Source organism: Rhineura floridana, chromosome 14 (assembly GCF_030035675.1).
Source record: "Rhineura floridana isolate rRhiFlo1 chromosome 14, rRhiFlo1.hap2, whole genome shotgun sequence".
Classification (NCBI taxonomy): Eukaryota; Metazoa; Chordata; class Lepidosauria; order Squamata; family Rhineuridae; genus Rhineura; species Rhineura floridana.
Window position 1 is genome coordinate 4,680,208 of NC_084493.1, and position 71,756 is coordinate 4,751,963.

The 71,756-nt window shown below is 46.7% G+C and overlaps 1 protein-coding gene and 1 pseudogene across 3 annotated transcripts; one reads left to right on the forward strand and one right to left on the reverse strand.

Annotated features, from left to right (window-relative positions):
- Nucleotides 1-756: 756 nt before the first annotated feature.
- Nucleotides 757-32,432, reverse strand: RGMA (repulsive guidance molecule BMP co-receptor a). Of its 3 annotated transcripts, XM_061595459.1 has the most exons (4): nucleotides 32,348-32,430; nucleotides 28,145-28,260; nucleotides 7,099-7,610; nucleotides 757-5,549 (listed from the first exon to the last, which is right to left on the reverse strand). In XM_061595459.1, the coding sequence occupies exons 1-4, from the start codon at nucleotides 32,371-32,373 to the stop codon at nucleotides 4,836-4,838; spliced, it is 1,368 nt and encodes a 455-aa protein (XP_061451443.1). In that variant the 5' UTR covers nucleotides 32,374-32,430; the 3' UTR covers nucleotides 757-4,835. The 3 variants fall into 3 exon arrangements, with proteins under 3 accessions (XP_061451443.1, XP_061451445.1, XP_061451444.1); XM_061595461.1 differs by lacking the exon at nucleotides 28,145-28,260 and having other exon boundaries at nucleotides 32,348-32,432; XM_061595460.1 differs by lacking the exons at nucleotides 28,145-28,260; nucleotides 32,348-32,430 and adding an exon at nucleotides 11,078-11,264.
- On the forward strand, nucleotides 24,984-25,092 carry LOC133370112 (5S ribosomal RNA; annotated as a pseudogene).
- Nucleotides 32,433-71,756: the final 39,324 nt, after the last annotated feature.

The following is a 71,756-nucleotide window of genomic DNA, read 5'->3' on the forward strand; positions in this document are numbered from 1 at the left end:
CTGCGGGATTCCCAGAGGTTGGCCACTGTGAGAACAGGATGAGGCACTGGATGGGCCTCTGGGTTGATCCAACAGGGGCCCTTGTGTTCTTCCATTTCCTTGATCGCTCCTCAGTTGAAACATACCTGGCAGAACGCTAGAAATTTGACATCCAGAACTCTGAAAATGAGAGTACGTAAAAATTCATTGACTTTTTTTTAAAAAAAAAAAAGCAGAAGGGAAATCAACTTTAGTTCCTAAACTATTTATCTGGGTGTTTCAGTGTTCGGACACATTGGTGTCCAAACAACACACAAGAAGTTTGTGTTATTTGAGAGACACTATTGATTGGCATCCCCGGGGGCATGTGATTAGATATTTGTGTCCTCTTCGTCCTGGGGTCGATGGTTCAAATTTGTGGAATTGCTTCTAGGAGAGCAACGAAGGCTGTACTTCGCATGCAAAAAGGTCGCAAGTTCAATCCTGAAAGACCCCCGCTGGAAAGCCTGGAGAGACAGCAAGTCCATGTAAGAACAGCCTTTCTCAACCTGGTGCCCCCTCCAGATGTTTTGGACTACAACTCCCACCTGCCCCAAGCATCATGTAGCCATTCTGGCTAGGGTTGATGGGAGTTGTAGTCCAAAACCTCCAGAGGGCTCTGGTTGGGGAAGGACAGGTTAACAGTTAACTAAAAGGCACAATGCACAGAGTTTGGGACATTTTCCACTCCTGAAGATTGCATGAGCAGAAAGACATTAACTGTCGACATAGGTGGGAAGAAAAATTTTACTTGCATTTTTCATCAATAAATAATTTACAGTATTTACAACAACACCCCAGATAAGTTCTAAACACACACACATACACACGCGCACGCACACACAAAGGTGGAAAGGAAGAAGGTCAGAGAGGCTCACTTAAGGTTTCCCCATTTTTTTTAATCCATTGGGTTTTTGTTGGCATTGCTTTGCCTGTAAGCCAGAACTTGCTCTAACGTAACCAGAATAAAGTGCTTTAAAAAAATTTATAAAAATGGAGCATTAAAACAGAGATATTCCAACAGTTGGAAAATGGTTGTTGAACTTACTGGACTGAGAGGTCAACCTGAGAGGAAGAGAGGAGAGGTTATAAAGGATAAGTCTGTTGAGAAGACTCCCTCCCCAACCCCCCAATTTGAAGATCTTAAAAAGTTTTTCCAAGGAAGATAATTTTGAACTCGATGTGGGGAAATGGCACACTTTTGAGACATACAGAGACAGAGAACTTGTGGTCCTTTAGATGTTGTTGGACCTCAACTTCTATCAACCCCAGCTAGGATATCCAATGGCCAAGGATAATGTGAACTGAAGCCCAATCCCATCTGGAGGCCCACATGATCCCCACGCCTGTTGCAGACAACTTGGGCAAATATTCCGGTAAACATATTGTACAAAGGAGGCTAGTTCATTAGTCAAGTCAGGAGTACTGATCTGAACACTCACCAAATGGGAGGTTCCTGCTAGACCTCTCCTGCTTGTCTGAATTCACTTTCTATCTTTCGTCCGTTCACATTCTCAACTCCTGAAATTCCTAGGGCAAACCTATGTGGTACGCAGGAGATCAGCAACTAGATCTCTTCATGGGGTTGTTTCATTTTTTGCTTTTACGTTAATGTAGCCCCAAGGCCACAAAGGGGCTCTGTGCCTGATCAGAGCAGTGGCGTTGAGGAAAGGCAGTGCTTAGCTCTCCACCCTCACATGTTATTTTCCCAGTCTGAACTTGCTGCCATTCCCATGGAGAAAAAGTCATGGGTACCATTTTTGAATGGGGTTGCAGCTATGCTGGTGGATGGTTGTTTTGTCTGTTGGGTGGGTTTAAACTGTTTGCTGCATATTATGGGGTTGGCACCTTCCATGTGAGCAAATTCCTCAAAGAGGTTCTCGCTTGACAACCTGGTCCTCTCGCTGGAAAAAAAAAAATCTCCAGAGAGGTGGGGCAGAGGAGATGAAAGAATGGACAACAGCAAAAAGATAAAAGACCTCTCAATCCTATGGAGGTTTTGAGCGCCATAGGAGAGAAAGCACTTCCTTGGAGGAAACAGCACAAGACCCATGTCTTGGTTGCCAAGTGTGACATTTTGTATGTGTGCATCTCACTACATGTACAAAGAATGAAATATAGGCAGTCATCATGGACAGATGCCGGGCTAACAATTTCAGGGACTGGTGTGCATCTTATGGGCTTTGTGATGGCCCAGTGCATGTCCAGGTAGTGCCTCAAGCTCATCCTTCATGTTGACCTGCAGGCTGGATTGGAGACATGTGGGGGCTTTCACCAAAAAAAACAGCGTGGCTGGTGCAAAGACTGTGCTCAATATGTACAAAGTGGCTATGTCAACGTGGCCCTAAGTGAGGATGGAAAAAAGCAGACGAGGCTTGAAACGTCATACTGTGAGTTGTTAAGGAGAGTGAGGGGCCGGGGGAGTCAAGCAAATACTCTTTTCCCCTGGAATCATTATCCAGGCTTAGGAAGTCTCCTAAACACTCCCTGGCTCAGACGGGTCTGTAGGGGAAGACAAGACGACCACATGTCAAGGAAAGCAGGCAAGCTGAACCTTCTAAGACATTTCCAAAATACTGAGACATACTCCCCCGTCTCCTGAATTAAAAGAATGGTAGTTTGCTCTCAAACCTGACAGGGCTGGCATTTATAGTGCTGTGCTGAACATTTCTCCTGCATGTTATTCAACCATTCTCTATCAATTAATGAGAAAAGAAATTGCATTTGAAAATTACCAAAGAGAAGAGATAATTTTGAAAACATTCTCATGGGTTGGGTGCAGTGTTGTAGTTGTGCTTACGTTACCTTTACTTTTCAGGTGGCCTACAGATTTCATTCTACAAATCATCTCACCAATGGTCCGCACTCTGCAGCCACCCCAGATTTTTTTTCAATCAGGAGGCGCAGGCAGCCAGGGAGGCTGCACAATGCTAGAGAAATGCTTACTGGTAAGAAGAACAAGCACACAGCACTTGACCTCCTCGCAAGGATAAGGTCGGTGGTGGTTGGTAGCTCCATGTCAGCGGGGCAGCAGAAAGCACCTTGGACAGCTCTTTGAAATTTCAGACTAAAACCAGGAGTGGATTCCACTGCCCCACAGACATGGAGCCGCCACCTGCAACTGGATAATGTAAGCCCCAAACCTCCCATCCACCGAGCTTCTAAAGAACTTCTAAAGTGCCCTGGGAATGAGGCAGAAAAATGGATAACTCTTTTGCAGGGGAAAAAATAATCTGAAGAACCAGAGGACAGATTTCAGCACAGTACTAGTTTCAAGTGAGCAACAGAAAGACTTGTCCACTCCCTGAGCTTCTGCATCTGACTGTGGGTGTGCCTCTTGACTGAAAGGCAATCCCAGAGCAAGAAAGCAGAGATCTAACAGGTAGCTTCTTCCGAGGGGTTCTCTGCAACAGGAGAAACTGGATCATTGGATCATCCTTGCTGTAGATGCACAGGGGGATTTCAGGGGGCACCTGCAATCTGCAAACAGAGGCATGAGGAACAAGATGGAGTGCAAAAAACAACAACACCCCACACCTCTTTTTCTATCATTTTAGAACTCTGAAGCTTCCCTCCAGGGCTCCTGATGGCTTGAACACAAAACACAAAACCCCAAAGAGATTTGGGGGTAATCTAAGCAAAGGACTTTGAAAGGAAGAAAGTTCTTGATAGCCATTTCTTGGGCAGCCTTGCAGCGTTGGTTGAAGGTTGCACCTAAAAGAAAGGGGCCCTTCTGACCACCTCAACACTAGCCTAATTTATCCTCCTGAGAGTATCAGAGGAGGATGTGAAATCGGTAAATAAAGTCAGCAATCCTTAAAGCAAAGCAGAGATCTGAGCTGCTAGGAAGGGTTTCTCCCAAGATCAAGCCGCCCTTGGATCTGTGTCAAAAGCACTACATCTCCCCACAACACCTTCCCTGTTGAAATTCCATTAAAAGGGACTCACATCCCCTTAGGATGCCCCGCCAGCTTGCCAGATGCCGAGAGGCGGCGGAAAGAAGCACATTCTTACAAACTGGCTCCCCATCCATATCACCTTTCCAGGGCCAGAGGAGGGGGAAGGCAAATGTTGATCCCTTGTCCCACCCACCTGTACAGAGGCAGCTGCCAGCAGCTGCACACAAACAAGAACACAGACGCTGGGTGTGCACCCACAGCTGTTTGCATGTGCAACGGCAAGTCCCACACATGTGGAGGGTATAAGTGAGCAAGAGCCTGTTTGCCAGGAACATTCGGCACGCCCCAGCAAAAGCAGGTGCATCAAACCGAAAGCCAGCCGCAGAGGAAGTGAGGCTCTTTCTCTGCCTGTGCCTGACTAAGCTCTGCTTGCACAGAACCCTTTAAGTGGGTCTTCCTTTCCTTTTAATTTTTTTAACACCATCTCTGTGCAGTCCCGATCCTGCAGTTCATTTCTGGAAGCAGCCAACTGCTGCCACCTCTCTAAAACAAACACCCCACCTATTTCAACTTTACACAAACGCCAATGTCACAATCACCACAACCATTTGTAGTACAGCAAAAAAAGGGGGGGCATTGAGAGGAGGGAATGAGGAGCCTCCCATCATCCTTTCCAACTGAAGGAGGAAGGGAACTAGGGGGAGCAGCTGTGAGTTCAAAACTCTTCAAAGTAGAGGACGGCCTCCGTTTGGCAAGAAGGTCCAAACCCACTCAATGCGTTGCTTTTTTTTTTTCCCCTGGAGGAAGAGGAGTCACTAAAAACTAAAATTAGCTCTAAGTTGGCTCAGCTTTTTAGTTATCCAGTACAATTGTTCTCTTGTTTTCTCCGATGTAGCAAGGTCTGCCAGGGATGACGGCCTATAGGAAAACGGCTGGCCGTTGGCTCAAGCACGCCAACACTGCCAGCAAAAGGAGGAGAGGCGTGGGAAGCTCCGAGGGGGCCGTGTTGCCTGACTCCAAGTCTCGTGTCCTTTCGTAAAGGTGCACCTTGTTTTTGTTGGAGTGGAGCACCTTGACATCTTCAAAAGCGTAGTAAGCAGCAAGGGTGAAGTTGACGTCTCCCGTCGTCAAGAGGTCAAAGACGCAGGATTGGAAGTACAAGTCTTCCACTGGAAGCTTCTCCCGGCACTTTGCCATGGCCATCTCATAGGTGAAAGACTCTGGTGGAGAAGGGAGGCTTGTGCCTTTTCGGCGAGCCCGGTTTTCCGTGGTCTGCGTGGTTGAACGGAAGGCCTGGAAGTCTATCTGCTGGTTGAGCGGGCAGCCCCGGAGACAGAGATAAAGGCCCTGGTTGTCTCCATCTTCGACAGCTTTCACCACCTCTTCGGGCATCCGCACAGCAAAGGTGAGGTAGCGGCCAACCTGCCTCACCACGATGGTGGTGCCAATGTACTTGGCCTGGATCTCGATGTGTTGACCAGACACCTTCTCTGTGATCTTCAAGCTGTTGGCACCGTGCTTGTCGCCACCGTTCTTGGAACCATCAGCAAAGGCTGCTGGGAGTTCATCCATCTCAGCCTGGTAGACTTTCTGCTCCACACATTCCTGGAAGCTCTTGAAAATGATGGTAAGCTAAGTAGACAAGAAGTGAGGGAGGGAGGGGACAGAGAGTGAGAGTGAGAGAGGGTACGACAGGGAAAAGCTACCAAGATTGATAAAATCCAATTGTAGCCCACCTGCACACCTGTGGTACCTTACCTCCACCCCCAAGTCCTCACTTCAGATGCCACTGAGAAATTTGAGCGCTCTGCATCCCTCTAGTGAAGTGGTGGCCCTCCCAATGTTGTTGGACTCCAACTCCCATTAGTCCGAGGGCCCAACCGGCACAGGCCAATGGCCAGGGATGATAGGAGCTGTAATCCAACATCATTTCAAGGGTACCATGTTTGTTATCCCTGCGACTGACCCTCGGGATGGGGAACCTTCATGCTGAGTTCTACAAGGGCAATCCCGAGAGTAGAGGGAGGAAGCTGTCTGCAACGCCACCGCCTGCAGAGGATGTATGTAAGAAGGCAACAGGTTGGGGCTGGATGAGGGCAGACTGAGATTGGTGGGACAGTGTCCCATTAACCAAAAGGACCACCCTCTACTATGGTATACAGAAGGGGGGTTGACCCCCGGCCTAGGGGCCCGAACAATTTTGGTGATGGCAGCAGAAAAGGGGGGAGGTGAATTAAACTACACACAGTGTGAGGTAGATGGAGATATTTAAGCCTCTTTGCCCAGCCCAACACCCTGATGGGGATGCAAATCATCCCCTCCATGGTCGTTGGGCTGGTCATTTGATCCAAGTAGGGAGGGGAGATAATCTCCCTCCGTGGCTGATCTGCACTGATCAGCCAAGTATGAGTGGGGACGTGTGCCCATGTGTGTGTGTCAGAGAAAGAGAGGGCATGCGAGGGTTTGGGGTGGCCCACTTTTGCTCACAGCCACTACTATCTTGTGGCCCCCCAAATACTGGTTACGGGTGAATGCAGCCCTTGGGCCAAAAAAATAAAAGAGTATACACCCCTGGTATATACATTTTTAAATCAAGAAAAAAACAACAAAGAGAACATTTAAGAAGACAAGAAAAGCTCTGCTGGATCAGGCTGAAGACCCATCTAGTCCAGCATCCTTGTTCTCACAGGTGCCGACCAGATGCCCCAATGGGAATCCTGCAAGCAGGACCCGAGTGCAAGAGCACTCTCCCATCCTGCGGTTTCGAGAGACTGGTATTTGGAGGCATATGCCTCCGAGAGTAGAGGTAGAATCTAGCGATCATGGCTAACAGCCACTGCCAGCCTTATCCTCCAGGAATCTGTCTCATCTTCTTTACAAGCCATCAAAGCTGGTGGCCATCATCGCCCCTTGTGGAAGTGAGCTCCAGAGTTTAACTAGGCACATTTGAAGTGGCACCAGTCATTTGACCACCTAGAACAGGCACGGGGAACCTGTCGCCCTCCAGAGGCCATTCATCCTTAACCACTGGCTTTACTGGCTGGGGGCTGATGGGAACTGGAGTCCATCTAGAGATTCTCCCACTTCATTCTACTCTGTGCATAGATCCAGCCATAGTGAGACATGCGAGACAGGAACTCTTAGCAAAGTGGCCACAAGGGGGCAGCCTCCTGAGATGTACCTTGCTAGTTGCTGTTGCTGCAGAACCGGGTAGGACCGGTGTGTTGGTGACCTGCACATTTAGGTAGTTATTGTCTATGAGCGGCCATGCCCCTTGGACTTTGCACGTCTGGAAGCTGTCTGAAAAAGTCCTGAGGTGCGGGTCTCCGAACAGCCCACAGTGTGTATAGCTGGGAGGGGGCGAGTGTTTGTGGAAACTCTTTTCGTAATGGCAAATTTCTGGGCTGTCGGAGCGCTCCTGGCTGTCACCCCGGGGCAGCGGGCGGAGCCGGGGTTGCGAAGTGGGGCCGTCTTTAGAGCAGTTGTGCTGGGCCATCAGGTCATCGATGCCGTGGACGGCAGAGTGGTAAGCCAGGTCCCCCCGGCAGGTGCGAGCCGTGCGGTGGGTGCAGTGGGCGTAGGCGCGGAGGGCCATGCAGAACTCGGGGGTGTCCTCTGTGCCCAGGTGGTGAGGCCCTGATGTCGCAGCCAAGAATTCAGAGTTGCACTTCATGATTTTACACTGAGATGTCACTACAGAGGGAAAGAAAACAGGCACATTAAACACGCAAACACACGCACCCCACAGCAGTGGTGGCTGGTGCCCATTGGGACTGGTGGGGTGGAAAGCAGGGAGCCCAACATTAGGCAGAGCCAATGACAGGCAGGTGAAGCCGGAGCCCAACTCACTCTAGTTCCTCCCTATCTTCCTCCCTGTTCTGTTCTACAAAGGCAACACTGAGACTGCAGAAGTGTTATCCATGTAAATTTCCCGGATTATAAATGTCCATCTATTTATTTCACATATGAATCACTTCCTATGAAACACCTCAAAGCAATTCAATAATAAAAACATCAACACTAAAACCTACGCAAATCAATTTGATCTACAAAAACCATTTCAAGTCCAAGACAGACCGGGATATGAATCTCCACTTAAAAGACTTGTTGAAAAAAAAGGCCTTCAGCAGGCACCAAAAAGGCAATAGAGACGGTGCCCATCTGATATGTAATGAGAGGGAATTCTAAAGGGTCGGTGCCACCACTCTGAAGGCCCAATTCATATATCGTACGGAATGGCCCTCCTGATGAGATGGTATCTGAAGGAGGCAGAGTGCAGCGATGAAAATGGAAAGTCAATCCTGATTTATGGCGACCCTATGAATAGGGTTTCCATGGTAAGCAGTATTCAGAGGGAGTTTCCCATTGCCTCCCTCTGAGGCTTGTCCTCCCCAGCTTGCCACAGCTGCACAAGCCAGCCCCTTCCTTGTCCGCAACTGCCAGCTGGGGGGCAACTGGGCTCCTTGGGACTCTGCAGCTTGCCCACGGCTGCACAGGTGGCAGGGCACGTAACCCCCAAGCCAAACACTGTGGGGTGATCTTTAGCTGGCCCTTGACACCCAGGAGACACGAGCGGGGATTTGAACTCACAGACTCTGGATTCCCAGCCAGGCTCTCCTCCCCATTGTGCTATACCAGTGATAGGCTGGGTATATAACTTTTAGGTACGCTGGTCCCAAGCTGTATACAGCTTTGTACACCAATACAAATTCCATAAACAAGTCCCCAACTAAATCTGGGATCCCATTTGCATGAGGGTCTCCAGTAACATTATCTGGGGGAGAGCCATAGTTCACTGGCAGAGCAGCTACTCTACATGAAGAACGTCCCAGGTTCAATCAACGGGTAGGGCTGGGAAAGACTCCTACCTGAAGCCCTGCCAGTCAGTGGGCAATAATCCATTTAAGTCACACACACAGAAGACCCACTGAAATCAATGGGCAAGCCTTTGATCTTAATGGTCCTATGCCAAGGATGACTAAGGTTGGGTATCGCTGAACTAGACGGACCCAACTATGGCCTTTGTATGAGACAACTTCCCAAGTTTCATTCTAATTTAAGTTCTCCAAGTAGTAAACACACTTGAGGAGTTTTTTTTTAAGGGGAGGGGTCTGTCCCAGCAATTCCAGGTCCCAGAGGTAAAACTCTTAAGACTTTATGGAATGGCTGTTCAACAGTTTATAAGATGGGGGGGGGAAGAAAAGAGGGAAGAATCTGTTCAAGGCCTGTAGGGGGAGATGTTTTCCTAAAGGTTTTATGTCGTTTACTTCTGGAAAAACATCTTTATGTGCAGTTTCACCCACGTCTCCATATAAGGCCAAATTTCCACAGCCAGGTGTCATACATAAACTTTTGACAAGACCAGTGTGTATATGTGTGTGAGAGACAGCAGGAGGGGGGGGGGAGAACTGACAAATGCAAAAGCCTTGCTTCCTCCCCCCCCCACTGTTAACTATTATGCAGAAGGGATTCAAGCTCATGAAGTGGATTAAACTGCTCTTGTCGCCCCTAGTGGAACAGATCTACTTTTAAAAAACACACAGAGACTTTCTGCAGTTTAGAAAGTGGCGGTTAAATGCATGGGAAAGCGTGGGATGAACGAATGATTCACGCAACGATGTGTAAACAGCCTGCAAGCAAATCAGGATGAAGGCACATCGTCATGTAGCTGCCCTGTAAAGAAATCGGAAGGATTGCTCAGTAAAGACCTGACAGAATCTAACCACCGCATAAGCTTGGTGCAAGCAAATCAGGAATTATTATTGTTTTATTATTTATTAAATTTATTAGTCGCCCATCTGGCTGGTTGTCCAGCCACTCTGGGCGATGTACAAGATAAAAACAATACATTAAACGTTAAAATTTAAAACCATAACAGTAAGAAACCTAACCCACCCCAAAAGCCTGCCTGAAGAGCCAGGTCTTCAAGGCCCGGCAGAAGCTCATCATAGAAGGGGCCTGGCGGAGATCATTTGGGAGAGAGTTCCACAGGGTGGGGGCCACTATTGACAAAGCCCTCTCTCTAGTCCTCACCAGTCTAGCTGTTTTAACCGGTGGGATCGAGAGAAGGTCTTCTGAGGCTGATCTTGTTGAGCGGCATCCCTGACGATGCTGGAGGCGCTCCTTCAGATAGACTGGGCTAAAACCGTATAGGGTTTTAAAGGTCAAAACCAACACCTTGAATTGGGCCCGGTAAGCAACCGGTAGCCAGTGCAACTCCTTCAGCACTGGAGTGATGTGATCTTGCCGGCGGCTGCCTTTAATCAGACGAGCCGCCGCATTCTGTACCAGTTGCAGCTTCCAGACCATTTTCAAGGGTAACCCCACGTAGAGCACATTACAGTAGTCTAGGCGAGAGGTGACCAGGGCAGAGCGCTCAATGAACAGGTTATCTGGAGGAGCCCTCAACGTTGTTGTAAGACACCGTTCCCCAACCTTGTGCCCTGCTGGCTGGGGCTGATGGGCGTTGCAGTCCAAAATATCTGGATGGCACCAGATTAGGAAAGGCTGATCTACTCCTGAATCTTCTTCCCACAGCGGCCAAGCAGATGCCAAGACATTTTCCTGCTATTTCCACCCAGGAACTGGTACTGAGGCACCAGTTACCTCTGAACATAGTGGCTAATGACTAACAGCCACTGACAGACTCCTCCAGGAATGTCTCCAACCCCCCTTTAAAGGCATCAAAGCCAATGGCCATCACCATCATCTTGGGACAATGAGTTCCATAAGTTAACAGTGCATTGCGTGAAAAAGTCATATACCCAGTGAGCTGTAATGGGTGACCAAGAGTTCTAGTCAGTGGTGGCCAGTGGCTCCATGTCCGTGGGGCAGCAGAATCTGATCCAGGTTTTAAACTCCACTGACATGGAGCCATCACTAGCTCTAGTATTACAGAAGGAACCCCACCTCTCTTTCTCTCATGCTTGCTAAGATGTATGAAACCACCGGCCCAGGGATGGGGAACCTGCGGCCCTCCAGATGTTTGCTTATTCATTGATTGACAGCATTTATACCCCCATCGTAGGGCCAAAAATGCTCTCAAGAGGGGCTTACAAAAACCAGTACTAAGATGGTTCCTGCCCTCCAGCTCACAGTCTAAGAAGACATGGCATACAAGGAAAGAGGAACAGGAGGGAAGAGAAAAAGAGCAAGCTCACAGACAAGTATGTTACAGCTGATGATGTTCCCATCATTTCTGACCATTGACCACACTGGATAGGTCTGATAGGAGCTGAAGTCCAACAGCATCTGGGCTGGGGGCACTGGTTCCACATCCCTCCTCTAAATTCTTGTGGCGAAAAGGGAAAGGTGATCTGCATTTTTTTCTGTTTTGCTCCCTCAAACAGTAACATAGCACAGCCAGGAAACAAAAGGAGTGGATCCTGAAGCCACAGCTCCATCAATTAAAGTCTGTCCTGGATTACGCCAATCCAAGACTGCAGTCTTCTGTGAGTGCATCCAAAAGAAGAATCCTGCTGAATTAGGCCAAGGACCCATCTAGTCTAAAATCCTCTTCTCAGATGGGGCCAACCAGATGCCCCAACGGGAAGCCCACAAGCAGGACATGAGCACAAGAGTGCCCTCTTGGTGATCGGAGGCATCCGGCCTCCGACAGTGGAGGGAGAACATAGTCATCATGGCTAGTAGCCACGGATACATTTATCCTCCATGAATTTGCCTAGAACTACTGTAGGTCTGAGGGTGCTTCCAGTCTGTCCCAATTTTCGGGTGGGATTCAATCACATGCCAACGTCAGGCTGTGCAAATGTGCAGCTCTTGTGCAACAAACCCACTTCCCCCACAGACTGGCCTTTTCGTGATAAGGAGACTGATGGTGTGATGCACTGGAAAGTGTGGGGATAGCGCTCGCTTTGACGCAACGTCATCTAACCGCCGCGCAAACAAATCAGAATAACCACTCACGGAATCGCCAACCTCATCTAATCTCCCTGCAAATGTATCAGGATGAATGCTCAATACACTGAAGTGCCCTAAGACTGGCTTTGCGCCTGATTTGAGAGGCAGAAGCTGTCCCTCCTTGCTAATCTCTTTCCTCCTGTGCTAAGGAGATAAAGGCTTTCGCTTTCTGCACCTTTGCTCTGTGCCTGATGCCTTTGGATTGCACAAACACTGGCGAGACTCAACCCTGGCGGCAAGGATATCAGTGCAGGGAGTGGAAGCCAAGATCCTTCAGCTCACCTGGGAGGGCTTTAGGGCAGAGGAAAGGGAGAAGTGGGGAACCCAGAAGAAGTCCACCGCACCAAAGATTCCACACCCCAGGATTCCTCTAGAGAAATCCAGGCTGGAGAGCGGTGTGAGAACTCACGTTGGGTCAGAGCTTGAGAGTCTGACGTGCAAATCCAGGAGGCACTGGCTGACAGAATTGTACGCATTTGAAGCATGCCACTTACATGATCTCAGTCTTCCTTACAACAGCTCTTAAGGACATAAGACAAGCCTGGTCGCTGGATCAGGCCAAAGTGGGCCCATCTAGCCCAGAGTCCTGTTTTCACAGTGGCCAACCAGATGCCCCAACGGACAGACCTGAGAGCAAGAGCACTCTCCCCACTTCTGATTCCCAGCAACCAGCATTCACAGCAGTGGAGGCAGAACACAGGCATCATGGCTAGCAGGCAGGGATAGCTTTATCCTGCCTGAATCTGGTACCCCTGCCTTCTATAAAGCAGTCCACGTTCGTGGTCTTAACCACATCTTATGGCAGCGAAAGCCATTGTTCTCCTATGCTTCCTTTTGTCATAAATCTTCCCACACAGCTTCAATGGATGGGCCCATGTCTAGTATTGTGAGAGGGGGACATGCCACACACCCTGTCATTTGTGAAGGGTGCTAGGGGACTCCTCTTTCCCCCACAGAGCTACAATTTCCGGGGTTCCCTGGGAAGAAAGATTGATTGTGAAACTACTTGTGGGGACGGTAGCTCTGTGGGGGGAATAGGGCTCTCCTAACGACGTCCAGCAACTCTTAACAACGACAGTTTCCCAGGATTCTTGGGGGGGACACATGACTGTTTAAAGCGATATGATACTGCTTGAAATGTGTAGTGAAGATGTGGCCACAGACATCCCTCTTTTTCTCTCAATCTCTCATCTGGAATTTGGGCAGAGACGTCCTAGATTCAGATCCCCATGTGCAACTGAGTCTCCCCCTCCCCAGGCGACATGCTCCCTAAGCAGGCTGCTCAGAAAAAAACAAGACTAATCTGAAACACAGCCAAGAAACGCCTGCTTGTTCAATTTCCCAGAATCCATTTTCTATCGACTCACAATATATCTGCGTTTCAGCCGTGGATGACTTAGCACAGAAATGGCCCTCGTTGGCTCCAGCTGCCCAGGGAAGGAAAAACTGAACCAAGGGACAAAGAGTGGGGAAGGGGTTACGACAGCTGCTCTGTGCCATACCCCGTCCACTCAAAAGCAATCCAGTAACATCTGGCCAGATAGGTGGGTTGAGCCTGGATCGGCACAGAAAAGAAATAAAGGCAAAATGTTGCAGTGGGCACATGGTTCAGCTTCCTAAAGAGCTGAGCTTTAATCCCGGGATTTTTGCTTTTTGAATGGTCACTTAACCATAATGTACATCTAAGTCCCCTTTCCCCAACCTGGCTGGGCTGAAGGGAGTTTAGTCCAAAACGTATGGAGGGCTCTAGGTTGGGGAAGGTGGATCTAAGCTTTAGCATGACATGTTGCACTCTTTTTTTGGCATTTCGTTTCCTTTTAACCTCACTGCTTACATTACCCTAACCCTCCCCCCCAGAAAACACCCATGTGCCAACTTGCCAACTTAGGATAACACATCATGCATCCACCACACCTTAGGATAACACGTCATACATCAAGTGAAATGAACTTTACTCTATGAATGCTAACGGCAGCTGGACAGCCACCTGTCAGGGATGCTTTAAGTTGGATTCCCGCATTGAGCAGGGGGTTGGACTTGATGGCCTTAGAGGCCCCATCCAACTCTACGATTCTATGGTTCTAATGCCACAATACATCAGTTTGTCTTGGGCAGAGCAATCCTATGAGTGAGGTGCATGTGTGTGTCATCAGAAGGCAGAAGTTCTGAATATTCCAATGCTCTGCAGGGCACATGGTGGAAAGGGAGAAGGGAGGGACATATTCATCCCCCTGTTTCTAGTTTTTTTTACTGGTTTTGAAAATACATACACCAGCTCTAGGGCTGGCATATATTCCCCTGATATTTTGGAGTAGCGAATGCCAGTTGCTGGGAATTGCAAGTGGGGAGGGTGCGTTCCACTCAGGCCCTCCTTGTGGGCATCCCAGAGGCATCTGGGTTGGCCACTGCAACAGCAGATCTAGACACAAGTACCTCTTCACACAGTGCATAGCTGAGCTATGGAATTCACTACTGCAAGGGATTAGATAAAAATAATACGAGGACAAGTCTATCGGTAGCTTCTAGCCAGTGTCGGAGGCACTATACCCCTGAATGCCAATTGTTGGGAATCACATATGTCTGCAAACCCTTTTCTGAAGCCATCTCAGCCAATGGCTCCTCACCAAATCTTACGCCAACAAATCGCATAAGTGAATTACAGGCTGCATGATGAAGCCCTTCCTTTCGGCTACCCTGGATGTCCTCCCAAACCAAGAAGCAATGATGGCCATCAACTTGGATGGCTTTAAAAGGGGATTAGACAGGTTCATGGAGGATGGAGGCTATCAACGGCTACTAGTCACTATGCCTATTATGTTCGCCCTCCACTGTTGCTGGGAATCACACGTGAGGAGACCGCTGCTGCGCTCAGGTCCTGCCTGGGGGGTTCCCATCGGCATCTGGTTGGCCACTGTGAGAGCGAGATGCTGGATTTGGGCCTGATCCAGCAGGCTCTTCTTAGCTTCCAACATTCAGCTTCACTGGATGTCTTCAAGTTCTAATGTTGAGAGAGAGAGAGAGAGAGAGAGAGAGAGAACTTTCTCCACTGTGAATGGAAGGGACTGGGAGTTTCACAGAGCCCCTCTGACCCAACCCTTTGCAGACGAGTGATTGATGCCTCCTTTCAAAACCCACAGAATCTGCAAAGGACCAGAGCACCAATGAAAGGGCTTTGCGGGCCATCCCTGACAGGCCATTAAGCTTCGGAGCCTTTGAACTGCTAATCATTGAGCTGCAGATCTTTGCCAAAGAATAGGGTGATTATCACAGCCTTGTTTGCATGACAAAAAAAAGGGGGGAAAGTCCCATAAAACCGATTTGAATGGGATTGAAGGGGGGGGGAAAGGACCAGAGGGTGGGAAGATCCCAAGACAACAGCTCCAAGGAATTGGCTGAAGGAAGACAATGAAATCTGCCCCTGCCGTTGGAAAAAAGAAAAGAAAGAATCCAATACAGGCCAATAAATTTGCTACCATGTGTAGAGGAATTGGGTCAGATTTCAACAGCTTGGGGAGAGGCGTGAAAGGAGAGGAGGGGAGTGAAAGTAGAGCCAACATTCCTAAAATGGTGATTTTTATTGTGTAATGGAGCGGTGGGGGGGAGAGGGAAGAATCTTTTTCAGAGGCACAGGGCACCTGGAACGCTTTAGAGCTGGGATTGCATGCTGTTCCGTTGGCGGGAAGAGGAGGCAATTCATGTAGGAATTCTCTGTAGCCTTTCCTCTAAAGCAGGGGTGGGGAGCCTTTTTCAGCCTGGGGACCACATTCCTGTTTGCACAACCTTCCGGGGGCCACCTGCCCATGGTGGGCAGAGCCAGAGGCAGAAGTGGGTATAGCAACGGGTGAACCATCTTGCCTTTGCACACCTAGGCTTGTTTGTACACAGACTCACACCGAAAAACACTCAAAGAGGGTGTGAAACAGGCCCAGTGAGAGGCATAGCTTGGGGACAGGAGGTGTGGCTGGGGAGCAGAGAGGCCTGAAGGGCCACATTTGGCCCCAGGCATACGGTTCCCCACCCCTGCTGTAAAGAGCTCAAGATGCCTCTTCCAAGAGCTCATTCTCCTAAAAGCTCTTCCTACTCATCCAGCTGGGATTACTCAGTGGTGATGCAATCACACTCTGAACACGCTCAGAGGCTCCACATTATTACATCACATTATTACATCACACAATCCAAGGCTGAGCTCTCTGTTCTCAGCCCTGCCTGGAGATGCCGGCGATCGAACCTGGGACCTTCTGCACGCAAGGCAGAGGCTCTGCCACTGAGCTATGGCACTTCCCCGGTCAATTCCATTGCCTGACCCAGAATTCTGGTGTTCTAAGGTGTGTGTGTGGGGGTATCCATCCTTAATTAATTAAATAATACATAAATAATAAATTTCCCCCAGGCTTTTAGTAGACTAAAAGGGAATTATTTGTTGGTTATTTGTGTGCTGCCAAAGCTTCCTGTGGATGTTTGCATGTGTGTGTTTTAACAGTGTTGTAAGTCGCTTGGAGACCTTAGAGTAGGAAAATGGAAATGGACTGCCTTCAAGTCGATCCCAACTTATGGCTACCCTATGAATAGGGATTTCATGGTAAGCTGTATTCAGAGTATTGCCTCCAAGAGGTCCTGTATCTTTCAAAGTTGTGCAAGGGGAAGGGAGAATTCCACCGTGTGGTTTTTCCCATTACAGTGTTGCAAGAACACCTGCACTTGGCTGACTTTCTCTTCTCCTAAAGATACATGATCAGTCTCAGGCCCTGAACCTGGCAACCCTAATTCAGAGGGGTTTTACCATTGCCTCCCTCTTTACCACTGCCTCCCTCTGACCTTAGAGTAAGAAGTGACTAACAAATCTAACAACAACAACAACAACAATAGGGAAAGTGTGGAAAGAAAAATCTAAGTAATGAGAAATCTTAAGTAATCCATTTAAGGCAAGTGTGGGGAACCTTTGGCCTTTCAGATGTTGCTGAACTACAACTCCCATCATTCCTGGCCATGCTTGCTGGGGCAGATGGGAGCTGTAGTTCAGCAACGTCTGGAGGGCCAAAGGTTCCCCACACCTGAGTTAGTCCCTGGATATGAAGCCAAATCTGTCCAGTAAGACTCCCCAAAAGTATGGGGCTTGTGGTCAAACTCAAACTAAGTTAATTGAAATTAATGAACCTAAGGTAATAATTAGCTTCAATAGGTTTACTCTCAGTAGAATTGGCATTGAATACTACAGTACCCAAAATCAATTTATACAGTATCAACTGAATTGCTACCAGCCAAACCAGATGAAATGTGGAAAGGTGACCTGTCCTCGAGGACAGGTGTATCAATGCCTACGAGCTACAGTAGCTGAAGGGAGCCTCCATGGAGAGAAAGGGTCTCTCTCCAAATAGCAGAGAGCAGGGACAAACAGGAGAGGGATGGTCCACTGTCTCCGGGTCTGACTTGTGAGGTCTCGGAGACATCTGGCTCCCCGCTGCTAGCAACAGAATGCTGGGCTAGATAGATCCACCTTGGCCTGGTGCAGCAAAGTCATTCGTATGTTCTTCTTTGTACAGATTGGAAATACAGCCTGCGGAATCATTCCCAGAGCTAAACATTTGTCCTGAAACTGTCCCTCTTTGGATTGGAAAGGGAGAGCTAAGTTTTGGGAAGGAAATGGAAGGACCACAGCACAGGGATAGAGCATCTGCTTTGCACGCTGAAGGTCCCCGGCATCTCCAGATAAGGCTGAGAATGTCCCCTGTCTGGAAACCAAAAGAGCCACTGCCAGTCAGTGCGAACAGTACTGAGCTAGATAGACCAGTGGTCTCACTTGATAGAAGACAGCTTCCTATGTCTTTAGGGAAGGGCCGTAGCTCAGGGACAGAGCACCTGCTTTGCATGCAGAAGGTCCCAGGTTCAGTCCCCGGCATCTCCAGGTAGGGCTGGGAATGTCCCCTGTCTGAAACCACTGGGGACCCACTGCCAGTCAGTGTAGGCAATACTGAGCTGGATGGTCTGACTCAGTATAAGGCAGCTTTCTATGTCTTGTATGTTCCAGGTTTTTGATGAAGAAGGGCTGCTTTTAGCTCACTCTGGACATAACTGGTACCCTTACAGGCAGGGAGGGTTCTGCCCCCAAACTGCAAAGGGTACACTTCAAAACCTTCAAAACAGAAGTGTTTCTAAGAAGTGAAATCGTAATCCTGGGCTTGAAAAATGATCTTTAAAAACCAAGACACTGTAGACCTGAATGGCTCCATCTCCACAGCTGAAGTATAAGGGTGGCGTTGTTTTTTTAAAGAGGGCTTCACTGCCACCCCCAAACTTGCTCTTAACAGTGAAAACAAAACCAGAGGCACTTCCAGACTATCACTATTTTCAGGTGGGATTCAGTCACATACCAGCAAAGTCAGATTGCGCAATTGCAGTTGATTGGGAGGTTTTGCTCAGCAAGCGCACTTCCCCAACAGATCAGGCATTTTGCAATAAGAGAATGCACTGGAAGTCCTTTGATGCAACATCATCTAACCTCCTTGCAAACAAGCCAGAATGAACGCTCAAGAAACAGATCATCTGGAAACACCCCAGGACTGGCCAAGCAGATGAAATCTGAAGAAAGACGCTCAGCAAAGCCTTAGGTTTGGAAGCGGGGATTGCAATATATGTTCATACTGCTCGCAGTGTTTGGAGTTGTTAGCCACCTTGAGTTATTTTGAAAAGCAGGTGGGATATAAGTTTATTTAAAAGATAAAAAGAAACACTGTTCCCCACATTGGGTGGCCCAGCCCTCAGTGATAGGCTGACATTTCATGTACAATATGCCTCTATGCGCAAATGCATAGCACAGACCCTCATATGACCATAAGGAGAGATTTTCTGGGCCATCTAGTCTAGGATCCCGTTCTCACAGTGGCCAACCAGATGCCTTTATGGGAAACCCACAAGCAGTACCAGAGTGCAAGAGCACTCTCCCCTCCTGCAATTTCCAGCAACCGGTATTCAAAAGTATACTGCCTCTGACAGTGGAGGTAGAACTGGGTTAGTAGCCACTGATGGCATCCTGGATGTTTACAACAAACAAGCCTTCCTTCCGCATATACACATTGTCCATCTTTACTGGGGAGGGGAATTTTGCCTATATATAACAGCTGTGTATTTCAATCCAGCTCCAAGGCCTTCCATAGGCTTCAGCTTGCTGCCGCCATAAAGTTATTGGCACAGAGAGACTTCACTGTGGGAACTCATGCCCTTGGCTCACTAGGCTCCATGCAATGTGCACACGTGCTCTCACTCGCTCATGCAAACCCAAAGGGAAAAAGAGCCCCAGGCACATAACTCTAAACGAAACAAATGTACACAAGAGATCCCTGCCAAAACATTGCAGCATTCTCAGGCGGAGGTGTTGATTCAAGCGACGGGTGTGGAGAATCAACATTGAGGCCACCACATATTCTGCCAATTGAAAAACAGAAATAAAAATAAATGAGCATCAATGCTAGGAGTACATCCCCCCTTTATCTAAGCAGGGCATGGCAATGTGATTTTTCCTGAAGCCCATGCATAGCAAAACTGACAGACAAATCCTTTGTGGGAAATGATTTATGTGGATCCCAGCTTTGCATGCTGATGTACCCCCCCCCCCCGCAAAACTCCTTTCCTTCCACCTTCCTTAGAAACTCCCTGGAACATCTTTCAGAAGTGTGGAAGTATAGCCGCCTAACTAGAAGTTAATCTGGAGGTGGACAGTTTGGTGAGAGGGAGTGTATTTTTAAGGAGGGTTAAAACCAGCAGCTGATTCATCAGCCAAATAACATTGCCAATAACCTACATAAGTTACTAGACCACTGTTTTTACTAGACCACCTGCCCAGACATAACTTTTAAACGACATTGAAATCACATGGCTTCCCCCAAAGAATCATGGGAACTGCAGTTTACCTCTCAAACAATTCCTAGCACCCTTTACATTTCCCAGGATTATTTGGGGTAGTCGTGTGGTGTGTATGCAGCTTTAGCTGTTGACCGACAGAGGAGAAGGACTGGGTCCTTCAGAGCCATAAGCAACTGGCTATTTACAAACTTAATTTAAAAATTGGTTCTTTTCAAGCTTGTATCCAATGCTTCCAACTAAGGTCAGATCCAAAATCCATCATAAACCCAATATACTGTTTCTTCAGCAGAGATAGACAAAGCTGTCAATTGCAATTTCTCTCACTTTCTCTTCCCCCCCCCCGTCTCACATTTTGTTCAACCCATTTCTTCATCAGTTTGCAAACTTTTTTAACTCCACAAAAATCTGTACACAGTTTGCATGCGTTTCTCCCTAGTGCACACAATTTTTCTTTGCAACCAATTTCCCCTAACGTTACGGATTTTTTGTTCCCTAATATAATGCATGCCAGTTTCATAAATGTATACTTTTTTGTTTGCAAACCTTCACCAAATATGCTTTTTTGTACACTTTTTTTGGAGGGGGGGTTTGGAGAACTACACTGCAACACTTGAAAAAGTGTAACTTCTGAAAGGTAGCTTCATCTTTCTGTTTGTGTACCGATCCAAGAAGTGCAAATTTAGATAGGTTTGCATTCAAATGAGGACTGAACGGATTCCCCCTCCTTCCCACTCCTCAGACATTCTGATGGTGCGCTAAGTAAACAGATGTGTAGTTTGTTTATTAAATTTATATCCCGCCCTTCCTCCTAGACAGAATCCAAGAGAGCCTTTGGCCTGGTACAGGTATGTGGTTCTAATGTTTGCTGCTCCCCACCGCAAAATTTACCTCCACCAAAGTTTGATGCTGGAGGGGGATATATTTCATGGCACAGCATCTCTTGGGCATGCAGAAGGTCCCAGGTTCAGTCCTCTGCATCTCCAGGTAGGGCTGGAAAGGAGCCAGGCACTGCGGAACAGGCCCTCTTACAGGTGCCACATAATACTCATGCCACTTTTGTAAGAAAACTTTCATTGCAGCGGCATGTCCACTTTGGAACTCCCTGCTTACTGACATCAGGCAGGCACTGTTGCTGTATTCCTGCTTAAAACGTTTTTGTTTCGGCAAGCCTATCCAGACACATAAGATGTTGATCTGTCATTGTCGTTTTTAGCTATCGGAAGTGGACTGCCTTCAAGTTGATCTTGACTTATGGTGACCTTATGAATGTTCATGGTAAGTGGTATTCAGAGGGGGTTTACCATCACCTTCCTCTGAGGCTGAGAGGCAGTGACTGGCCCAAGGTCATCCAGGAAGCGTCATGGCTGTGCCGGGATTCGAACCCTGGTCTCCCAGGTCGTAGTCCAGCACCTTAACCACTACACCACACTGACTCTCTTTTAGCGATTAGCTGTTCCAAATATGTTTTTAGTTAGCTGTTTTTAACTGCTTTGTTGATAATTTTATCAACAAATAAAAATTTGTGCTGCCTGGGGCTCCTGCTGGGAGGAAGGGTGGGATATAAACCAACCAAATAAATATTTTTAACATTTTTTGTAAACTGTTTAGAAGCTTTTACATTCAAGCAGTGCATAAGTTTTATTAATCAAATAAATGAATTAAAAAACCATCTGAAACCCTGGAGAACAACTGCTAGTCAGTATTGACAATGATGAGCTTAGATGGACCGATGGTCTGACTCAGTGCAAGGCAAGATACCTTCCTCTGTTGTTTATGCAATTGGGATTGGGAGGAGACAACCCCACGTGCCTTGTTCCCATCACAATCATAGGTGTGTATGTGTGCGTGCCTGTGTGTGGAGGGTGTGTGTGAATGTGAATGAGTGAGTGCATGATTGACCCGTCCTCCAGCTGCACCCTCTGCCATGCGGCCCCTGACTTCCTGCCCGCTGCTGCATGTGGCCCACCCCTGCCCTATACAGATAGCCAGATTGTGTTTTTGCGCTAATGACTCTGCGACTTCATCATCGAAGGAAAGATGTCCCTTTGGAATTCAGTCCCGCTGCAATGTCACAGGCGCACACATTGGAAGCCCTTGTGGAAGGGACAGAGCCCTCTTTCCTTCCCTTTTCTGTTTGGGGCGGATGCAAAACAAGGCAGACTCTCACACAAAGAACTCTTAGGACTTCAATCAAGGATCCCCTGCTGTTCTTTATCTATAAAAATGACAGTGTTACGGGATTTCCGTTCTTAATTACAATATTTGACAATTGCAGGTTGCAGAGCCTTTAAAACTCTTTTACGAGTGAATGTTGAGTCCTGGTGAAGTCAGTCCAGTTCCTCCGTGGCTAGCCAGCCATGGCCAGGGTGTTTCCTGTTCCCAGCTTGTTGGTTGCATTAAGGTACCACAACTCTGATTTGCGACGCTTCTCCCTTCCCAAAACTCTGCCCATGCAGCTCATCCAAGGCAACAGCTCCTCTCACTCCTCCTCCAGAACCTGTCAGTCCTCCTGGCCGGGTAATTCCAGTACCACTGTTATTTGCACACATAGACACGCACACCTCACATTGAAGGACCAAGACCTCCTCCAAGCTCACATCACATCAAGGTGAAAAGTTGTAAGGGCTGTCCTATACTGACCCAGCCAGATCCTTGATCCATCAAGGCCACCGTTGCCACTCTATACAGCAGCCTTCCCCAACCTGATGCTTTCCAGATGCTTTGGACCACAAAGTCCCCAGCCAGTACAATCCAAACTTCAAGAGAGCACCAGGTTGGAGAGGGGTGGTCTTTAGACAGCATGTCTCCAGGACCTCAGGTAGAGAGAAGTCGTTCATCTGGGGAAATTCTACTTGTGGTACTACACCCTACAGAACATCATAGGATGATGGCCCCCAAATGGGCATTTTCTGCTGTTGCCCCTACACTGTGGAAATGCCCCTCCCTCTGCCCTACAGGAAGCAGCAATTCAGATGTCTTGCAAAGACAGAGCCTTTTTTTGCCCAGGCTTTTCCTGACCCATAAGACTGGACCCTGTTTTACACGTTCAGATCTCCTGAATTTCCGTTTTATTTGCTTCTACGTGCTTTTATGTTGCTATGCTTTTGTTTTAACAAGTTCAATGAATTATTGTTTGTCTGTTCAACTGCACACTGCTTAGAGCTTTTCAAAATATCAGCTGGTATACAAACGCTTTCAAGCAAAACGCATGACTCCCTGGGGTGCAGATGTACCCACAGAGGTCTCCCTCCACAAACATTAGGCCTGAAAGAAGCATTCTATTGTAGCCAACAGAATCGGTTGTGCTGTGGGCCTGGTTGCGGTGTGGGTGCCTCTGTGTGTGGGTGCGTGTGCATGTGGTGTCCCTCACAAGTTTATCCAGTTTGCGATAATGTGCAAAAAGGTTGGCGAACCCTGCTTCTAACTTATACTGCGGCTTCATCCCCCCACCTCCCCTTTTAATAAATTAATAATAATAATAATCACAAGCAGGAGTCTATGGAAACAGTCATCTACTGTTTCTTGCTCATAGAATTTGGTATCCAATAGAGAGGCATACTCCCTCTGAACATGGAAGCTCCACTTGGCTGTCAAGTCTAATGTTTAATGCTCCTAGCCTGCCAAGTAGAGTGGCCCTGTGTTCTACTTTACAGAGGGCAGGCCTCTATTTGAAGGGCTGTCTTGTCCAAGTCCAGTTTAAAGATAAGAACAAAAAGAATGGATGAGGGGGGTAGTCCTTGAAGTTGTCCATCAACAGATTGGTCAGTCTTTTCCACTGCAGTGAGATGCACTGTATTCCTATTGCAATTGCAACAATGATTTCTAAATGTGCATTTGTACATATGCATTGGTATATGCAAATATCACACAATGTGCGTGTTGTTAAGTGATGCATTTCCTCTTTTTTTGGCAATGCCAAAAACGCACGTCCTACCGCCAAGCTCTGACAGTTAGCCCCTCTTCCTGAGAAATGGTCAAAAGAGACCTCCTCCCCACCCACCCCGGTCATCTTGCCAACTCACTGCCACATGCAGACCCTTTCAAGACCCTTTCAGAGCACAGAAGCTGTTGTTTTAACAAATGCTAAGCCTCTCCCAGTTTGTGGCTGCATATATGTCTTACCTTTAAAGCATATTCATAAAACATGGGCTCCCTTTGGGAGGAAGGGTAGGATATAAATCATCATCATCAAAGCACATTTCTCTCCCCCACCCCCAAGAATCCTGGGAACTGTAGTTTACCACTCACAGACCTACAATTTCCATCACCCTTAACAAATTACAGTTCTCAGGATTCTTTGTGGGGGTGTGTGTGCTTTGAATGTGCTTAGAGGCATAGGGTATACAAAGTGCCAGTTTCAAGTCAGTACTTGTGATCACATCTCTTGCCTGGAGGGCTCAGGCCGGTGATCTGTTTATCGGATAAAACTTCCTACCAATAGGCAGGTTCTTATCTGGGATTAAGACCCCTCTCCCACTACTCCTGCCCCCCCCCAAAGGACTGGAGACAGTGTGCAATGAATCTGTGAAAACACAACAGAAAACCTATCCTTAAAAAGAGCAACAGACATATCAAGAGAAACCTAAGTGCCAACAAAGGGGCACACTGAAGCCCCAACTTCTGAGGTCAAAACTAAGAACACAGGAAGCTGCCTTATACTGAGTAGGACCATTAGTCCATCTAGGCCAATACTGTCTACACTGACTGGCAGCAGCTCTCCAGGGCTTCAGGCAGGGGTCTCTCCCTGCTCTTCCTGGAGGTGCCGGAGATTGAACCTGGGACCTTCGGCATACAAAGCAGATTCTCTGCCATTGAGCTACAGCCCTTCCTTTCCGCAGATCACACCCGGTGTTGGTTCCAAGTTTTGGCGGGTCCATTGCAAGACAATCTCCATGGGGCTCCCTCCCTCAGTGAGTCTATCTCCTCACTGCAGCAGGTCCATGGGACTCTTGTCAGTAGGCCCCCTGTTGGGGTGTGGGCCCTTGGCAGATGCCCGATCATGCCGACTTTTGACACTGGCTCCACCAGTGGGTGTAATCCACATTCTAAAATATCAGAATTTAAATGGAGCTGAAAGACACCTTTTGGGTTGTAGCCAATGCGAATCCTACTCAGAGTAGACCCACTGGAATGAATAAGCACGGCCAACTTGGGTCCGTTAATCTGAAAGGGTCTACCCTTTATTATCTGTCATTTCTGTAGTACTTTTCTGTGCACAAAATGCTTTACAATTAATGACTGGGTCCAGACTCCTTTGTGGAATAATTTAGGGTCACCTAGCAAAACAGTGCCTACGGCCATACAACCCTGCACACACATGATCTCGGAAGCTAAGCAGGGTCAGGCCTGGTTAGTACTTGGATGGGAGACCACCTGGGAATATTGGGTGACATAGGCTTAGAGGAAAGCAATGGTAAACCACCCCTGAATACCTCTTACCATGAAAACTCTAGGAATACATCCAAAAAAGATTCATAGGGTCGCCATAAGTTGCAACGGACTTGAACGTGTTTAACAAAAACAACAGTGAAATGGTGGGCTTTGTTTTTTTAAGGTTTCTTCTTTCCGATGTGCTCTCAGTCTGGAACAGAGTTCCAGTCTCATCCTTTAGTGGTCTGGCAGAATTGGTCCAGCAACCTTTCTCTCCCCCGTCCCCTTTCTGTTCTCTGGGACGGGAGACACAGTAGTCGTTACCAAGCACTCTGCGTAAAATTACCCTCACTCAACAACTGCGCCCAGGCTAGGAACATTGTTTACACTACCCTAGTTACAGCCCAGCCACTTAGCAAACTTCTAACTGAGGAGGACCTGAACCCAGACCAACCACTGCCAAGCCCAATGCTCTGTTGTCAGGGAAGAAAAAGCCAATGGCTCATTTAATGCAGCACCTTGTTGTCACAGTAGTCAACCAGATTTTTCTAGGGCACCCTCAAGCAGAACCTGAGCACAAGAGCACTCTCTCTTCCTGCGGTTTCCAGGAACTGGCATTCGGACGGGGAAAACATAGCCATCATGGCTAGTTGCCACTGACAGTCTTATCCTCCGTGAAATTGCCTAATGTTCTTCTAAAGCCATCCAAAACCAAGACACAGAGTAAATTTGAGTGTTTTATCTTAGAACTGTTAAAAAGCTGGTGGAGAACAATCACTAGGAGGTAGACAACTGAATTGTACAACACTCACGGTCTACCACCTCCTGGTGTCTCCCATTATCTCCCATCCAACACAGCCAACTACACAGTAAGGCTCCTAAGCCAGTCCTGATTAATATGGTTTAATTGCCGAGAGGAAAAAAATCAGGAATCTCGCACGCACAATCCATTGCACTTCCCAGATCAAAGATCAAGTTCCTTCTTGCAAGCTGATCTCCAGTGCCAGCGTGTTTCCATATAAAAAGAATTCAATAACATCTCTGCACCTTCCCAGCAAATCTGCATCAAGGAGATGAGCTTTTGCACGCTCTCAAAAAGCAATTCCAAGACTGGAGCTGAGCTTTGGCTTTCTCCAAAACATCTCATCGGAATTGCTTCAATGTGTGAAGGCTTGGAAAAGATTCGCAGGGGTGGGTGGGTTACGGTGGTTGTTGTTGTTTTTGCTATGTGCTCCACCAAGAGAAACACAAAATAATACGGTTTTTTGTTTGCTTGTGTTTGGAAAGAATACTCCCCTGGGTACAATCATTTCACACTTTGCAAAGAAGAAGAAAAAGTTTAACAGTAAAATCAATACACACATCTAGGGCAAGCTATCCCAGAAACTCCAACTCATAGAGCAATTAATAATTCTTTCTACTCGCCTTCTCTCTCTCCCCCCCCCCCATCCTGACAGCTTGCCTCCAATGAAAGGTGGGGGGAACCTTAGAGGTAAAGAAATGGAGAGTTTTGGAAGGAACAACTCTCCCTGTGTGAAGTTACTTTCCCCTCCCCCAACAAAAACAAACCCTGGTAGCTTGAAGGAATTTGCAAGCAAGAATCCAGCAGAAACACAGTGAAAAGCCAATGGGGGAATTCATTGGAAACAGATGGCGTTTTCAGCTGTGATTCTGAAAATTCGCTCCTTTTCTGACACCATAAAAACAAACCATGGGCTGAAGGAAGGGGGAGGGATGGAGGTAGACCCAAATGTTAGCAAAAAAAAAACAAAAAAACTAGTTCTTGCTACAAGTGAATGCAAGTGTGCAAAAGCCAGTGAGACCGGCTACAGGGATTGTTTTGGTTTGGTTTGGTTTGGGAGGGGTGGGTTTTGAAGAGAAGAGACCAAAAACCTGCTAGTGTGTTTTTTTAGCAGGCAGCCCCCCCTTTTTTGCTGTTAAATATTGAGCAGATCAACATCTGGCAATCTCCATTTAGCTAAAGGTTTCTAACTTAACTACCAGAGGCAGGTCAGAGCAGGATAAATGCATTTGCCAACATGTTCCTCTAATTTTTTTTTTTAAAAGAAAAGTGGTGGTGTGTCAAAAGATTCATTCCTTGCCTATCCCCCCCCCAATAAAAGTCATTTCATCATGGTTTATTATACATCACAGATATAACACAGCTGAGCAACACATCAAACACAAATATATACACACACACATAATGCAAAGGCGCACATGTAAATGTTTGGTTCCAGAACTTTTCAGCAGCAACAACAAAAGCACCTGGAAAGATCCTCTCCAGCAATTCTCTGGTTCTCAAAGTTTATAAGACAATGTTTGCAAAAACAAAACAAAGAATCTTCCCGCCCAGCCAAGAAATCAAACGTCAAAAGGCTTGTTTCTGATCTTGTACTAACAAACACAAATGCTGCCTCTAAATCTCGCTGCCATCCCTGTAGCCAAGCAGCCGTGAAGGAAAGAGTAACTTAGCAGTGAGGGAACCTTTTGCTGCTTCTCTGTCACACACAGAGATGCACAATCTCACATGGGCACATCACAAAATGCATGGCACGGGGAAACTCGTTCAATGCCACCAAATGGGGTAGACTTTTGCTGCCTCTGAAACCGAGCTGAAAATCGTCCTGATCTATTTACCCTCTCAGTTCTGCTAGGATAATAATAATAATAATAATAATAATAATAATAATAATAATAATAATAATAAATGGTGGCATTTTGATGCGGCAGACAAAAGGCCACAAATATTTTTGGTGAGAAAAAAATTACAAAGAGGTGGGATTAGAGTGGCTCTGAGAGATTCAGGCTGGGTGGCTCAACACCGCTAGGTTTTCCAACATGTGGCTAAGCGCTGTGAGATGGGAGCAAATGGGAGGCCCACAGATTTGGGGTGGCAGTGCGGGTGGGTGGGAGAGAGAAAGTGAACGGGCTGTTTGTGAAGGGCTTTGCAAAGACATTAAAAAAAGTTTTAAAGGGAACTTGTGCTCCACGAAAACCCTATTCATAGGGTCTCCATAAGTCGGAATCGACTTGGAGGCAGTCCATTTCCATGTCCATGTCCATTTCGTGCTCCTTACCTGTTGGGAAGATCCAGAGACAGACAAAGAGGGCTTGGATCAGTCCAAGGGCTTTGCCTCTTGCCCCTTTCCCCATACCCATCCATCCAGCTTCAGCTCTAACCACTAGCCTCTCCCTAGAAGAAGAGTCGTTTTCGGAAGGAGAAAGAGAGAGAGAGAGAGAAAAGAAAGGTAAGAAGGAGGGCAAACAAAACCAGAAATCAGTTGCAAGAAAGAGGAGGCATGAAGGAAAAATAAAACACAAGCAGAGAAACAAGACGCAGAGGGAAAAAAAACGACCCAGGAGCCTGGCTGAGTGGAGAACTCCAACAGCCCGGGCGCTGAGTGAGCACACCCCAAATTTCCCCCTCCTGCTTGCTCGCTCTCTATAGAGAACAGCCCAACCATCAATCATCTGCTGTTCCCTTCCAATGTCTACAGAGCTGCTTCTGGCTGCCAAAGCCTGCCCACTCAGCAGCAAGGTCCCGCCTGCGTAGTCAAGGCACGGATCCGGTTACAGAGCCAAGGAGAGGTTGGGAGAGAGGAGAGATGTTTTACAGCTGGATTCCAGGCGCTTCAGCTAGTAGACAGAGAAGCCTCTCTCTCTCTCTCTCCCCCCCCCCAAGGAAGCAAGAGAAGGGTGACAGCTCTGGATGAAGGGATCAGCAGCTAGAAGCCTCCAAGTCAAATCTGGTCCCAGCTGTTTGCCTTTACCACCACACACACACGCAGGTTGCCAACCCAGGAGCAAAAGGGAAACAGCGGCTGCAAGATCTGCCAGCCATCTGCTTTTCTCAAAGTGGCCCTCTCCAGTCAAACCAGTTGCTGAGCAGGGCCATACTGATAAGACAACGGGAGAAGAAGAGTTGTGCAAGGATCAGACGAAAGGTTCACCCATCCCAGCCTTTTGGACAGCCTCTGCTTCCATTACGCGGATCGTATCTGCCTAACAAAATGGATCATATCTGCCTAACACCTAATAAGACTGTTGGCTTGCTTTTCATCCTTGTGTTAGAAAAGGAATGCAGGTGTCAAAGGAACATTAGCAGATAGGGTGGCCATGTGTCCTACTCTACAGAGGACAGCCGTCTCATCAAAGGTGTCCTCTATCTGAAGGGTTGTCCATTCAAGTCCAGTTTAAAGATAAAGGATTGTATTCACCTAACTTTGAGCAGACCCACTGAAATTAATGGGCCTAAGCTAGTCATGGCTATTCATTTTAGTAGGTCTACTCTGAGTAAAAGCCAGTTGAATACTACCCAAATCTGCACCATACATTTACAGCACTATGATACCATTTTAAACAGTCATGGCTTCCCCCAAAGAAACTGAACTTGCAAACAATGGCTTGAGCGAGCCCGCCAAGCCAGGATTGAAAACTGATCACTCAAATCGTCGCTCCAGAGCAGCAAAGTAATGGGTTAAGCTGCATGGGCAAGGAAAGAAGGGAAAGGGTGTGTGTGTGGGGGGGTAGCAAGACAATGCCCATGTCTGTGACTCATTCTTGATCCTCCAAACGATGGCTTGGAGGATTGTCTGAATGCAGCGGGTGAGATTATGAGTGTGACTTTCCCTTCACATCAAATCTTCCTTCCCCCAAAGGGAGTGATCCACAAAATGGACATCATCCCCCTTGCCCTTGACAGCACAGACTCCTCCCCTAGGCAGGAGAGGGGCTTGCAAGAGCATCAGGCACAGGCAAATGTGAGGTTGCTGTGGCAAGTCTTGACGCATCACATTTTGCTAGAAGCCACATAAAAGCCAGCCTGGAAGGGACTGGGAGGGTGATGGAATGGGAGACCAGATGCAAACTGGCAAGTCTCCGGGCAACGAGGCCTTTCCTTGCTACTGTCTGAGCCTCCTCAGCAAGGCGCACCAGACACATTAGAATGAAAGAAGAGCCTGGCTGCTGGATCAGGCCAGTGGCCCATCTAGTCCCACATCCTGTTCTCACAGTGGCCAACCAGATGCCCCAATGGGAAGCCTCCAAGCAGGACCTGAGCACAAGAGCGCCCTCCCCACCCGTGATTCCCAGCAACTGGCATTGGGAAGCATGTTGCTTCCAACAGTGGAGACAGAACATCTCTGTCATGGCTAGTAGCCACTGAAAGCCTTCTCCTCTGCGAGGCTGAGGGGCAGTGGGCCCTTGGGAAACCTCCTTGCGATACGGCAGAGAGATACTGGTGCCAGAACAGAGCTCTTCTTGTAAACACGGACTGGCAGACGGTCACCATCACAAACAGAGGCATAAACTTCACACATCACAGGCTTTATTCTAAACCGTTCACCAGAGCGCTGGCTGGGAATCTCCCTCTGTATATTTTGTTCTCTGTAGGGAGTAGTTGGGACCACCCCCTCCCACTAACTTTCCCCTCAGAGCCCGTCCCAAACAACATTCCCCAATATGCACACATTTCACATCTCAGCAAACCTCTGATAAACAAATGGACATCATCTGTCGAGATTAGGAAGAAAATGCATCATGCTGGGTTGCAAATCTGGAGAATTTTTAGGCTGAAAAATGGCCTCAATAACTTAAAGCGTGGCAGTCTAACCCCTTCCTTACAGAATGAATCGTATTGGTGCAATTATGAGAACGGAATGCTAATCTTCATTGTCAAACATCAGGTTACTGTTATGGGGTCTCTCTCTCCCCCTCCCAACTCCCCCAGAAAATGGCAAAGGCTCACAGAGAAGAAGCGGGATAGTTGCACAGGATAAACATTCTCAAAGGCTTTTAAATGATTAGGAGATTTGATTCCCCCTTGCAAAATGGGCCCAGCAACTCTCTGCACATTAAATTGAGGTGTAGGCTATTTGAAACTTTAAAAGCAAAATGTGTTTAGCATCTGGATATGAAGGCAATGAGGTCTGGAAGTATGAACTCTCACGCAAAATTATGGTTGCCAGCTGATCAGGGGAAAAAAAAGCAGCCTAGCCTGCTCCTGTGCCTGTTGCATCAGCTTTGATTTGCAGAAATCAGCAGGTGACCCTTTTTGTGGCACAGAGATAAATATTGCCACTTGCTATTTCATACACGCTTAGCTGCTACTAACGGCACAGGTCCATTAAAAAGCTGGTAGCCACATGCAAGGTTGCTTTATTTCAGCGATGGGGAACCTGCAACCCTCTGGAAGTTGCTGATTCTCCAACTCCAGCTCCCACGATCCTTCACTAGGCTGATGGGATCTGCAGTCCAACAACATCCGAAGGGCCACAGGTTCACCATCCCTTTTCCAAATGAATGCCAAAGATGGCCTACTTAGCCACAGCGTAATTAGTCTCCATTTGAATAACTTTAATAGAAACTAGCTTCGTCTGTTATTACATTGATATCCTTGGCTTCTTCCAAAGAGGTGATATACATGGTATTCCATTTTATTCTTACAACAACCCTGTGAGGTAGATTGGGCTGAGAGATAGTGACTAGCCCAAGATCACCTACTGGAGTTTTATGGCTGAGTGGGGATTTGAACCCCAGGTCTTAATCAAACACTCTAACAGTTGTAGAGTCTAACCACAGTGGCTGTCTGATTATCTCCCCCCCCCTGAACAAAGAGTTCAAATGACTTCTCGTCAAATGTCATTGTCACCCTGCAAAATAGCAACGAAGCATCAGTGTGATGACTGCGTTTGAAGAAAAGTCAAATCAATTATGCAGTTTGTTTGTTGTTTTAAAATTACAAGTGGCGTATCTTTGCACTCTTCCAAAGCTTAAATACAGTTTGGGCTTCATAAATTCCCAGCAGATGGCACTGTTCCCCCTGATCTGCTTTGCGGGGATGGGGGCGGGAGGAGGGGAAAGACCAGTATCTAGAATAAATGCAACTCTAAGCCTCCTTAAACCACATGACATAACAGCCGCTTGCAAGCTTCCCATTAAAATCTCAATTTGGGGAAATTGATTCCACCTCAAAGCAATTGCAATGCAGTTACTCCTACAGGCAGCAATCAAGAGTCACATCTAAACAACACCAAACTTTCATCTCCTGCCTGAGCACCACAAACAAGAACATTAAACACACACACACATGTATCTTGGAAACACAAATATTGCAGACTTCTTTAAGAAACAAACAAATATTGCAACCTGCAATAAAAAGGGGGAAGGGTAGAAAATCATGGCCTTTGTGAATCCTTATTAAATGCCTTTGTGATTTCTTATTAAATTCCACTAACGCCTGACATGATAGGTCACATAATGGTTCTGTCAACACCAATTACCTGCAATGGCTAAATTGAACCTCCATAGATAGATGCAATATATTTCTGAGTATCAAATGCAGAAGGAAAACAAGAGGTTGAGTCATCACCTCCATGCCATGTTTTATGAGCTTCCCAGAATACATGGCTGGGGCTGATGGGAGTTGTAGTCCCACATATCTGGAGGGCACGAGGTTAGCAAAGGCTGGGCTAGGTGAACCTTTGGCAGAGAGCTCTTAACTTTCTCAGATGGCTCTTGCTCCTGTGCTCTTACAAGCCACTTGATCTGCACATATTTATGAAGAGCTGCCGATTTCTGCACATCAAGTGGCAGACGAGCATATCAGTCGGCAGCCCTATCTGAGAACTGGCATCTGGACCACCTGGAACCAGTGAGTAACTAGCATGCATGTATCAGCTAATAATTGTCTGGGAAACTGTGCCTCACTCGTCTGGCTTCCATCCTTCCACCAACTGAGACTGCCCATCATGCTATTTTAAGCTTGCAATATGTCTTTAAGAACTCTTACAATTTGTCCAATACATCAGGAATAATGTACAAGGCACTAATTGTGTTGTTCTCCATCCTTGTGTCATTTGTCAATATGCATTTCCATGGATTTTTATATGTTGGGGGGGTTAATGTGAAGGTGGGGTGGAGGTCTTTCCTGCATGCACAGCTAACTTGTGGCTCTCCAGGCGTTGCTAAACTTCACCTCCAATCAACTCTGACTATTGGCTGAGACAGATGGAAGCTGGACTCCAGCAACATCTGGAGGGCCCATCGTTCCTCATCGTTGCCTGAGATGCTCGAGCAAATCAACTAAGTAAATCGGGGAAAAAAATTCTCTTACAGATATTGTGCTCTTAGAACACCAACGTCTCCCTTTTAAGCATTCCCTATTAAGCACCAACACCCAATATGTGGCTGCACCTCTCTTTTTATTGTTTTTTAAATGTCATGCACCTCTGCGCATGTTCAGCAGGCATGGGGGAACCTGGGTTCCTCTGAATGTTGTCGGGACTCCAGAGGCCATCAGCCCCAATCAGGATGGCTAATGGTCTGGGATGATGGGAGCTGTAGTCCAATAACATCTGGAGGGTCACAGGTTCCCTAGCCCTGATATAAAGCACCATTCCTTTGCCCTGAGGACTAGCAGCCTGCACTCTCACACACTTACAGTGCAATCTCTCTGCCTACCTCAGGAATCTGTGTGTTTCCTTTTAAGGCAGGGGTGGGGAACTGGATCCAGCCAGCAGGCCAAATCCTTATCTCCTTCACCCCCTGCAGGCCAAGTTTAATAGGTGGCCAGGGATGCCCACCTGTCAATCCTCTGATGTCACAATGATGTCCGGTGACCCATTTTTGCCCACACAGTTTGAAATTAAAACCCACAGTCATGGCATACATGGTGATTTGAACCGCTGATTATTATCAGCTATATTGACATGTTATACCAATGCTTGCTATGGCTATGGTCTGGATAATTAGTTTAGTAAGGTCTGGGTAATCAGCCATATTAATGTATTCCTCTGCAAGCCCCTGCAATCAGTTGCCCACAGCACAGGGCTTTGCAGGTGCCACCAGTCAGGTGTAGGGCATAAAATCATAGAGTAGTAGAGTTGGAAGGGGCCTATAAGGCCATCAAGTCTAACCCTCTGCTCAGGGCAGGAATCCACCTTAAAGCATCCCTGATAGGTGGGTGTCAACTGTCTCTTGGTCCAAGAGTCTTGTATGCCTCCAGGGTTGGAGAGCCCACCACCTCCCCAGGTAATTGGTTCCATTGTCTTACTGCTCTAACAGTTAGGAAGGTTTTTCTGATGTTCAGCTGAAATCTGGCTTTCTGCAACTTGAGCCCATTATTCTGTGTCCTGCACTCTGGGATGATCGAGAAGAGATCCTGGCCCTCCTCTGTGTGGCAACCTTCCAGCTACTTGAAGAATGATATCATATTTCCTCTCAGTCTCCCCTTCAAGTGTCCTGGACTACAACTCCTGTTGGCACCAGGTTGGGGACAGTGGAATTAAAGGGTGTGCCTTCTTTCTTGCAGGGGAGAGATCCTTGTATGACCTTCTCATACAACTTCCATCAAACACAGCCGATTGCCACGCTACATGCCTCTGATGGGCGTTGGAGTCCAGCAACATATGGAGGGCCACAGGTTCCCTCTAACCTCGTTCTAGGGGACAGGGCAGGGCTCTCACCCAAGCCTGAGTCTCCCCCCCCCCTTAACAGTGGTGACTGGCGCTCATTGGGACTGGCAGGGCAGAAGGCAGGGCACCCAGCAGTAGGCGGAACCAGAGCCAATGAGAGGTGGAGCCAACTCATTCTAGTTCTGTCCCCATCTTCCTCCCTGCTGAGTCCTACAAGGCAGTGCCCCACTTGCGCAAATGGACCTCTCCCTTGAGGTCATTCTGAGAACAGAGTAAAAAATCAAAAGAATACCCTAAGATGTCATCTTTGAGAGTGTTGGCTGGGGCTGCTGGTCTATCTGATTGAAAGGGCCTCAGCCCCCCCATTTGAAATTTGGAGCAATTCACTCTAGTGCTGGTAAATCTCATGCTTTTGAGGCATTATCAAGCACTGAAAGAGGGAGGGGTTTTATAAATCTAATAAATAAATGATAAAATAAATGCTTCCAGACGAGGGCTTAATCTTGTGAATGGGTCACCCAGTTATCGCCAATGGGTTGTTGCGTTGGCAACACAGTTATTAGATCCCCCCCCCCGAAAAAGTAAATCCAGAGATAAATCCTTTACAAATTGCTCTGTTTTGTAATCGCACTCACCCAGGAGGACTCACTTGGAGCAGAATGTGTGGGGAAAGACAGTGGATGAGTAACACATGCTTAACCCATCCCTAAAACACACTGTACCAGTTTCAAGCAGTAATGCCATCAGTATCAGTGGGGCAGGCTTGCTTGTAAAAAGATTTGAGGGGTGTGTGTGTGAGAGAGAGAGGTGGGGAAGAGAGATGCATGCACCATCAATCTAGCAAAAATATTTGGAGAAAAGAAGACTAAGGAAGATACTTGCAAGGGAGGAAAATATCTTCATTAAAAAATAAATCTTAGGAAAAGGGTGTTGCATGTCTTGCAGTTTGCATGCAGGCTCCAGCCTGATTAAATTTGGAAATGGTGGAGAAAGAAAAATATACAGAAAAAGAGTTTTTAAGCAATCAATAATAATACCAGCGTTTGGTTAAGTTTGCAGTCACATCCCCCCATTTCCTTAGGAGCAAGCTCCAGGGAAATCAATGGGATTTATTCACAAAATGTGCCCGCACTTGCCAGCAACCTACACACTGCCTGGTCCTACGTCGGGTTACTCAGCAGCAAGTCCTACCGAGGTCACGACGTGCCTGCTCAGGAGCGAGTCCTACTGACTTCAAAGGGGCTTTCTCCCAGACACGTACAGGCGTCGGAGTATGTTGACATCACTGCGAAAACTGGCTTGAAAAACATGAAGTAAACACGATCCCAGCGGAATGCAAGCCAAAGAGTGAGCCTCAACAGGTTTCCACGGGGAAATCGGATTAGGCAAGGGAGGAGGGTTGGCGGGGAGATCAGTGTCAAAAAGGGAGAAATGTGCAATCCGGCAGGTGAAGAAGGAAGCGATAGAAAAGGGTTTTTTTTGGAGGGGGGTTGGAGGGGGGGAGAGAGAGATGCAATTGCAAACGGTGCAAAGAGGAAACGACCTCCTTTTCTTGTCTACCCTCCCACCCCACCCCACCCCTTATTCTTTTCATGCAGCCCCCCCCCCATCCTCCTCTACTTCAGGGCTTACCTTAGCGGCTGCATCAGGCTTGCACCTGGAAAGGAGGAGAGGGCTGGAGTCGGTTGCAGGCGCTCAGTGGATGCAAAAGACCTGGAGAGGGAGGGTGCGCACCGGGGGGGGGAGATGCGCAGGATTGTCCGCAGGAGAGCAACCCCCTCCTCCTCCTCCTCCAGAGCCTGCGCCCCCTCTTCCCTGAAAGGTGGCGCGCTTGCAATGCAGTGCCCCCCTTCGTCACCCGCGCACCCCCCCTTTAGCAAGTGCCGGCGTGAGGAAGGAGGTCGAGCATCTTCTGTGGCATCAGCCGCTTCTCTGCAGAAGAGCCAGGAAGGGAGCGAGCCGAGGGCACGGCCGGGCGATCCTCGATGCGCATCACACTCTGAGGCTGGGAGCGCAGATCAGGCAGGCAAGGAGGCAGCGTCGCCTCTGGTGGCCCTCGGAGGGTTAGTGTGAGGAGGTGAGTTAGCAGCCCATGGAGCGCAGGAGAGATGGGGGGGCGTGAGGGGGGACAGCAGACAGCGCAAGGAAGAGAAGGGGGGAGGGAAGCGGGAAGGTGGGGGCGTGGGTGATGCCCCCCCCAACGTGGATGGCTTTGAAAGAGGTTTAGACAAACCCATGGAGGAGAAGGCTGGCTGCTAGCCACGGTGGCTATTGTGTCCTCCCTCCGCTGCGGGAGGCTGCGTGTCTCTGAAGGCCAGTTGCTGGGAGTCACGGGTGGGGAGGGCGCTCTTGCGCTCAGGTCCCGCTTGGGCGCTTCCCCTTGGGGCGTCTGGTTGGCCACTGTGAGAACAGGATGCTGGACTAGGTGGGGTATTGGCTTCTTCCAGCAGGGCTCCTGTTGGGGATTACAACAAGGCCCATGGAGCAGGGTGATCTAGGACAGAGGAAACTGCCCCAAGGTGAGCCAGGCCATCGGGCCATCTAGCTCAGCATTGCCTCTGAATACCAGTCACTGGGAATGGCAAGTGGGGAGAAGGCTGGTGCCCTCGGGCCATAGAACCAGAGAATCATAGAATAGGAGACTTGGCCATCCAGTCCACCCCCCTGCTCAATGCAGGAATCCAACTTCAAGCATCCCAGACAGGTGGCTCTCCCGCTGCCTCCTGAAGGCATTCAGTGCTGGAGAGCTCACCAGCTTCCTCAGTAACCGGTTCCACTGTTGTACAACTCTAACAGTTAGGACGTTTTTCCTGATGTGCAGTTGAAATCCAGCTTCCTTGAGCCCATTATTCTGTGTCCTGCACTCTGGGATGATCGAGAAGTGATTCCAGCCCTCCTCTGTGTGGCAACCTTTCAAGTACTTGAAGAGTGCTATCATATCTCCCCTCAGTCTCCTCTTCTCAAAGCTAAACATGCCCAGTTCTTTCAGTCTCTCCTCATAGGACTTTGTTTCCAGTCTCCTGATCATCCTTGTTGCCCTCCTCTGAACCCATTCCAGTTTGTCTGCATCCTTCTTAAAGTGCAGCGTCCAGATGTCTTGTGGGACATCTACTTGGCCATTGTGAGGATAGACTGCTGGACTATATGGGCCACTTTCTTGAGCTTCCTTGGCTTTCTTGAGCTGTTACAAAGGGTAGAGAAACACACTTACCGTTCTGCCAGTTCCAGTGCGTCTCCACCTTTCTTTTCTGAAAATGGGGGCACATGATGCTAGTCAAACCCCACCCTATTTTACTGTAAAATCTGGTGGGATCAGCTCGAGTGGGTTTTTTTTTTTTACATCAGCTTGAAACAAATTTGCAATTGATTGGCAGATCAACCCGTTGTCCCTCCAGGTGTGGCCAATGGAAACACTTTGCTCTAGGTGCCTAGTGTGCTCACAGTCTAACTTAGGTCCTTTGACTTCAATGGGTCTATTCTGAGTGAAAGGACTTTGCCAGTGCCAGTTGGGGATGCCAGGAATTGAACCTAGCACCGCCTGCATGCAATGCATGTGCTGTGCCACTGAGCTATGGCACATTCCCTGGAGGATAGGAAACTGCCTTATCCTGAGTCAGGCCTTTGGTCCATCTTGCTTAGTATTGTCTACACAGTAACTAACAGTGGCTCTCCAGGGTTTCAGACAGGAAGTCTTTCCCAGCAGCGTAGTGAAAAATTCAGAAGTGCAGGATCCCTTCATGATAGTCACACCATACCCCTTCACAGCCATGCCCTCTTTCCGTCATCTCATCTCGCGAGTCCACACTCCACTACAAAAGATGTCCCTAGGAGTCAATGAGCTGTGTGTTAGCTACTGAGAAGGATCTTCTCAGTGGCTGACTCACTTCCCTCTGATTGGCTACAATCAACATGAAAGGACAAGGACTTTTTTCAATGGCTAACATGCTCCCTTCTCATGCTGATTGGCTCATACATAGAGACCTGGCTGGGACCCTGCTCCCAAAAAAGTCCTAGGTCTGTGACCTCTCGCGACCCCAGATGACTACACTCCTGGTCTTTTCCAGCCTTCTTGGAGATGCCAGGGATGGAACCGGTAACCTTTTGCATGCAACACAGATGCTAAGCCACTGAACGTTCTTCAGATGGGAACTTAATATTGTGAACGTGTTGTTCAGATATCACTGATGGGTCATTGGCAACAGTTTCTTTTTTTAAAAAAAAAACATTATCTACACAATGTCATTGGTGTCAAAATCCCAGCTCATATTCCCCCACCCCATTTAATCCAGATTTGCCCTTTTGGGATGGGGGTGGGGAATCCAATAAAGAAAAAAAAGTCTTGTTGCTAACAGCTCTTTTGTGATATCTCAACAACCAATTTGCAGATTAAGCTCCCATTGGGACATGCCCAGAGGGGAGAGGGAGAGAGACTGTAAAGGTTTTCTGTCCCATCAAATCTATACCAGCCAATATGTATCTAAATCGTATAGTTTACTTAAACCTTTGTTGATATTCTGAGTGCGTATAAGCAAACACATATACAGGCAGTTATCAACGCACACCCTTATCTACAGGCACCCAATGGGTTTTTGGCAAGCAAGTGCGCCGTGAATGATCCCAGTACGCCCTCATTGTGATTAGGTATAAATGCACTGCAAAGAGCGTGCTGATTAAAGCGCATAGACTGAAACATGTTCAGACAAGCTGGTGTTCTGCCTTTCCCTTTTTCAGGGAAGGAGGAATAAAAAAAAACCTGTGCCAAGCTGCACAACTGAATTGGTTGGCGGGGAGGGGGTGTGCGGGAAGAGAAGAGAGAGGGGAGTGCACGTTTTCTCAAAGAATTGTTTTCGTTGATCATATCCTTGAAGAGAAGAAAGAGAGAGCGAGAGCTTTGGGGCCCCTCCAGACTGGTGTGTGTTGGCGTGGTGTGGTTTTAGGCATGGGTATTCTAGAGCCAGTGTGGTTTAGTGGTCAGAGCGCTAGACTCCACATTTTGTGCTATGCCAAACATGCTGCCTCCAGTAAAAAGGTTAATAGTTCTTTGTCCGATTTGTCTCCTTCAAAAAATAGATAGCAGAGCTAAATTAGCGTCTTGCTATATTGTTTGTCCAGACTACCAGTGTGGTGTAGTGGTTAGAGTGCTGGACTATGACCTGGGAGACCCGGGTTCGAATCCCCACACAGCCATGAAGCTCCCTGGGTGACCTGGGGCCAGTCGCTGCCTCTCACCCTCAGAGGAAGGCAATGGTAAACCCCCTCTGGATACCGCTTACCACAAAAACCCTGTTCATAGGATCCCTATAAATTGGAATCGACTTGAAGGCAGTCCATTTCTATTTCATTCTACGGTATCTCGTTGGCATAATAATAGCTCATTAGTGGTGGATTTCTACTAGACCGTCCACACATCATTCTGATTTACTAGCTGTTCTGTGAAGCTTCCCCAGTGTTACCATACTGTTGCTGTCTTGAGGGGTGCCCTTGGCGCTATCATGCAACAAAGATGGGAAAAAGAGACAAAACAGCAGCAGCTACAGTTACAAGGTTTCAGCAGGAAGCTATAGGGCGTGCACCAATTGGAAACAAAGCAGCATGTCCGCTCCAAAGCTTTTGCAGGCACAAACAGTGTTAAAAGTGGGACTGCGTATAACCACCCGATACCATCATGAGCACAAATTGTCATGAACATGCAATAAAGAGGACATCTGGAGGGGCTCTTGGTAACACCTCTCAAACGAACGGCAAAAGAAAATGCATTCAAAGTGATCGGTTGAAATGAATAAGAAAGACAGACTTAATATTCTCCCATTGGGTTTTCTGCCAATTTGCCTCCTCCTCTACACACACACACCCAAATTCTCAGGTGAACAATTATCATATGTATTAAATCAAGTTAACACAGACTGAATGCAGAACCCAGCCCCTTGGAGGTGCATCAAACCATTTAGACTTGTCAAAGTTGTCAAGGAAGTCAGAGTTGAGTCCTAAACCTCTCCGCTTAGCAGATGCCCTTTAAACATTGCACCAGGAGGGAAGGAGGCGAATTTGGTGGATTTGTCCAGCTGCACTGGTGTAATGTTTAGAGGCCCATGAACACACTGAGCAGGGCTGATCTCATGCATCTTGCCCACAGCATTAGCATCTGGACTCCAGAGCACCATCTCTGTTGGCGCCACTTGGGGCAACCAAATATTCTTTGGCCACAATGCTGAAGCCGGGTCCCAGCTCTCAGTTCCTTATTTGCACAAAAGTTCAAAGCACAGTTCAGACAGAAAATTTAAATGGGAACTCAAGTTTATTTGTTTTATTTCTTAAATGTCTCCCCTGCCTTTCCTCCCAAAGGTGTCCAGGGGAATAAAGAAGGGAAATAATACAATTAAAAAGAGCACAAAACCAATTTTAAAAGATTTTAAAACATTCCAGACCGGTGGATTTTTGTGGGTGCGTTCTGCAACATGTCACTGGTGCAATAATAGTCCATTAGTGGTGGATTTCTATTGGACCATTACCACATCATTCTATTTTATTAGTTGTCCTGTGATGCTTCTTGAATTATACCACATTATTGCCATCTTTTGGGGCACTCTTGCACTATAGCGCAACAAAAGGGGGACAAATACCCCTCTCCCCTGAACATTTATAGCATGTGTAGAAGGAAAAACTTTCCAGACAAATGGAGGTGCTCCAAGGAACAGAGTTTATTAAGACAAAAACAAAAAATGCTAATGGGATAACAGGTGCAAACCAAACTCTCCTGATCTTAAGAAAAGCACAGCTTTTTAGAATCATTTTGACATCATAAATCCGACCATGTTCAAATCCAGCCCCCTTGTCTCCTATAACTGAAGAAACTGTGTTTTAGGCCTAGCCCCTTGGCTATGTTCGGGCCTGGCCTCTTTATTTCATCATGTTTACACCAAAAATATCAAAAGTACATAAACTGTCCAACATCCTTTACTACTTCTCGTTTCTTTCTGCTGCATGGCATTATTTGTGTCTGCCAAACAGTTTCATCACAGAAATCTCATTCCTCACATGAAAAGTTACAGGATTTCAGGAAGAAGTTACAGGTCGTGCACTGATCAGAAATGAAGGAGGATGGCTGCCCGAAAACCTTTGCAGTTGCAAGCAATATCGGAAGCAGGGTTGTGTATAAGTGCCCTGAAACCATCATGAGCACAAATAATCATGAATGCACAATAAAAAGGATGTATGGAGGGGCCCTTAGAATATCTAAAAAACATTTAAAAACAGTCATTAACCCTTACCACTAATAATTTCAAGGTTGTAAGGAATGGTATCTTTCAGCTATCAAATGCTTTGGTGAAAAGGAATGTTTTAAAATTCCTCCCGAATGTATGTTAATAATGAGGGAGACAGACACACCTCACTAAGGAAGGCATTCCACAAATGTGGAACCACCACATAGAAGACCCTGTCACAGTTCAGTGCCAATTGGGCAGCACCCAGAGGTTATATGCCCCTGAACCTTCAAATAAGCTTTGCTCTGCCACATATATATATCTAGATGACCATGAGACTTGTTCCCTTTGAGGCTCAGAATAAATTTCTCCAGTCAAAACCATTGTGTTTGTGCATTGTTCGGGAATGATGACCCCAGGTGACAGTTACAAATAAGGAATTGAGGGTGTGCACCCCACAATTAGCTTTGAGCTACCCCATATCGTACATCTACACCTCCAGAAGAATATACTCAATGACAATGGTTTTTAACCTTTTTTGCATCACGGACCCAAAATGTGATGAAAGCTGTGAACAAACACCCATAAATAAATACAATTTATTTTATTTAATTGGAAATCAATTTTTTTGCACCCACTTCACGGACCCCCTGAAGTTCATCCATAGGCCCCCTAGGTGCACAGGTTAGGAAAGCTGGCTCTATGAGATAGCATTCAATCACATTCAGCCTATTCCTACGAGTAACCAACTTCAGCAACATTCTCCGTCAACCAACGTCCTTCACCAGGCCTGCATTAGGCTCCTTCTATCACCATAGGTCAGTTCTTATTGAATCTCTCGTCCCTTTTATTTGCCGTTTATGATCTGTACTGATGAACAGCTGGAGACCAGAAGGATAATCAAAAACCAAACTCTGTTATCAATACTGTGTGTGTGGTTTTTTAAAGTAGCTAAAGAGTAAGGGCAACATTTGATGGATGTCTGTGACTAGCGGCTAATTAATTGCAACATTCCTAGATCTTGTCATAAACGCTAATGGTGCAGCTGCGTCTTCAAAGGCAGGCAAGGGTGGTAAAAAGCTTGGTCCAACATTATTTTGTTTGGCTTTGGTAAATGATGGTAGAAATGGGAAGTGTTAATAGGAGCGACCAGTTTTTACACACAGAGACACATGGATCTCCATCTCTGCAGAAGGCTTTGAATAAAACATGTTGCCAAGGATGCTCTAGGTGCAAACTGGAAAACAGACATGAATTAATAGTGCAGATCTAAACATCCCAGAGGGCATGGCTGGCTGACATCAGCATTGAGTGGGGTTGGGGGCTTTGCCTGGGCCCAGGGACTTTTATAAGGGTTCACACATGATCCTCTCTGTCCTGAAAATTTCTCCCACATTTTTTTTAACCATTCTTTATGAATGAGAACAGAAATTGCATTTGAAAACTATCGATGGGGGAGAAAAATTCTCACTGCTGGTTGTAGTGTAGGGTTTTCGTCACACTGATCTTACTTTTGAGGTAGCCGAGGGGTATTTGTAAATGTACTTTTTTTCATTCTGCAGATGTTTGCATGTAGAAAGTGGCCCCAGATTAAATCTCCAGCAACTCCACATAAGTCTGGGAAAGGCTCCTGTAGGAAACTCAGGAGAACTGCTGCCAGTGTTTGTAGACAATACTGAGGCAGATGGACCAGAGGTCTGACTCGGTACAAGGCGTCTTCATGTAGACCTCCAGGCTAAGGACTATGGGCAGTAGCAAGGCATCTGCTGCTCCCCATTCCAAATTACCCCCACCAAATTTTGCTGTCGGAGGAGGGCGTATCTCAGTGGTCGAACACCTGCTTTGCTTGCAGAAGGTCCCAGGTGCAATCCCCAGCATCTCTAGGAAGGGCTGGGAGAGCCTCCTGCCTGAAATCCTGGAGAGCTGCTGCCAATCAGTGCAGGCAATGCTGTGCTTTATGGTCCAATGGTCTGACTCCTTGTAAGGCAGATTCTTATGTAAGTGTTCCTGCTATGGGGCATTCAAGCTATTAGAGTTTCTGGCTGGCATAATACTGAGAAATGTGTCTGTCTGTAGGCCCTGGACTCTGCCTTTTCAGACACGTGAGTCTCATTTATGCTGTGGGATACGACTCTTCCATTATTTCAAAACAAATTATCATTGCTGCAGAAAGACTACCCCAAATGTGCCACTGGTCTTCCGTGATAAGAAGAGATACAGGAGGCATGAAGTGCTGTCAGACTTGGACATACATTTTACCGCACATAAGCAATTCTGTTTATTACCACCTTTGATTACTCCGATCTTTCAAACATGGCATGTTTGACTCAGCTGTGATGATTGCCCACTTCCATTGTGTCTCAGTTTTCGCCCAATTGACATGCAAATGTTTATGTGCACTGACAGTGTACTAAGCCATGTATTATCGGGCTGAAAGAATATCCATTCATGCCTGTCGAGTGCATTGGGGTTCTTTTGCACTTTGATCCTCCTATCACACATTTGAGCCTCAGTTTAGAATGTTGTTGTTGTTATGTGCCTTCAAGTTGGTTACGACTTATGGCGACCCTATGAATCAGCGACCTCCAATAGCATCTGTCGTGAACCACCCTGTTCAGATCTTATAAGTTCAGGTCTGTGGCTTCCTTTATGGAATCAATCCATCTCTTGTTTGGCCTTCCTCTTTTTCTACTCCTTTCTGTTTTTCCCAGCATTATTGTCTTTTCTAGGGAATAATGTATTCTCATTATGTGTCCAAAGTAGGATGATCTCAGTTTAGAACACTGGCTTGATAAATGTACTGTAGAGATTAAGAATTTCAGGGCCACCCCACCCAGCAGAGGCTGGTTCATTGGGGTGAATGGGGCACTTCCTCACCAACCTCAGTCTGCCCTCAGCCAACCTTCACCTGCCCTCAGCCATCCTTCTTACTTAAAACCAGCCCAGAGGATGGTAGCCCTGGCTGGTAGCTTTCTCCTTCTTAGGCTGTGGGCACATTGCTCACTTCAAAAACAGTTAGAATGGTTTTTCTGGCTGTGTTTTGAAGCGACCTGCTCGCAGATGTACACACCTCCCTTCCCCGCCACTGACTTCAAACCTTTCAGGACCTCCCACAGCAAAGTACTGGGCCAATTGCTGTCTTTGCCTGAGCCTACAGCAAAACATTTCCATTGGCCACACCTGGAAGGTCAACGGGTTGATCTACCTATCAGTTGACAAATCTGTCTGAAGTGGATTTTTTTTAAAAAAAAAACCCACTCAAACTGATCCGACCAGGTTTTAGAATAAAAAAGGGCAGAGTTTGACCAGTGTCATGTGCCCCCATTTTCAGAAAACAGAGGTAGAGCCACACTGGAACTGGCACAACAGTAAATGTGTTTCTACCCTTAGTTGTGTCCTTGTAGAATTCAGCAGAGAGGAAGATGGGGCCAAAACAAGAATGAGTTGGCTCTGTCTGTCATTGGCTCTGGCACCACTTACTGCTGTGCTTTCTGTGTTCCACCCTACCAGTCTCAATGGGTATCAACCCCCACTGATTCTAGGAAACTCCAGCAAGACATAGAAACTGCCTTTTTCCACACAAAGAAGCCCTGGTATCCAGATCCTCATCAGAGGTTCTTCTGCGGGTTCCTGCGCCATCGGTGAGGGGAGCGAGACTCTGTGTTTGCCACCAGGGAATGGCTGTTTTACCTGCCTTGCCCCACCCTCCAACTCTGAGAGCCTTTATAATGAAGCCCTTCCAGAAAAAAGCAACTGCAAGGGGACTTAGTAAGAACATAAGAAGAGCCTGCTAGATCAGGCCGGCGGCCCATTTGGTCCAGCATCCTGTTCTCACAGTGGCCAACCAGATGCCCACGGGAAGCCCGCAAGCAGGACCTGAGCGCAAGAGCACTCTCCCCTCCTGCGGTTTCCAGCAAATGGCATTCACAGCATTGAGACATGAAAGACTGGTCTCTGTTTGTGATCTGCACTGCTTGGATGACTGTATTTATACCTGGAATGGAGAGGAAACCAGTCACGGCAAACAGTTTTAGGCTGTGAACACACTCGTCGCCTGCAGCAAAGGGTTTCCATTAGCCACACCTGAAGGGGGGGGGCAAGTTAATCTGCCGATCAGTTGCGACATCTCTTTGAAGCAATAAAAAAACCCCACATTCAAGCTGCTCCCACCAGGGGTGGGGTTTGACTTGCACTGTGTGCCCCCCTTTTCAGAAGAGAGAGGTGGAGATGAGCTCCGGCAGAACAGGGAATGTGTTTCTACCCACAGATAGCACAGATATCCTGCCACTGTCCGGCTAATTAACCACATTGTTTCGATTTAGCCCACGAGTGATGGCACTGAACATCCTGAAGAATGGAAATTTTGAGATCGGGAGTCAAGCAGGCAAGTCTTCCCTAACTCCTGCATCAAACTCCGAGAATTAATGCCACAGCAAGCCCCATTTGCTGTTTTGCGCCAGCATTTTCTCACCATTAAAACACAAATTAGGAGCCAGTGGAGCATATGAGCCCGCCCAGCTGTCCTGCATTATCCAAAGTCAGCCACCGGCACAACAGCTTTTCAAAGGCTTCAGAGCCAGTTAGCAATTGCTGCTGAATGACAAAGGGAGCGACTGGCCCGTCACAAAGATCTGTTATTAGCATCATTATTGGAATCAGCCACATCATTTCTTCAGTCAGAGGAGAGGGCTGGTTTGCAGATGCGTGTGTGTGTGTGTGTGTGGGAAAGAAACCTGGTTTTCAGTTAAATGGATCTCTATTTCAGTGCTTGTAAGGTTATGGGATGGAGACAATGGGAGTGGGGATCTTATGCACAACTTGTGACCTATACATTTCCAGAAGGAGCCAATGTTCAAGACTGTAAGTGGGATAAAGTGATCCCCTAATGTGGGGTGCTTTTTCAGGTGACCTGTTTGTTGAGCACTGATCCTGATTTGCTTGAGATTAGACGATGTTGGCTTTTCAATGGGCATTCATTCTGATTTGTTTGTGAGGAGGTTAGATGATTTTGTGTCAAAGCACATCTTATCCCACATTGATCACAAAACAATATTTGAGGAAAGTGGCTTTGTTGCACGAGACCTCCCATGCAACTATAATTGCGCAACCTGAATTTTCTAGTATGTGAATCCCTCCAGTAAATAGCAACAGTCTAGAAGTGCCCATGACTGCACCTTATTTAACAGGCAGAAAGGGGAAGCATGTTTCTCAGTCCCCCTCCCCACTAATGTGTTTGTAGAAACAGGTTCAATAGGTTTTTTGGAACCACTGCAAAACCCTGCAAAGCCTGTTTGATCAGATGCCCCACTGGAATGAGTACAGATGGTACTCCATGCATTTACCATCCTCCTGCCCCCCCCAACACACCCATGTATTTAATGTATCTGCTTATTAAATGTATATCCCATTCTCCTGAGATTAGAACCATATTTAAAACATCTAAAAAAACAACAAAACATGTTAAAACTTCAAAAACAAATTTTAAAAACAGATGGAAACGAGTCGTGTACGTTATGTATTGTATTTTGTCAACTTTTTATTGTATAAAGTGACTGATTAATATGACAACAACAACAATAATTATTTGTCTGGCTAGGCCCACTGAAAAAGAAAAGTTTTCATGCAGGCATCTAAAGGAGTACAACAATGGTGCCTGGCTCAGGTCAATAGGCAGGAAGTTGCGAAGGATAGGTGCAAACATGGAATGGCCAGTGCGTGGCACTACTCGAAGGACAAGTTCCACAGATCGAATGGGATGATGGGAGTTGTAGTCCAATGACATCTGGAACATACTGCACTGGCTGCCCCTGGCATCATGCCATTCTGAGGCAGGCCTTGGAGACAAATGCAGCCCTCTGGACTTCTCTATCAGGTGTTTCACTCCTGGTGAGCTTCTTCCTTCACCCCAGATTTAATCTCCTCCCCCTTGAAATTGGATGGGAGGGTATTACCCCCTTTTGACCCATGGCCAGGTCCGGCGCCAAAGGGCCGGCCAGGTTGAACCCTGGCCAAGGGTCCCTGCGTGGGCTCCTGACGCTGTCGTGGATTGTGGAGAGGGAGCTCCTAGGCACCCCTGCAATACAGTCAGCCCCGCGCGCCCCACCTATTTCTCCCATCCCTGTGAATGATGTGCGCACTGTGCGTGCATGCCTGCCATCAACCAAGATGGTGGCAGGGACTTCCTTAAGGGGCTGATGCCCCCACCACCACCATCAACCAAGATGGCGGTGGAGGCTTCTCTAAGGGGCTGAAGCCCCTGCTGCCATCTTGGTTGATGGAAGGCAAGTGCACACAGAGCGTACAGGGAAGGGAGAAGTAGGTGGGACAGGCAAGTGGGTTTATTAGTCCTGCACCGCCTGTATGGGTGTGTGTGTGTTGGGCTACAGTGCCGCAGGCCTGGCGCCAGCCCTGCCCATGGCTGTCCCCAATTTCTAGGGGCTCTGCCCCTGCTCACTTCACTCTCCAACCCCGCTTACCATCGCCAAAGGCCCACTTCCCCTCTGCAGGTTGATTTAGCTTCCCCTTGCCCCCTGCGGGTCGCTAAAGTTCCCCCCCCCGGGTGCCAAACTGGCCAGCGGGCCTGCTGCAAGGCCCAGCCTATCACCCAACATCCTGTCTGGGCCGCGGCTCCTCCTGCAGCCACCGTGCAGCTCGCCAGCTCACCCCCAGCGTCAGGCTGTGATGTCATGATGGTGTGAGGGCCTACATTTTGATATATAGAATTTATGTATAGGGTTTCTTATCTTCACCATAAGGTTCCCCAGGGCAGGTTAATAACATTAAAACGACAACCTAATGGGTTTTATTCAACTTGGTCCTACTCAGAGTAAGCTGAAGTCTGTAAATTGAAATGGATGAACTCACTTTAGCCATGACCATTCACTTTCAATTGGTCTACTCTGAGTAGGACTAGGATTGAGATACAACCCATCCTAATGGCTGCATAAGCAACAAAAGGACTAGTTGCTTGAAGTTAATGTAGAGAATCCAACATCTGACCCTCTGTTTGTATGTCGAGCAAGCCGCTTGTGTTTTGTTAAGAGCGCGCACACACCACCTTTCCAAAGTGAATGGCTGAAGGCTGTAAATGATGCATGAAATGAGAAATCCAAGCTTAATGCCTGTGGAGAATGAGGGTTGCTCGCTATCAGAGCCGTTGCATAATCTGCTACGCAACAAACTGTGAACAAAATCCTACACAACAAACCAGGAAACTCATCAAGAAGCCCAAAGCTGTCTATGCTCAATTAAAGCCTCGGATTTAATCCCATCCCTTCTTTTCTTCATTTTCTTCTCCCAGTCAATTTTCACTCCTGAGCAAAACGAGCCTTTTCAAAAAGGTCTTTTGCAAGAGGCTCAAGGTCACTGCGTGGTGGGATTAACCTCGTGGCAAGGAGGCTGGAAGTGCTGAAAGCCCCATGGATCTTGGAAGGCTTTTGTGCAGATTACATTCTGGGCAACACAATGGAAACAGACCTGTGAGGGAATAAGGGATAAAGCTCCTTAAAGCAGTTTTGGGATGGTGAAATAGCTGAGGGCCGTTGGATCCCCTTTAAATCACAGATGAAGTACATGATAATATTCTGGGTTCTAGCGGTCAGGTTTGGTTTCTGACAAGGTTGTCAGTGCTAGCCCAGGTTTTGGGGGGTCCTTGGGTGAGGTTTCCTTACTGGGGCACAATCTCTGTAGGTCCTCCTCTCCAAGAGGCCATTGTCCATTTGCTTGACCTCTGCCGAACATAGGAAGTTGCCTTCTAGTGAGTTTTCCAGAGAATGCTGTGGCCCCCCAGCAGGGGTGTAAGCCTTGGCAGGTGCCCAACAGTGTCTGCTCCTGGTGCCAGCTGATCAGTTAGATTAATTGACCATTGTCCTATCCACCTAGCTCAGTAATGCCTATACTGATTGACAGCGGTTCCCCAGGGTTTTCAGAAAGGATCCTTTTCCAGCCTTACTTGGAGATGCGGGGGATTGAACCTGGGACCTTCTGCATGCAAAGCAGCCGCTCTACCACTGACCTGCAGCTTTTCCCCCTGGCCAGTCTGCACAACTGCCCAGAGGGAAAGCGCAAGGGAAGTTCTCTCTGCACTCTTGGCTTTCTTTACACCCTTGGAGAGGGCAGGTGAAGAGGCAGGGACAGAGAGGAGGAGGAGGAGGAGGTTCCAGAGAGTGCTGTTGGGCCCCAGCAGGGGGAGGGAGAGCCTTGGCAGGCGCCCAACAGTGTCTGCTCCTGGTGCCAGCTGATCAGTTAGGTTGAAAAATGAAATGGACTGCCTTCAAGTTGATTCTGACTCATGGCGACCCTATGAATAGGGTTTTCATGGTAAGGGGTATTCAGAGGGGGTTTCCCATTGCCTCCCTCTGAGGCTGAGAGGCAGTGACTGGCCCAAGGTCACCCAGGGAGCTTCACGGCTGTGTGGGGATTCGAACCCTGGTCTCCCAACACTCTAACCACTACATCACACTGGTTAATTGTTAAGTTAGGTTAATTGACTTTAAATCTTTTTACCACCTTTTAAAAAGGTGGCAATGAATAACTGAGGCGGCTGACATTATCCCCACCAAGAAAACTAGTAATGCTGAATAGAAGGAGTCGGGGGGGGGGAATGGCTGCTGGGACCATCTTAGAAAACACAAACAAAAACAGAGGTCGTCTTCTCACAAGGACTAAAGTTCCCACAGTCTACACAGGAACAGCCAACGTGGGGCCCTCCAGATGTTGCTGGATACAACTCCTGTCAGCCTCCACCACCATAGCCTATGATAAGGGATGACGGGAGTTGTAGTCCAGAGAGATCTGGAGGACACCACGTAGACAAGGGGACAGCAGGCATTCTCAAGTCCCCTTCCCACCAGCGGCAGCTGGTGGCTTCACGTCGTTGGGGCAGTGGAATCCACTCCACAGTTTTAGTGCTAATGTGTGCCATGGACACCTTCTTGAAAGGTCGGGCTAAACCCCAGAGTGGATTCTACTGCCCCACTGACATGGAGCCATCAGCCACCGCTGCTTCCCATCCCAATCAGGCTTCCTGAACTTCTCTTTGGCTTTCTAAACTGGCTCCCAAGACCATTTTCTTCTCAGGCTGAGCCTGGGCTTCTCTGGAGATGAGGAGTGGAATGGCATACCAAACAGCAATAGAGGAGGGGCAATGGGGTGTGTGGGGGACTGGTGAAAGCTAATTTGAGACTGACAAAACCCTAGAGACCCAAGATCATTAATACCTAATTATCAGCTCCTCGAAAAGGGGATAAGAGCTTGGTGCTGAATATTCATGCACTAGGGAATCAGTTGGGTCTTAACCTTGTCATTCCAAGTAAAGTCTCAGTGGCGTCTCTCTGGGAGTTTGACTCCCATAGCATGGGCTGCTGAGTCAAAGGCAGCAAGTAACGTTGGTCTGGCAATCAGGTTTCCATTAGTGCACACCTTCCGGCATTTCCATATACTTAGGATTTATGCTTATTTTATTATTTATTATTTATTATTATTTATTATTACGTTTACACCCCACCTTTTCTCCCAAGCTCAAGATGATAGATGTGGTTCTCCCCCCCTCCACATTTTTACCCTCACGACAGCCCAGTGAGGAAGGCCGGGCTGAGAGACTGTGACTGGCGCAAGGTCACAGAGTGAGCTTCGTGGCTGAGTGAGGATTTGAACCCTGATCTCCCAGCTCCTAGTCCAGCATTCTAACCACTATGCCACACTGGGACTCCCCTATTTACACACACACCACCTACAGATACTGTTACACATTGCTTGACACTCTGTCCTGCTTGCTGTTTACTCTGTAGCAACTGTCACCTGGTGGTGGCCAGGCCATCAAGCTGCCTCAATAGGAGAGATGGGAAGCAAGGATCAGTCCACCAGCTTTGCCAAAAGACCAGCTCCATCAGGCACCTCCTGCCCTTGAACTGTTTCTGTGACAGCTAGTCCTTATAAGAACTACTATTTAAGAATTTGTGCCTGTTTGCTTTTCTCCCTTTTCATCCCTATCCAGTACTAGATGCTAGCAATACTACATGAGGGAAGGATCTTGGGATTGTTGTTGATCACAAGCTGAATATGAGCCAGCAGTGCAATGTGGCTGCAAAAAAGGCAAATTCTATGTTAGGCTGCATTACAGAAGAATAGTTTCCAAATTGCATGAAGTACTCAGCACTGGTTAGCCCTCATCTTGAGGACTGCGTCCAGTTCTGGACACCACACTTTAAGAAGGATGCCGACAAACTAGAACGGGTTCAGAGGAGGGCAGCAAGGATGATCAGAGGATTGGAAACAAAGCACTATGAGGAAAGACTGAAAGAACTGGGCATGTTTAGCCTTGAAAAGAAAAGACTGAGGGGAGATATGACAACACTCTTGAAATACTTGAAAGGTTGCCACACAGAGGAGGGCCAAGATCTCTTCTCGATCGTCCCAGAGTACAGGGCATGGAATAATGGGCTCAAGTTGCTGGAAGTCAGATTTTGGCTGAACATCAAGAAAAACGTCCTATGGGCGAAAACAACTGATCCTCATAAGAGTTATGCAGAAATCAGTTTGGAAAACAAGGATTTTTGCTCTGGAGTCCTGGGGGGTAGGGATGGAGGGGAAGAGTCTTGAATACGTATCACCAGCCTGGAGTAATAATGTAGCATAGCAAGATGTGATTGTGTATATATTTTTTTTTTAAAAAAACAACTCTTGGATTCCAAATTCAATCTGTGCTGCAACTTCTGCAATGGCATCTGGTTCTGTGGTGGAGCACCAAAATGGCTTCCTTGCGAGGGCCCAGTCAAAGCATGAAGAGAATTCCATGTGGACTAGTAACACTGGTTTGACCAGTGTTATAGGGAGGGTAGTCAAGTTTGGCAACATTTGCTTCAGGAAAATACTGTTACAGCCACTATGAAAGTCCTGATTTAGCCCTTTGGAGGGCTAAATATCTTTTTTTTGGGGGGAGAGGGAGGGAGGAACCTTCTGATTTAATGCAATGCATTCAAGTTAAATCCACATTTCATTAAGATGGAAGGCTGTTGAAATATGTTTGGCTGACCTGGAAATCAAAGGCAGGGACTTAACTTGGGAGCCCAGGCCTGCCACACATACTGTCTCTCCCATTCCCCCACCAAAGCTCTTATTTCTTAACAGATGAACAGCAAGCAGAAAAAAATGCAACAGGATGACATTTCCCCCATCGTTGCTTCTCCTTGTGAAAGGCTTGGTCTATCTGGTGTGCTGCACAGATCCGAGGGTGTGGGTGCTACTCACTCATTTGTAGCCAGATTTCAGATAGCCCTAACTGCATGGAGAGAAAAACGTAAGGTGGGATGGCTGCAGACTGTATTTTTAAAGACCTGGGATCTTTTGCATGCAAAATACTTAGAAAATGCATAATGAAATATGCAAAGCAAGAGGACTCCTACAGATTTGCAAAATCATTACAAATCACAGGGGGAAAATGGATACAAATCATAGAAGGGCCACAGCTCAGAGGCAGAGCATCTCCTTTGCATGCAGAAGGTCCCAGGTTCAATCTCCCCATCAGCATCTCCAGGCAGGGCTGAAACCCGGGAGAGTCACTGCCACTCAGTGTAGGCAATACTGAGCTAGATAGATCAATGGTCTGATTCTGTATAGGGCATCTCCCTATGTTCCTGTGCTGGCCCTATGGGTGATGCTGGGGGTTAATCAGGGGGTGGAACGTGAGTGGTCTTGGCAACTATGGGGTGGGGTAATGAGTCAAGGCAATACTAATACTTTTTAAACACCATCAAAAATATCTGCTTTTGTCCAAGCAAAACACCCAATACTAAACCCGGACCTCAAATACCATCCAGAAGGTAAAACGTGTGCCATTTGCCAATGCTGCAAGTTGGCTGCACCGTGCTACATACCTCAAACACACATGTGTGTATGTGTGTGTGTGAACCTTCTTCAGCCTGAGGGCCACTTTCCCTTCTGGGCAACTTTCCAGGGGCCACATGTCCGTGGCGGGCAGAGCAGGATGCAAAACTTATTTTATTTATTTTTATTTAACAAAATTTATATACAGCTCGATTGTAGCAAATTAACAAATTACCATTAAAACAATCAACACAAACTGTTTAAAACAAGAACAGGATGCTGGACTAGACAGCCCATTGGCCTGATTAAGGAGGGCTCTTTTTATGTTCTTATGCAACATCTGAACTAATCTTGGGATGCTTCTGTGTTTCTACAGATCCCAAGCAGCAGGCTTCTAACACCCATTTTGCAGTTCTAATTCATTTCCACCGGCCTAATTAGTGCGCACAAACGCAGCACCCACCCAGACACAACAACAAAGTCATTTTGCATCTGGGCTGCCCCATGAAGCACAAAACCACGTAGAATAAAGCATAGTACTCTTTAGCATTTGCAAGTGCCTGAAGGCTGGAGAAAGAGGTTTAGTTAAAAAAAAAACACTGAAAAGAATGGGGTGGCGAGGGAAGAAATCCCATAATAAGAATGTCTAAGAGAAAGGCAAGAGGGGCCAGGTTGAGAGGGCGATGTGATATCACGTGGACAAGGAAGCAAAGGAAGCAAGCAGATCTCCTGGGCTGCCCAGTAAATGCAGCTGCTTGTTTATAACCCAGAACCTTTCACAAACTAAAGCTGTGCATTGCGGATTAACAAGGCTTGTTGCAAGCACAGGTCAATCAACAGAAAAGGAGATTACCTTTGAACCTCTCATAAGGAAGCCAAGCCTGTGTCCTTAATTTTTACAAAGGGGCTCTTTTTAGATGGTTGGGGAAAGAGTCAGAACAGCTTCCTCTCTTGCCCCTAGATCCCATGCCCATATGCTGAATATTTGGTCATCATTTTCTGTAAGCCACTTTTTCGGAAGAGTGGGTCAGAAATGTAACAAAGGAATATCTATCAGAACTGTGGCTGCCGGCTGGAATTGGTAGATGAATCAGCAAAAGCTTTGGGATCCGTAATTAATATGGGCCAATTTCAATTGGTGGAGCTGAAATTAAGGGCATGCTTATGAATGTTTCAATGCTATTCTAGGATTTGTTTGTTTTTTGTAAAAGGGAATGACCAGGAAAAAAATATTAAATATGGTCTTCTTATTGTGAAAAATAGTTTTTGTTTGCTCACTTTTAAATTTTCTGACCCTGCTGTCAAAGCCCCAAAAAAGGCCCTCTGTTCAGATTTTGGTAAGAGACAACTTTATTTAAATTTTATGGCTTGATTAATTGATACCTTCATTGAAAGGCAGATGATTAATCAATGAAGAACCCTTAACCGGTTGGATCTGAGTGGCTTCCTTATATAGATGTCCATCTTTGTGTATACTGAAATATACACTTTCCCCTTCTGAAAAATAAAAATAAGTCCAAACATCTTTGAATTGCTTGAGGAGTGTACCTGTGACCAAATGATCCGTGTTTCTTTCTTTGTCACACTATTTACCAGATCAAAGTGTTTCCATTAGCCACGCTTGGAGGGGGAGCAGATTGATCTGCTGATAATTTGTGAAATCTCTTTGAAGCTGAATTTTTAAAAAATGCATTCAAGCTGCGTCGACCAGGCTGTACAGTAAAAAGAGGCAGGGTTTGACTAGCATCATGTGCCCCCATTTTCAGGAGAGAGGGGTAGTGACGCAGTGGAACGGGCAAAAGAGTGAGTGTGTTTCTACCCTTCGTAACAGCTGAAGAAAGCACAGCGTTCAGCATCCAGGAATAACATTTGGAACCAAAAGATTAATTATTTTTTCCCAGCCCCGCCCCCGGGAATTCTTCAGTGCTGTTAAAAAGATGCTGACCATCAACCCCCTCTGAAGTAAAATTGGTCTCTGTGGGACAGCGCAGGCAACATCTGTGAATAATTTTCTGCACTCTGAAGCCATGGGCGGAAGGCCCTGCCTGCACCTGTGGATTTGTGCAAAAACAACGTGGCTTCGACCCACAGCTTGAAATGATCTTGGGTGGGGATGGAAGAAGAAACTGTCCTTAAGCAAAATTTGCAAGGATTTCCTTGCAAAACCTCAGATTGCCTCTCAATTGCCAAAATAATTCCTCTCTCTCATCCGTCAGACAAGGGATGCCTCTCCATAAATTCCTAAACTGGCTTAATACAATTTATGGAAATACAAGGTCAGCTTGTGACTTGGGCAATGTCCAAAATGGGGTGGGGGGGACTGGAATGCTTGGATATACCCAGCACTGAAGCTAGTCAGTTTCTATGGTTTGCAGCCTCAGAGCTCTACAGCCCTCCTTCCTTGGGAAATGGTACAGGGGTGAGTGAAGAAATGGTTGTGGGGGAGGGTCTTGGCATTCTGAGTTCTCCCTGATCTATAGACTGTTCCTACCCAGAAGACCTTCAACAAACTAGGATGAAAGCAAAACCTATGGACTGTTGCTGTCCCACACTACGTCAGTATCAGCTCACTTGGCTATGAGCCCCTCTCTCCCAGCAAGCCTACCTGCTCATTGCAGCAGGTCCTCTTGTCAGTGGGACCCCTATTGGGGGGCAGGCCCCTCAGCAGATGCCCATCCGTTCAGACACTTGATGCTGGACTGGCTTCATTTCTCAGATTTTCCCCACTCCCTCCCACCTCAGCAGTATAAACTAGCTAAATGATCTGTGTTGCATTAAACTGCAGGGTTAAGACAAAGGTGAGACGGTTTCGCTCTGACTTGGCCGGCTGCTCACGCTAACCCTCTGTGCAAGAGAACATGATTGAATTTAATAACGAGAACAACCATAACTAGATGTGTTAGCCGAATGTCCCCTAGTGACTTTCAACATTGTTAACGACACAAATAAATCTATCACGCAATAAAAACAAAACAATAAAACAGGAACAACAACCCCCCCCCATACAGCTTTGGCAGCACACTAATAGCAAGCAGTGCTATTCCAGTCTATCACAATCCTGAGAAAAAAAGATAAAAGTTTACTTCTACAGGTGGAGAGCCACAACTGAGAAGACCTTCCTTGCCTCCCTCAGAGAGGAACCTGGAGAAGAGCCTCAGAATATATATTATGTATTCTTCTCCATATATGGCCCCATATATGGCCCCATCTGCATAATATGGTATATTTAAAGCACAGTTATACCACTTAAACATGCATGGCTTCTCCCAAAGAATCCTGGGAATTGTAGTTCATTAATGGTACTGAGAGTAGTTAGGAGAAACACAGTTCTCCTCATAGAGTGACAACTCACAGAATTTCCTGGGGACAGGCACTGATTATTAAACCGCTCTGGGAACTGTAACTGTGCAAGACGGATGAGGGTTTCCTAACAACTTTCAGCACCCTTAACAAACTACAGTTCCCAGGATTCATTGGGAGAAGCCATGACTGTTTAAAGTGGTATGATACTGCTTTAAATATATAGTGCGGACGGGTCCCTTGTCCTGAGTGCTCACCCCCATTGCCCACACTAAAGCTTTATTTAGAGGAAGGCCATAGCTCAGTGGCAGAGCATCTGTCTTGCATGCAGAAGGTCCCAGGGTCAATCCCCAGCATCTACAGGTAGGGCTGGGAGAGACCCTGGTCTGAAACCCCAGAGAGCTCCTTCCAGACTGTTGCTCTTTTGTAGGTGGGATTCAATTGCATATCAGCAAATTCAGGTTGCCCTACTAAAATGGATTTGGACTCTTGAGCAACAAACTAGTGTCCGCCCCTCCAACAAAGCTGGACTTTTTTGCTGTAAGGAAAGTGATGTGAAAATGCACCAGAAAGTGTGGTATAACAATTGCTTGATGTGATGTCATCCAACCTCCCTGCAGACAAATCAGAATGAATGCTCAGTTACCAGGTGACATTGTATAACCTCCCTGAACACATTTTCCAAACAAATCAGGACGAATGCTCAATAAACAGGTCGCCTGGAAGCGCTCTTGTACCAGCAGGAGGTTTGTATAATAATTCACCTCTGGAAAACAGGGACACTCCACTATGGAAGATTTTAAACTAGATTAATTGTAAAGGGATAACAACAAAGATTAGTCTTCTGGGTTAAACTCTGCATAAAAGGCCCTTGTTTCAGATCTTGGCACTAGTATGCTGGCTGGCAAATCCAGTTACTCTATCCTTCAGTGTTTTCAATACATTTAAAAAGGTTTAGCATATCTTACATCTAGTACTGTTTCATACTCCATGAGTTATGGGAAGTTCCAGGTAACCCTTTCTGGCACTTTTAGGGGAGAGAGCTCTGGAGTCATCTGATTATTTACAAACGTACAGGTTGAGAATGTATGATGGTATTCTTAGAAGGGGAAGAGCTATAGGTTAGTACAAGAATATTGTTTTGCATGCAGAAGGACCCAGGTTCAATCTCTGGCACCTCCACCCAGGGCTGGGAATATCGCCTGCCTCAAACCCTGGAGAGTGGCTGCTAGTCGGTGTGGACAATACTGATCCAGATGCCACCCAGTATAAGGCAGCTTTCTGTGTTCCTACGATGGGATGCTGCCGCAAGCACACAGGCTGCCCTGGATTCACAGCGACATCAAGCCCAAATTCCCCACAAGCTGAATTGCACTGGCCAGTTTCTAAATCCGTGAGTTTCTCTGGGAACTCCTGTTTCCACTCGAATTATGGCACCTTGTTGTTGAATTGCTGGAAACAGTTGGGACAGCAAAATTTGTCTAGGAAGCAGGAGATGAGGGGGAAAATATCTCAGTTTGAGACCTTGAGACTGCGCTCCAGAGGAATGACTCAATGGCTTTTTTTGTTGTTGAAAGGAAAACTCTGTTTCTGAACAGATAGGCAAAGGGGATGGAAAAGGAAAGGGACTGGAGCCAGCCAGCTGCAGAAAAAGGTTGGCCAGAGGTGAGCATGTTTGCTTCACGGGGACTGAGGCCCTTCCTCAGTTGGGAGGACAGTCCATATCTTCCTGTTACTGTCTGTCCTACAGATAGATCAACTGAGGAAAGAACGAATTCATTTCCCCTAGTAGTTACAGATTTTGCTTGGCTTTGTTTTCCTGATGTTTATATGCCTTTTCTTCATCCCTGACAAATTATCCTCTTGGTTGCCAGGCCCGGCCTCCAGGAGGTCTTCTGTATCTTTAAAAGCTGTGCAGGGAGAAGGGAGAATTCCACCTTGTGTTTTTTCCCATTACTGTGTTGCAAGAACACCTGCACTTGGCTGACTTTCTCTTCTCCTAAAGATACAGGATCAGGCCCTGAGCCTGGCAACCCTAGGCTGAATGCATCTTTTGAACACTTTCCTCTGGATTTATCCTAAAAAACCAAACAAAAACTGTGGCTGCAATCCTGTACAGGGAACGGCTGTAGCTCTGTGATAAAGCACCTACATTGCATGTAGAAAGCCCCCAACTCAGTCCTAGGCATCTCCAGGTACGGAAAGGGTCCATGCCTGAATCCTGGAATCTAAATGTCAGGGACAAGACTAGAAGGAGGGATCCTCAAGGAAGAGTTAACACCTTTTAGTATCCCCTTTTCACTATATCTTTAACATCCTTTTTTTTCTTTTGAAACAAATATGTCAGTCATTTAATTCCTGGTGTTCATATTAAATTTTATGAACTTGATTTTTACATAGCTCATTATGCATGCTAACACACTGTCTGCATAGAGGAGGAGTGAGGGGGAAAGTCACTCCTTTCCCTTCTCCTGGCCTGGCCCTCACATCCTCTCCACCAGTGAGCGTAGTGGTGGTGGATTGCCAGATGTTATGCATCTCCCCCCCCAGTGCCCCACCTAGAAATGTGGCTGGCCCACCTAACAAGGAAGGCTGGCTACAGGGCTGGGTCTGACTCAGAGTATAAGGCCAGCTTCCTATGTTCCCATATATCTGGGAGTAAGCAGCATTGAACTCAGTGAGATATATTTCTGAGTAGACATTTACAGGATTGCACTGTGAGTCACTATACTTCTTTGGTAATCTGAACCTGCTGTTCCAGTGTCTCTGGGGCATTTTTTAATAAGTGGTTCCTTATTAATTCTGCCTGTTAGGGATGTGACCAGGAGTCATGCCAAATATGTCTCCTCAGCACTCACACTGCCAGAGAGGGGCGAGGGGAGATTGGCAAAATTGCTTCGCAAAAATGGGTGTATGAGGAGAAATTTGCACTTAAGTGCTGATGAATTTTCATGCCTTTTTTTTTTAATTGCAAACTGATGTGGAAATGTTCCATTTGCCCATTCCTACTTCCTTCCCATCTGCCCTGTTTCCAGCTCAGTCCCTTGCGTTGGTCTCTTTCCAATGCTTTAGAGTTCTTGTACCTGACTGATGGGCCTCCCTACCTCCATTCTTCTCCTCTTCCTCCCCCCCCCCACCTTGATATTGTCTGGCCAGGCCTACGGCAAACCTTAAGCATTCCGATTTTAGTTCTATTAGTTGCCAAGTTGTTGCAAACAAACTGATTTCCGTTTCTATTTTGGGGATCTGAATGTCTTAGGCAGGCTCGCTTCGGACGAAGCAAATGAACCAAAATTACAGTTAATTGCTTCTCCAAGAGCAGCAAAAGATAATCTAACACGACATCTTTTTCCTCTTCCTTGTCAGGTGAATGAGTTTGGAGCCCTGACGTTACATTTTGGACGAGATGTGGGATTGCACCACATTCTATTCTTAGACTCCTGGAAACGGCATGATTATGGTTGAAGATGTACAACCTGGGGATTGAAAATGAGCAGATGGCATCTCCCAGTACAGAAAGCATCGCACAGGGTATTATTATTACACAACCAACAGGATTTCCAGGCGTATCTCTGAAAGCATCAGTTGGGTGAAAGAAGCAGTCAAGTGGTTTGCTGGGAAGAACCACCCAGGCCACCCAGACAGGAGGTAGCTTTGCTGACATGACAGGACGCTTCTCTAATCTCCTGCCATTGCTTTGGTATCTTCCCTCCTCGTCCAGGCACCTTGGTTTCAGTATTTGCATTGCCTTCAATTATATCCTGAATTCCAGCTGAAAAATGATTTGAAAGATACCTTCAAAATTCATGCCTAACAGGACAATGTTTCACAACAGATTTCATTTCATTCTTGCTGACATGAACCAGAACTTGTGGCGTGAACTCCCTCCCTCCTTCTCTCTCTATGAGTAGGTCAGGAATGGAGAACCTGCAGCCTTTCAGGTGTTGTTGGACTCCTAACGCCCATCAACCCCAGCCAGCGTAGCCAATGGTCAGAGATGATGGGAGTTGAGGCCCAACAACATTTGGAGGGCCACCGGTTCCCCATCCCTGGTCTTGATGTTCAAAGTTTCGAAGGCCCTCTTGAATACATTCAATTAATAAAACTTTTTTTAAAAAAACCTTTCAGATTAGCATGTTGTGTTAAGGGCTTCCTTGAATACATTTAATTGAGAACATTTTTAAAAAAACCACTTTCAGATTAATACATTGTGTTAAGGCCTTCCTAGGTTGACTCAAACTCCAAAATGCTAGAAAGCGACACTTGTTAAGAGCTACGCCCTTAACAGATGCATTATTTAGGAAATGTTGACATGGTATGGTACGCTATCCTGTAGTTAGTTCCAGCTTCACCATACCTTGAAGCTTGATAGCTGTCTGTGGCAGAGCGATGGACCCAAGAACCAGACTTATCTGTTCACTGCAGTAGACACGTGGAGTCTATGTAACTGGAGCGATCATAGAATAGATAGTGCAATTCCATGTTACAAGTACCCAACTGTCAATCAATACCATGCACAAAGAATGACGGAATTGGAAAGGGAATGGTGGAATGTGACTGACTCACTTTTAAATTACAAAGGAAAGAAGGAAGATGAGTGCATTTTAAGAGCCTTTGTCATGGCTACTTTTTATATTCCCATTACCCCCAGTCATCAGCATAGCCAATTGTCAGGGATGTTGGGAGTTGTTCATATGGATGACATCCCATTGGTGACTCCTCCTGCAAGAATGATAACATCCACAGGGCATTCACAGAGATTAGTGACCTTTTGTTTTTAAGCAAAAGGATCTGTTAAGCTGTGCTGATGCTTGTACTTTTGTAAAGTTTGTAAAGTTGCAATGGCTAGTGGCCGCTGCAAATAAATATCTATCTTCATCAGCTCCGCTGCAAATAAATATCTATCTTCATCAGCTCCGCTCACTATGTTATTCACCACATTTCCTCATTGGTTTGCCATTTCCCCCCCAAGAAGTCCTCGTGAAAATTTGTCAGCATTTTAGTGTGCATTTCTCATAAGATACACATTTCTGTACGCAGTTTTGCCTCACATAAACATGTTTGCAAGCAGCCCTCCCCCCAGTGTAATGCACTACTTCTGTTATGTATACTTTTCCCTAACATTTTTGGGTTGGAGACCTGCATCACAAAAGTCAGAGAAGGATGAATTTCAAAGCAAAGCTGTGTTTTAGTTTGCATATTGTTCTGGGAAGTGCAAACTACGAAACTGAAGTTTTTCCTGATGTCCAGTTGGAATCTGGCTTCTTGCAACTTGAGCCCATCTTCTTAGGTTCTTACAGCTCTTTTTATGGTCCCCCCCCCGCTGAAGAAAGTTGGCATCGTGAATTATTATCTGTGTGGCAAACAATTTTACCAGCATAGGGGTGAAATTTAGTCCCCCTCTGCAACATTTAAGAAAATGGAGAGCAAAGAAGCAGTGCCTTCTGTAAATCCCTTGCAGTCATAATATTTGTGGCAGCATAGTTTTATTTTAGAAATAAAAATAATGTCTCCAATCAATCCGCCAACAAGTTGTGTATCAGAATTATATATGACAGATCCACAGGAATTCTCCATTAGGGTGACTCATGGGCTTTAAAAAAAAATCTCATTAAAACTTCTGGTGTAAAAATTACTGTCAGCTGAAAGGGCAGACACGATAACTCTTGATTAAATGAAATTGCACTAGGGTGTGGAATAAATTATGGGTTGGCAGGAAGACTCATGGTGGCCTTGATTTGTCTGTTTTGAGGTAAGTGGCAACAGCTCACTGGCTAATGATGATCCTGCACCCTTTGGATCACTGTTTGCTTGGGAAACTCTGTAGATATACCAGAGACTATGCTGAGGCTCATTACATTATGCAAGTGTTGCTTTTCTGCACTTTAGAAAGAGTTCTTCTCAGAGCTTGGAAAAGTTACTTTTTTGAACTACAACTCCCATCAGCCCCAGCAAGCATGACCACTGGATTGGGCTGATGGGAGTTGTAGTTCAAAAAAGTAACTTTTCCAAGCTCTGGACTTCTTCTGGTTGCCAAAATGTGCCCAGGTACCAAAAAAGTTGGTGCCACATGATCTATACATTCTCCAAAAAAAGGAACTGGGTGTCAGGGACTCCAGGATTGAGCCAGAGGCCTCATAGTCTTATACTATCACAGTCTGGAATAGGGGTGTACGAGTTGGACCTCTGTGATTGGCAGGCAAGATGAAGTTGCTGAATTGGCCAGGACTGAAATACACATTTGGAACACAGATAAACTACCTTTTATCTGTCGTACCCTTGAGTGTAGCAACCCTTGGGTGGCAAAAGCTACAGTCCGTGTCTAGATTTGGGTGTGGCCAGTTATAGTCTTGACCTGGTCTAGCCATCCCCTTGATGGTGGGGATCCTGTGGTTTTTGAAAACCCTGCCCCTAGTGGGCAAAAATGGTAAGACCTGCATGGAAAGGAGGACAAGCAAGTCAGCTAGGAAGCAAAGCCAAAGAGAGCCCCTCCCCAAAGGGTGGGCGAAGTAGAAGAGAAAGTGCAAGAGCTCTGGTGGATCACAGCAAAGGGCCATCCAATCCAGCATCCTGCAACTGGTATTCAGAAACAATCCTGACCTAGATGGACCAGTTGTCTGACTCAAGATAAGGCAGCTTCCTCGGTCCTAAGTCAGCTTTCCTTTGGGAGTTGCTGTAGTCCATAAGAACACAAGATCCATGCAGGATCAAACCAATGGCCCATCCAGTCCAGCATCCTGTCCTCACAGTGGCCAACCAGATGCCCCAATGGGAAGCCCACAAACAGGCCTGAGCACAAGAGCATCCTCCCCTCTTGTGATTCCCAGGAACTGGAGTTCAGAGGCAACTCTGAGCTAAGTGGACCGATGGTCTAATTCATCACAGGGCAGTTTCCTGTCTCCTAAATCAGCCTTCCCCATGGGACTTGGAGTCCATAGCAATGTAAGCAGAGCCCTGCAGGGTCAGAGCCAAGGCAAATCCTGTAGTTTGTTCAGGGTTATGAAGGGACCCCTGTTCCTCTCACAAAGCTCTAATCCCCAGAGTGGCTTAACAATCAATCACCAGGGACCTCTGGGAAACCCACAAGCAGGACCTGAAGGCAAATAGCTCTCCCCCACGGTTGTTACCTGGCAACAGGTATTGAGAGCCAAGCTGCCTTTGGTCTTGGAGGGAGCATGTAGCCATAAAGTAGGTGGCTAGTAGCCACAAAGAGTCTTTTCCTCCATTAATTGGCTAATCCCCTTTTAAGGTCAACTAAGGTGGCGATTTTTTTTTAAAAAAAGTCCTTGTGAAATTTCAGTGTGACTTTCTCCTAATGTGCACATTTTTGAATGCAGTTTGCTTCATATACACATTTTTTTTGCAAATCAATCTCCCCTAATGTAATGCATGTTATTTTAACTCGCATATGCATTTCTATGTACTCTTTACCCTAGCATATGCATCGTTGTACACATACTTGGCTGCAGAACTGCCCTGTGAAGTTCAGAGAAGTGTGAGTTTTGAAGGATGGCTGGGTTTTGGTTTGCATTGCCTTTTGGAAAGTGCAAATTACGTAGGTTTGCCTTTGAATGTGAACTGAACCAAATTTCCCCCCTATCTTTTGGCAGCAAATGCCACAGGTTAACTGCTTGCCTTTGTTAAGAAATATTTCCTTTTGTCTGCCCCGAATCCCCCATCATTCCACTTTGTCAGATGACTCCATTGGGTTCTGGAAAACATCTCTCTCTATTCACTTTCTCCTTGCAACCTATCATTTTGTGCACCTTGATCGCTAATGCCATCCCCTCCCGCCAGTTGGACTGGTGCCTCCACAGCCTTCTGACCGACTGACTTAAAACATTTCCAAGCTTGTCACTTTACAAAATAAAGAAAACTGCCTGGGCTGCCCGGCTGGGCTGGCGCTGGTTTGCTCTGTTACCAAAGCACCACTTTATTGTGGCAAAACCTCTCAGCCTTGTAATATTGCTGTCATCTTCCTTGCCACCTCCTGCCCTCCATAATTCACCCTCCTTTTGATTGCTCTGTCATCCTAAGACTTTAGATAATGGACCATTATTCTCGGAATATTGCTGTTATAGTTTATTAATAGGCTTGGGGAAAATTTACAGCTGCAAACTCAGGGATATTAGAAATTGGAACACTGTCATTCTCCTGACGGGCAATTACTTTTGCAAATGCTGTCGAAGGCAGGGGAGGAACCTTGAGTTCCATCTCCTTTAGTCTGTTGTGGCATCTTTGACCTCAATACCCCATGTGGATTAGGCAGCAACTGGCTTCCAAATAGGAAGGCCACTTTTCTGTTCCCACAGAAGAGGGCAAAAGAAGACACAGATCTGCATATGCTAAATTCTATGTATGGGTTCATTGGATAATATGCACTTTAGAAAGAGATGTGAAGACACCAATTCGTGACCTCTGCCTGTCTCTGTCAGCTGTGTGTACTGCCTTCAAGTCGATTTTGACTTATGGCGACCCTATGAATAGGGTTTTTCATGAGGCTGAGAGGCAGTGACTGGCCCAAAGTCACCCAGTGAGCTTCGTGGCTATGTGGGGATTCAAACCCTGGTCTCCCAGGTTGTAGTCCGACACCTTAACCACTACACCACACTGGCTCTCTTGTCAGCTGTAACCAAGCCTATTTGTGAGGGAAAGAGACAAGGAAGTTCCTTCCTCTGATGTCAGACCATTTAACCCAGGTTCTGGTCCATTTTTATTGAAAACGGTTCCCTAAGATCAAGGGTGAAAATCTTTCCGATGTCTCTTTGACCTTAGATCAGCTTTCCCCAACCTAGTGCCCTCCAGATCTTTTGGACCAACTCCCATCAGCCCCAGCCAGCAGATGTTGAGGTCCACAACATTTGGAGGACACTAGGTTGGAAAAGGCTGCCTTAGATCCTTTAACTGGAAGGTCTTAATACTGACCGTGAGACCTTTTACAGGTCAGACACAGAGCTTTGCTCCCCTCCATCTGGAGAAACTACTGGGCCGCTAGATCAGGCAGTGCTTCCTACTCAGATCTATAAAAGGTTCCCCAAGACATATTGTGAAGTGTGGCAGACGAGGAGAATCAATACTATTGGGCAGCTGAGTAAACACAGGTGTGTTAACCCCCACCTTTTGCTGCAGGCAAACGCAGCCAAACTTGTTCCATGGGGCTCCCATGTTGGATTCCTTGGGTGGTGGTGTGCGATGTTGGCAACAAAGACCTTCCAGGTTCTCTTCCTGTAGCGGCTGTGGGTTTTCCCCTTCCAGTCCTCCTCCGAGTTCCTTCTGCAGAAACCTCCCTGTTTCAGTGGAGGTCACGGGGGTTATTCTTTCCACGGGGCACAGCCAAGACAAACAGCGTGGGTGGAGCGGAATTGTTCCAGCGCAACATGCTGTGAATGGGGCAATGTGTAGGCATCTCATCTCCTGGGTTAATGTGCTGTCACCTTAGCTGGGAGAATCTCCTCTGTTTGGCTCTGTTGACATTGAGTTAGTAATCCAGCCTAAGGGCTAACGAGAGGGCGCGGAACCGAGAGGAAGGAGAGAGAGAGAAAATATTCTCCCAAAACAAGTTTTTCAGTTCGCATGACAGGTGCCAAAGCTTTAGTAATAAATGACTTTTATGTGAGAGAAAGAGAGCCAGTGTGGCATAGTGGTTAGAGTGTTGGACTACGGCCTGGGAGACCAGGGTTCAAATCCCCACATAGCCATGAAGCTCACTGGGTGACCTTGGGCTAGTCACTGCCCCTCAGCCTCAGAGGCAGGCAATGGTAAACCACCTCTGAATACTGCTTACCATGAAAACCCTATTCATAGGGTCGCTATTAGTCAGGAGTGGCTTGAAGGCAGTCCATACCTATGTGAGAGAAAAAACTGAAAAGCTCCACCTTCTTTATTGGGGCAGGAGTCTCCCCAATGTCTGCTTGGGATTCCACCAGGCAAAAAGGCTGTTCGCATGTTGCATTCAATGAGCGTACCATCTCAGTACCTGTGCCCATGAATAGTTGAGATGTACACTCATTCAGTAATTCACATGTAGTGTTCAACAAGCATACAGTCTGTGTACCCATGTACACCAGAAGGGTGTTCACATGTTACATTCAACAATTGTACAATCTGTGTACGCAAATAGTTGAGCTGTACACTCCTACACGTTACACGTGTAACGTTCACTGAGAATACCGTCTGTGTTCCCTGTGTATGGAACAGGGGTGTTCACACGTGACACTCAACAAATGTGTATGCAGCCTCTGTCTAAAGGCTGGATATGGATATCTTGCTGGTCTTTGAGAAGTCCTAACTTAAACCTTTTCAGAGATGAAGAACCTGTTTAGTTTTTCTTTTTAAAAAAAGCACAGCTCATACTTTGGAAGCTGCTCTGTGATGTTTCCAAGAGCTGCGCAAATCCATCCCAACTGAGCAAAGTGCAAATATTTGTGCCTTCTATAGACCCTCCCCAATGTCCCTCCCTTAATCCTACTCTGCCACTTCAGCACCCGCCTGCTCTTTGTGAATCGCCTTTTCCCCACATGCAGTTCTGTTGACTCGGTTCTGATTCCATCACACCCGGCAAACAGCTCGTGGAGTGTATGTTGAATGCTGTGGCAATGGCCTTACTCACCAGAACAAACAGGGAGGCTATTGTCAAGCACAGCACTTTGGGTGTTTGGCTCAGTTATGCACCTGGAAGAGCATCCGGAGAAAACACCCACTTTGCAATGTTTACTCTTTAGTTTTCCCCTCTTACTTTTCCTGAGCAGGAGGACCATTGGGAGAAGCCACCATTTCCCTCTGGGAAGAGACTTGGGGGGTTATTTGTAGTGCTGTGCTAAACATTTCTCTTGGTGTTTTTTTTTTTTTTACCATTCTCCATTAGCTAATGAGAAACGAACTGGCATTTGAAAATTATTAAAGAGGTGAGAAAATGCTGATAAAATTCTCATGGGTGGGGTGCAGAGGCAGTTGTTGTTGTTGCTTACCTTACTTTAGAGGTGGCCAAGGGGTGTTTGCAAGGGTCCTTTCTTTCATTCTACAAATCATTTTTTCAGTGGTCTTCACTCTGCAGACTTCCTGGGTGTTATGACTTTAAAAAAAAACCCAGAAACCATTACATCCTCAGCACAGGAAGCATTCATGACTTGGGCTGTGCACGCATGTCATTTTATTCTAGAATCAATGGAGACTTGGGTACTATTTCCCCCCAATGTAGTCCACACACAATCTAAATCTCTTACATATTTTGCCCCTGAAAAGCGCTTCTTGAGAAACTGACTTCATTCCAAAAAGAAAAACTAATTGCAGATTGATTCTGTGTTATCCCTGCAGAGTGTCCGTCTGGAAACAGATGTGGTAAGAGGTCCTGGCAATGGGGGGGGGATCTACATCTGCCCCATGGCATTGTAGGTGGGCATATAACCAAGACTGCAACCAGCACTTCCTTCTTCATTAACCTGGGGCATGTGCAGGGAGGAAAAGGTGTGGATAACCTTTTATCAAGGGGAGGGTTTTCAAATGCATATTGAGTGACCACACCTATCCTTGTGGATGGCAGGATCTAGCATCTTGAGGATGAGCATGAATGATTTCAGATTGAGAAGAACTACATTTTTGTGCTACAAATGGGTTAGTTCCATCATGCAGACCTTGGATGGACTGGACTTGAATCGGCCTGTCCAGCCCTACTGATGACACCTTCTCTGACCTATAATTGAAGTACTGGAAGACAGGGAGGCTGACTACAAAATGCCTGAGATCTGTGCATCTCAGATGCTCTTGTTTTTAAGGGAAGTGCCTACTTCTATTTAAAAAATAAATAAATCTCCACACTGATTTCATTAAAAGTAAAACGTTATTCTTTAAAGTGATAACAATGAATGGAAATATCAGGTAAACAGAAGAGAAAGGGCCACCTCCTTCACTTTGCATAACAGAATGCTGTGCCCTTTGCGACCGTCTTGGATACCTATCTGGGCAGATGAAGGAATTAAAGTTTGGGAATTCTTTGACCAAAGCTAAACTGTCAGTCCATAGCAGAATGGAGGCTTAAACCCCCAAATGCAGCCTCCAAATACCTTTTGTCTACTGGACCACATGGAAGCAGACTTTAGAAAGGCCACCTTGAGCACCCCACCACATCAGGAAGCTGGAGCAAGACAAGGCGTGCTCCTTTTGAGAAAGGCAACATTCATGCAACACTAAGTTATCCCCACCACTTTGAACATAGCCTCCGTTTCCAGGGGCCTGCTATTCCCTGTTGCCTCAGAAGTGGCAGCCCACCCCTTTCAAGGCACCTCTTCTTTGCAAAGAAGGAGGCTGGTCCGATTCTGCATTTGGACTCCCTCGAACCCAATTCATCTCCCATGAATGTTCCAATTGTGTCCTCCTTTGCCTGGGCATCAGTTGGGAGGGAAATGTCAAAATATGCGAGTGATGGGGACTTTTGTGACTCTCTGTGTGTATTGTCCCACTTTTTCTCACTCTGGTCTCTTTGTGCTGCTATTTCCCCCTCACCCGGCTGCCCATCCTCCCGGCCTCCCGATCTTCCTCCACTTTTCCCTTCCCATTGAAATGTCAGACGCAGCCGTTGTCTGTAGCTGAAAGAGTGGCTCCCTGGTGGGAACAGAATGCCCTTCTAACCCAGCTGGAATAAATAGATAGAGGCCTCTTCCCTCCCTTTGGTGTGCTTCTCTGCCCCACATTCCAAGCAGCCCCAGCAATAAGGAGAAAGATTCTTTTCACCTGGCTTTCTGAATGACGGGCCTGCGTTGCAGCTCCAAGGCGGCTCAGTTATTTTTCCCACCAGAGGAACTGTTGGTACACAGGAGTGTGTTTGCTGGGCTTCTCCTTCTGAGTGCTGCCATCATCATCTTCATCTTCACCATACACAAATACACCATACAGATTGGCAAATCTGCTTTTGGGCCTGTAGTTTATAGAAATTCTGCTCCTAGTCGTGGAGAGCTTATATCACGTGTGTGGTGTCCTAAAAAGGTGCCAAGGACAAAAGAGGCAGCAAGAGTGAAGGTTCAGTCTCCTTCCGCCCCAACAGAATTCTCCAAAAGTGAAGAAAAACTTTGCTTTGGCTGTAAATGTGAGGCCAAGAGGCTGTAACTGCCCCCACTTTAAAATATGTTGCTGCTGCTGCAACATCCACCATATAAGTAAATGGACTGAAGTTCCACCAACAATGGATATTACTTGTTATTTGATATCCAATGTCTGAGTAACATAAGTCTATTAATTTCAGTTAGTCTACTTTGAGTGTGACTATAATAAAAATAATATTAATGTAAGCCATGGTTTAGTACACAATGACTCCTGATTAATAGCTTAACTATGCTTTGTTTACTGCCACCAAAACACATTCTGAAGCCATTGTTTGCTATCGGCTTATGAACCATGGTTTGTTTTAAGAATGGAAAAACCGCCAGGAGTGTATTTTCATGGGAAAGGACTTGTGTGAGCTTGGTTCTGGAACTGACCACAAACCCCTTGCCTGAACATACAGTCTGTCCACTTGAGCCACAATTTTGCACCTGCCTCTGTCTGGTGGTCCTCAGGGTTCTAATAAATAGAAAGTAGATGTCATAAGCCTGAAGTCTGCTCACCTCTGCCCTTGCTAATTGGGACCATACCTTTTGTTTTGTTTACCTTGCACCTTCTCTAGCTCTGTGATGTCCTTCCAATGATCACAACCGACATTGTCATTTGCTCTTCGGGTTTGACTGTTGCCAGTGGAGACTGGTGGCTCCAATTTTAGTGGGGCAGTGAATCCACTCCAGGTTTTAGTCTGAACTTTCAGGAGATGTCCAGGGTGCTCAGCACCTTGGACAGCTCCTTGAAAATTCAGATTAAAACCTTAAACAGATTCACTGCCTCACTGACATCAGAGCTACCAGTCTCCATTGACTGTTGCCTAGCCACCATCTTGCTTTCTGCAGTGGGGCTAATCATAACTGGGGAGCCAGGCCTTGTCTTTATGATCCCTGGCTGCCTTCAATCCCCTACCTGCCTAGGATGCCTGACTTTCCCAAATATCTTTTCCAGAGCTCTCTGAAATGGCAGATGTTTGCTTCAGGGAAAAGATGTGTTTTCCTTGTGAAATTTTTCACTCTGGTGCAGCTGATGTCTGCTGGGCAATGCAAAATGTGCCACTGATGTGAGAAATAAGGATTTCAGCTGTGACATTCCACAGGTTCTTTTCAGGTATTTTCCAAGTGATGTTAGGGGAGGAACCATGGTCTCTCCCACCACAACGGGCAGTTCTGAACATGGCTCATGAGGTGTATCTATAGGAAGTGGGGAAGAGCCTGTGTAAAGCTGAGTCTACATTCTACTGAAAGCAACTTTTAAGTTCTGTTTACAGGCATGGGATGTTTCTGGAGGGAAGAAAATTGCATGCACACGCCTTTTAAGAATTAAATGCTCCTCCGTGTGTGTTAGTACATAGAATCATAGACCTGTATCACAGTGTCCAACTGTAATTTTGCATTTTTAGTTCATTCAGTGGCGACCCCAGACTATATCCCTGATGAGGACTCATTCTCTTATCACATGATTGTTAAGCTTACCTATTGATAAGCTTATTTATTGATGTAGGACTTTGTCAAAACCTTTTAAGCAGTCCCGGTGTATGATGTCTACTGGATCACCTCTATCCACATTCTTGTTGATACTCCAAGAACCCCAACACATTGCTAGGGCGGGACTTCCTTTTGGAGAAGCCAAGCTGATTCTTCCACAGCAATGATTGTTTTTCCATGTGCTTAAAGTCAGCACATATTGGGGACCTACGTAGAGGTGCTGCCAATCTGAACAACTATAATAGGCTAGGTGGGCCAATGGTTCAACTTGGTATAAGCTAGCCTCATGAAAGATGTTCTTCTTATGAACATCTTGGGTTTTGTTTAAGGAACAGCCTGGTGGGAATAGCAAGCTGTTTGTAAGACACATGCTTGGCACTG

Excerpts from the sequence above, each read along its gene's own strand:
- RGMA (XM_061595459.1), bottom strand. The coding sequence starts at position 32,373 with ATGGAGGTTCAATTTAGCCATTGCAG. Across the intron at positions 28,261-32,347 it reads GTTCAATTTAGCCATTGCAG|GGAGAGGCTAGTGGTTAGAG; the intron begins GTAATTGGTGTT and ends CTCTTCTTCTAG. Across the intron at positions 5,550-7,098 it reads CAGCAACAGCAACTAGCAAG|CTTACCATCATTTTCAAGAG; the intron begins GTACATCTCAGG and ends TTGTCTACTTAG.